The sequence below is a fragment of the Anopheles ziemanni genome, chromosome 3 (genome assembly GCF_943734765.1).
Source record: "Anopheles ziemanni chromosome 3, idAnoZiCoDA_A2_x.2, whole genome shotgun sequence".
Taxonomy (NCBI): domain Eukaryota; kingdom Metazoa; phylum Arthropoda; class Insecta; order Diptera; family Culicidae; genus Anopheles; species Anopheles ziemanni.
The window spans coordinates 48,759,074-48,820,536 of record NC_080706.1 but is presented as its reverse complement, the minus strand read 5'-3'; the positions used below and the strand labels follow the sequence as shown (position 1 = coordinate 48,820,536).

The 61,463-nt window shown below is 41.7% G+C and overlaps 4 protein-coding genes across 4 annotated transcripts; 3 read left to right on the top strand and 1 right to left on the bottom strand.

Moving 5' to 3' along the window:
- Positions 1-1,141: 1,141 nt before the first annotated feature.
- Positions 1,142-8,186, top strand: LOC131284911 (uncharacterized). The gene is made up of 3 exons (XM_058313770.1): positions 1,142-1,334; positions 7,060-7,429; positions 7,514-8,186. The coding sequence occupies exons 1-3, from the start codon at positions 1,142-1,144 to the stop codon at positions 7,878-7,880; spliced, it is 930 nt and encodes a 309-aa protein (XP_058169753.1). The 3' UTR covers positions 7,881-8,186.
- A 1,845-nt stretch (positions 8,187-10,031) lies between these two features.
- LOC131284910 (glucose dehydrogenase [FAD, quinone]-like) lies at positions 10,032-11,911 on the bottom strand. Its single transcript, XM_058313769.1, has 2 exons — positions 11,608-11,911; positions 10,032-11,551 (listed from the first exon to the last, which is right to left on the bottom strand). The coding sequence occupies exons 1-2, from the start codon at positions 11,909-11,911 to the stop codon at positions 10,032-10,034; spliced, it is 1,824 nt and encodes a 607-aa protein (XP_058169752.1).
- A 16,089-nt stretch (positions 11,912-28,000) lies between these two features.
- On the top strand, positions 28,001-37,681 carry LOC131284909 (glucose dehydrogenase [FAD, quinone]-like). The gene is made up of 5 exons (XM_058313768.1): positions 28,001-28,045; positions 30,711-31,026; positions 36,008-36,907; positions 36,974-37,410; positions 37,475-37,681. Exons 1-5 carry the CDS (start codon positions 28,001-28,003, stop codon positions 37,679-37,681), a joined length of 1,905 nt encoding a protein of 634 aa, XP_058169751.1.
- Positions 37,682-39,732: 2,051 nt separating this feature from the next.
- On the top strand, positions 39,733-57,861 carry LOC131284908 (uncharacterized). Its single transcript, XM_058313766.1, has 3 exons — positions 39,733-40,406; positions 42,981-43,425; positions 57,526-57,861. Exons 1-3 carry the CDS (start codon positions 39,733-39,735, stop codon positions 57,859-57,861), a joined length of 1,455 nt encoding a protein of 484 aa, XP_058169749.1.
- The last annotated feature ends 3,602 nt before the right edge of the window (positions 57,862-61,463 follow it).

The window sequence follows — 61,463 nt, the reverse complement described above, 5'->3', positions numbered from 1 at the left end:
GTGCTAATGCTCCGCGTCCTACATCTGTTGTCGAAGAGGCTTCCTCTTCATAGTATTCAAAGTATTAAAGATTGTACTTATTTAATTCGTTCGTTTATTCGTATGTATGAAAAATATAAAGTTTTCGCGTAGATGTTTTTATTAGGGATTTCCTAATTACTGTTGAGATTTACAGCGTCCTATAATACGTGCTAATAATACAATTTTAAACCAAAATTTTCACTTACTCAAAATGTTCCATTCGAAAATTTCTTCATGCTGTTTAAAAAAAAAATTCCTATTGAAGATTGGATCCTTATAAAATGATGCAAAAACTTAACTTATTATCCACATTATTGAACTCTTAATGCTACCAAATTTGATTTGTAGCTGTAAGCGCATTCTGTTATATCCTGTCATGTTTGTTTGGTAGGTATTTAAAACAGGGAATGTAGGTTCCTTGGCATTATTTGACCTTTCTTTTTCTTAACTAAACCGTATTTTAATTAGAGAACACCACGCTCTTTCCTTGATTGTGAACACGTTTCAACTGTAACTTTACCCTCGCAAGGTCAATATAAATAATTGAGTTTTGATTTCGTCTCGCACACTGCCAACAATTGATGTTTTGATATTTTCGGCGGAACAAACGGCGGAACAAAAGGGTTTCCGACGTCCCCATCTTGCTTGTTATGTACAGTACAAGTGTACTACTACTAGACCTCGATAGTCAAAGGTGATTAAATCGTTCGATTTTTTAGTGCCATGCAATGGTGCCAGTTAAATCGTTCGCTGTTTTTCGCAGACGAGAAATTAAATCATCTTTGTGTTTGTGGGATAGTTTCCGTAGGACTATTTCGCAACCAGAACAGGCTGTGACCGACCTCATGATGTTTTTACTGCCTGCTGGATCGTAAGGTTACTTTATTTGTGTAATAAAATTGAAATCAATTTCCAATTTGACCATTTGCAATACGGATCAGACTGGTTGCCATGGTTTCGCTGCTGTGAACACGGACCAGCTACTTTTAAAACAATCTAACAATCTAACTCAATTATTTGATTTACATTTTAAAAATACAAGAAAATAATGAAAACCCCTCTTTCACAGGTTCGGCTAAAAAATCGACTACACGAGTCATCTTAAATCTGCAAAATCACAATGCCTACTTCAACAAAAGTGCATCCAGAACCCACGGCAATCGTTGGGGAAGATAAGCCGTTCAGCGGCGAACACTACCGGCCACAGACCGCATCACCGGCCCGAAGTGAATCCCCGATGGTGGCGAGTCCAGCTGCACAGCCCGGAGGCCACGTCACACCGGCGGGGGCAAACTTTTCCGTGATAAACTACGGTAAGTTCGGGGAAGCGTTCAGAGCGGAAGTAGTGACGGTTCCAGTTCGGTTCCTTCGATGTTCTCGTGGTCGGCGGTCACTGGGATGAGAACTACGACGGCCGATTTTATATGGCGATCAAACACCACTGCACCGTACCGGAAACAACCTACTCGCAAGTTAGGGTAGGTCGCGTGCAGGAAGGTGAGAGTTACCGGAAAGACCGGTTCGATGGATGATGTGTGAAATCGATCAGCCCGACTTGAAGCGGCGAAGGCGGTGGGAACAAGATTACTTAAACGAGGTCGAAACTAACTATGAAGCGTGAACACTACAGAAATTGAGATAGTCTCCGCGAAACAGCGTCATGTACTCACACGTTCCTGGAAGCGGTTCCCGGGTGAGGGAGGGCAAAGATGCTGGAGCTGACGGTCGCGCACCGCTGAATGTGTTTCGTAAGCCGCATCGATGTGGTCTCCGTTTCATGGCGCGTCCATCACGTGTAGGCGGCAAGTGTGTGGAAGTGCAATCAACGTGCCACCCTCTCGTGGTCGGGAGTGTTGTTTGTTGTTTCGGTATTTTTTTTTGCACACCCCACCGAAGCAAATCGCTGTCGTGCGGAGGTGGCCGCAGCAACATGTGAGGTTTGGTGGCGGGAACCCTTCCACCAGTTAGTAACCGGGAGGGTTTGCATTTCACCGCGGCTTGAGTGGATGAATTGTTGATCGACTGTCGTGGGGGGGTTGTTGAGGCGAGGAGAAATGAAAGTAAAAGCTTCCCTCCTCGGCCTGCTGCGCATCGTGCAATGTAACTAACGTCTAGCCATGACGATGTTGTCAACGGAGAAACTATTGCCTAAGTGTGAATTTAGTTTCCGTTGGACGCTGTATTGTTTTCTTTTAGTATACAATAAATTCCACTGATTCTTCGCTGGAGACATTAATGTGTCTGCGTCTCGAGTGGTTCGTAAATTGCACCCAACCATTACTGAACCGTACACTTCACAACTGAGCTTCATGTACATTCCGATTTTAAATGGATTTTTTTTCCCTCCGATAAGATACAAATCTGCAGTGGTTGCCCTTTCGAGAGCCATTTTTTTATGTTACCCTACTTTCCTATTCCTTGCGCTACAATCCACCCTTGTGTCCGTGCAGCGGGGCGAACCCCACTGTCAAGCTCCGACATCACTTGCCGGCACACGTGAGATGGCGTGGAATTTAAAGTGTTTGCAAGGATTTTGCGTGGTTGACGTTCGTCCGGTTGGCGACGATGACGAAGGGTGGTCTGTCCAGTCATTGATACGCTTCCGGATGGGGCCCATCACACATGGGACATGACACATATATTTTTATGTCGTATTCGTAGTTAACTGTCTCCAGTTTATGAATGCCAATTTTATTTTTAATTTTTTAATTTTTTTTTACTTTTTTACAAATTTTAAATTTGTGTCATTTCATTTTAAATTAAAAAGCGCTTTAAGTTTATGTGATTGAAATAACATGTGCACTTTTTGTCTGAGTGTTGATGCACTGAAAATAGAAAATGACATTTTTTAGATGAACTGACAGAAAAGAAACTCAAATAGTTGTTTCGAGATGGTAGGGGTCGGCAAAGTCCGGCCCGTAAGAAAATTTTAGTGTCTCATACAAAAAACCCATCTCAATTTTTATTGGATTTATCCCCGATGTCAGATTTGTTTTCTTGCCAAGAATAAAGATTAAAATTGTTCAACGAGGTGTTGCTATGATATGTTGGGAAACAAAATCAAAATCCAACAAAAACAAGTATGAACATATTTTAAAAAGTTTAATGCTAAAATTTCAAATATTTTATCTTTTACCACTTTTTATGTAACTTTACTATTTAGAAAGATGATATTCCATTAAAAAGGTTACTACTTTGAAAATATTCAGTCATCATTTAAGGTATCCGGCCCGCGGTTTCAGTTTCCTTTTAATCATCTGGCCCTTTTAGGGAAATGTATACGGACCCCTGTTCTAGACACAGCTGGTGTTTATTAGTTCTAACCTCATTGACTCAGAAAGACAGTATAGACTTCACGTCAACATTGTAACCCTTCAGTCGATCTTGGATTTAGTCGAAGTGCGACCATTTCGTTCGACATCCTGTTTTCAAGATTACAAGCAATTTCCTCCACCCGGCCAATACACCCCCATCCCCCTTCCGCACGGATCGCTAGCGGATTCACCGTGGAACGATGCAGACTGTAAACAAAGAAACACGTGACACGGGAGCGGCTCTCGAGCGCGGCCGCGTGAATAATGGGCCGGGCAAACCCCACCTGGAGGGGGCCACTGATGGCGAGGTTTGCAGAGGTGTGCAAATAATGTATGCTGCCGCTCCATTTGGGCCACGCCGGTCCCACAAACCGGGCGAGACGATGAGTTGTTGATCTTCGGAGCGAAACCCGATAGAGATCTCTTCTTTCTCCGATCGCGAACAGTTTTCCGATCGCGCAGCTTCCCGGGCGAATAATGGGAAGAATCGTGTCGAATGGTTTTCCATTGGACGTTGTCATCCCACGTGTTGTAGTTGTAGTCAAGGGCTCGGGTTGGCCTGCGTTGCGTCCATGTTACTCTCAGGCGCAATGACGCACCTCACGCGTGAATGCGGTCTAACGCCACGTGGCTTAGTTTTTTAAAGCTAGGTGTGTGGTATGAGTATGTCCAGTACATATGACTTTTATGTTTTTTTTTTCATGCTGACTCTTTTTAGCGTAAAATTCTTCATTCTTTGCCATTGCAACTATGTGTATATGTGGTGATTTATTTTTTAATCACGACTCCGACCTGCAAATCCTATTGGAAACGGTTCTAAATCGAATGGATATTTACTTACATTGAGGTTGTAAATAGAACATACATCATGTCGTTGTTTGATATAGTCATACTAAAATCGATTCGGTTTAAATTTAAATTTTAATTCATTTGTTGGCGTTTAAAAACGATCACGAAAACTGTCACAGAAAAAGTGCTGACAGGATACATTAGTATTTGGAACAAAACTTCAAATAAAATTGCACATATATTTTCCAACAGTTTGCATTCGTTGTACAACGCCAGTTGAATTAGTTAATCGAAAAATTAAAATTCCTTTACGACCCCGTCTACGTCGCTCTCTGAGTCGAACCGAAGCCAAACCCCATTATGTACTTGGCGTTGCTGGCGTTGCTGTGGCTGCGTGTGTGTGTTGTGTGCAAGCGATAGCGACCGGGACCGGTCACGGCGTCACATTTTACGGCTTCGGCCCGGTCCCGACAACGGTTGCATCCACGTGGCCCGGGCTCGATTGCGGCGGCGAGTGTGAAAACGTGCTGCAACGCGACCGAGACGAGACGCGGCCAGAAGACGTGCGCCAGACCACGGCCACACCATGACACACAATGTGCTTCCTGGCCGCGCGCTCTATGCTGCCGCACGTTGTGTGCCGGATGGGTTTTCAATGAGAGAGGCCATTTTAGATGACGGCTGGAAAAAAACGTGCGGCCGCCGGCCGGAGTGTTGTAAGCTGAGCGGTTTGCTGTTTGTAGCATCTCCGCGGGTTCGTTAGATTGGACGCGACGCTTTCGGCCGCCCTCGGTATCTGTTGTGTTGTACCGTTACGGTACGAAAGTGGCCCTTTGGACGCACACAGACACACGCACACAAACACCCACCCTTTGCTCTTCCCGGAAGCGGCCACATTCGGTAAAGATGGTGATAAATCGATGGGTTGTTCGTGAGAAAAGGCCGGTGGTAGGCAACGAATGGCTTCAGTCTTCTTCTCTGAAATGTTGACGATTTTAATGGTAACCCTTTCAAAGTATACGGGAGTTGATGGAGAAAAAAACACAGAGAAGAACAGGTCGGAGGGGGGGGGGGGGATGAGTTGTAGGAAGGGATGAAACTTTGTAGTGCGTGAATCAGAAAGGTGAATAAACCCATCACGATGGGGGTGAGTCTACGATGGTCCGATCGAAAGCTCCGTTGTCAGGTACGGATCATTACTAATTAGCGCCGGTGTTGTTGCACATACCTTCGGAGCACGTTGCATCGGCTTTCAAGCCGACAAACGGTAGTTGTCGACTGCAAATTGTGTAAAGATAGTTTCTAGGCTGGCAACAGTTCTATAAAAAAAGGAAGAAATTCATTGTTGGTCAGTTATTTTTAGTTATTAGCTTTTGGAAAGATTAATGTCGTTGTTTGTGAAAAATATTTGAATTCTGTTTTTGTCCGCGATCAACGAAAATATCATTATAATATTTTTATTTTTCTTCCAAATATAGTCAACAGTTTCAGCTCAAATTGACCTTATAAATTATACAAACTATGAGATGCACAATTTTTCTCATTAATGCTCCTTGAATAAATGTTAAAAGGTTCCAGAGCATCTTTTCCAGGTGTTCATTGCCTATTTTCATTCTTGCATATTTTCTTTCCTTGTTAATTTCTAACCTAAATGGATGTTGGTTTGATAGATTACTTAAGGATACACGAGCTTTATTTCATCCTTTTTTGATTTTTTTTAAATGAAAGTTACTGATAAATTTCATTAGTACTAAAAAGTAAATAGGTATAATACAAAGCTAAGCTTAAAATATAACTGCTGTTTATCATTAAAATTTAAATATTACGTAAATGTTTTTTTTATTGGCTTGTTTTATATATTCTTGTTGTGTATTCTGGCGGTACATTTTGCTCATAATGCACACAAATTAGCAAACTAACGTCAACGTGAGCTGGAGAGAAAGTGCATAATTTCCACTGCGGGCAGAACTGTTGCCAGGCAAACGTTGGCACTATGAGCCTGATGGTGGCGGACTAGGTTTAACCCATTACGAACGAATGCCCGGTACCCGCTTTCCCCGTTGGCACGATAGATTTGCCGGCGCAGTCTGTAGTCAACAGTTCTCCACTGAGAGGCGCTCCTCCTGCTCTCGAAGTCGGGTGGTAGGTGATTATCTTGTCCGCGAGTGGCTCAGAACGTGATCTTGCGATAATGTTTGTCGGGGGTTTGTTCCTGCGTGCGGTTTCTTGTTTCACTCGTGGCTCACTTTTGTTATTGTCCGCCGGTTTGGATACTCTCTCCAGAACGGTTGGCCACGAGGAGGTACTATTTTAAATTGGAAATTGACCGATCGACCGGTAAGGGTTTTTCTTTCGGTCACGGGCTTATCCCGACCGTAGGGGGTTTTTTTATCGGAATCTACACCACGGAATTTATTTTTCGGTGGGATTAATCGGCTCGAACATGTGGCATCGGTTTTGTAACGGTAACGGCTGGCAGACGACATGTGACTGGCGGGTTAAACATGTGATTTGGCAAATCACCATGGAAGCCCTGCTTATGTATCACCGAAAGCAGTTGTGGTGGTTTATTTATTTAAATACCCTTTTGCTGGTTAACGATGCGGTTCAACGTGCAAGGGTAAGGAAGACATTCTAGTGTTTTTCGTTTGAATGTTTAACTCTTCATTCACTCTTTGGAAATGTAATCTTCCGGCTGTTTTACAGTAAAACATTTGCATGTATATTTGTTGTCATTTAAAATAGCTTCAAAAGGAAAAAGGAACATAAATTTCTTTTTTATACAACGTGAATTTCGGGGGACAAAGATTTTTCAATATATTTCCACCTTGATATTGCTTGTTTAACTGTGGAATAGTTTGAGTACTATATTTTAAATTTAAATGGCAAGATTGACAAAAAAAACTAACGGATTTAAATTCTTTCTACTCCCCAGTTGGTAAAATGCAAAAGCAATCATCCTACAAATCATCCACACGGTGCCGGACACCGTACGAAAGGGCAGGTGTCCGCTCTGGAACAACGGGTCGACTGCTGGAGCCCCTGATGGACGACACGACGAACTCTTCGACTTCCTCGTCGACGGAGTTTGGTTGCAGCAGCAATAGCAGCAGTACCGGCATTAGCTGCGAAACGATCCCGGATGGTAGCGACCAACCGGAGGGTCTCGACACCGAAGACAGCAGTGCGTCTGGGCAGCGGCTACGGAGCCGCAGATCGATGAGCGTTTCGTCGAGCGGTTGCTCTAGCTCGATGGACGATCGGAACTGTGATTTTTCTCCTCTGGGAAGCATCATCAGCTGTCGGTGAGTTGCGCGAACTGCTGGCCCTTTGCGTCATTGCGGAGGGAATTACTCACGAGATTGACGGGTTCTTTTTTTCCATTGCAGCTGCAACTCCTACAGTATGTCCGACTTCGATGACGATGGGTTCCGCGAGGACAGTAGCGTTTCGTCGGCGGGATATGCAGTGTTCTCAACCGCCCGCTCGTATCAAGCGCACCATCCGCTGCACCACCACCATCAGAACGTTTCGCACCATCCGAACAACCACAAGGGTCTGTTCGATATTGCACTGAAGACGGTCAAACTTATCCGGCGCAATCAGGAGCTCCAGCTACGCCTTTCGCAGCTGCAGGAGGAAACAAATGCGTTCATCGAATCGGTGATGGCCAATCCGGAGAACGAGTCGTTACGCTCGCGCTTTTACGGCACGCAGATCAAGCGGATACCGACGCCGGTAACGGTGCAAAAGTAAGCACGATCCGCGGGGAAGTGTCGTGACGCACACGAACAAACACAAACTCCCAACCAAGCGCTTGGCCGGAAAGTCCCGGGGAAGGAGCTTCGATCGGAGCGGTGGTGATCCGTTTGAAACGCTACAATCGACTGCATCCACCCATTCTCAGTGCAACAGCTCGAGGACACTTGCACATCATCATCATCATCAACATACCCAGGCAAGATCGTGTGATCAATCGGCGATCCTTGAGTGCTTGTGTTGGTTCTAGTGAGACTTGCGTTCTAAGATAGATTAGATTGTAGATCAGATTTTTCCATCGGTCGCCATTCTGTAAGATGAGGTTAATTTTTAATTTAATTTATTACTAACAATCGGATTGATGGTTGCTTAATAATAAAACTTATAGCATGTAGTAAAGTAGTTTCGAGCGTTATAGCATTAAAACATATTGTTCTAGCATATTGCTTACGCAGTCGTATGATGAGGACGTTAACAAACAGTCGACATAACAATCTCTAAAGCATTATCCAAGAATCTAATTGACTTCAAATCAATGGAATAAACTACGTAACGGCTGTCGATCGGAACGCAGTTAGGTTATCATTAGATGGAACCGATTATCGATAGTGCGAAGGCACTGTTTCAATAAGCAATCAATATGTCGTTAGCTATGAAGGTAGAGGAAAGCTTTTGCTGACTTTTTATGAATCCATTTAGGGTCAAAATTTTCTGTGAATGTGAAGAATTGGAAGCGAAAGGTCGCAACTGTGTAGGATAAATTATTCTACGATTTATGATCTTGCTTTTCCTTCAGTTGTATTAAAACCAATCAAAAGGTGATATCCTCTCAGTCGATAATAGCGCGGATAAGATCTGTGAGATCGAGCAGAATAATTACGGAAAATTATACATTTCTATTGGGTATTTAGAAAAACCCTACATCACTTCTGTGACCCTACGTTAATTATGTGACAGGAATTCGGAAACAATTTTGCTTAACTTAAAAACTTTTTCAGTTTATTTTACTCTGTAAGATTTCTGTATAATTTTCTGTAAAGCATAAATTCAATTGAACAACTCGTTTTAATTGCGCACACGTCATTGCTGCCAAATACATCCTTATGTTTTTGTTAGAAAGACATTCGACCATATGACCAGTTATCCGACACGACAAATGCAACACGGATTAAAAGAATGTTTTCGGTGTGTTTTGGTGTTGATGATAGTAGACTTAGGAAGGTACTGTTGAATCAAAACATTAATTTAAAATCCTTCAAAAGGCCGTAAGATACATACGCTTCTCTGCTGCTTCAGTGTACGTTAGTGGGACGGAAAAATCTCAATCATATATATAAACATATATGTAGGCATTAAGGAAAACTTATAACAAAATACACGTTCTTTGCAAGGGCAACATCGGCATGGCGAGTTTGAATGAAATTCACAACTATAAAAGAACGGCTAGTTTAAGAACTAGCGAACTCCAAGTGGTATTTATATTTAACTAACGGTAGTGAGTCCGACGAAAAGTGATCATATAAAAGCAAAAATGAGTGAAACACTTTATTCATTCTTTACTGAGAAATGTGTGTTTCTTTGGGTGTTTGGAAAGAAATTTATTGAGCTAGAACAATGGGCAATCCTAAGCCGAATTGACTTGTATTAGGGAGGACAAATTTGAAACATTATCTAATATTAGACAAAGTAACTTAATTTAATGTTTGAGATAAAAGTGCTATGAAAAAAGACTACTTGCAAAATCGGGTATCGAACTTGCAACCGTTGGGTCGACGGGAACACCGTCTTACCATTGGATTGGATTGGCATCAGCTGTGACATTTGTAGGGTTCCGTAAAAGCTCTCGGCCGAAGCAATTAACCCTTGAGTGACATTGCTGACTTGTGTTGTTTTATAATTAGTTTTTTTTTCTTTCCTTTCATTATTGTTTCATATGCGAACTAACAAATAAACATATGTACATAAAAGTTTTATTTAAAGTAAAAAAAATGTACGCAGTGGCGAATGTAGACATTCTAAAATTTGCGTTAAAATTGTTGACAAAAAATCACCCCAGTTGTTTGTTTTTGAAATTCAAAATTCTAGATAAGTAAATCCTATCTTTCTGACTAGTTTTAGGTGCGCAATGGTTTCCCGTACGCCGATCCATCAACGAATCTGATTATGCCAATAGTCTTTCACCATGTCGGCGGCCTTTTCGCCGACCATTATCACAACCCCGTTCGTGTGCGCCGCAGGGATAGTTGGGAAGATGGAGGCATCGACCACCCGTAGGCCGCTGACGCCGTGCACCCGCAGTTCCGGATCGACCACGGCGTCCCGATCGCTGGCCGGGCCCATCTTGCACGTCCCCGATTGATGCTGAATGCTTGCTCCAACCTGCCGCAGACAGCACCGCCAGTATTCGTCCGACCGGAACGGAACATCCTCGCAGCCAAGGAACGGTGTGTCGAGAAGGCGCGCCCCGTACGAGGCGAAGCTCTTCGACTCGCCGATACGCACCGCCATCTTGATGCCCTCCACCATCGTGGCCAGATCGTACGGGTCGTCGTAGTAGTTGCCGGTCATGTGGGGCCACCGGTACGGATTGCGGCTCTTGAGCCACACCCGGCCACGACTCTTCGGGCGCATCAGGACGGGCGCGATCCCGAACGCGTGGTGTCCCCGGGCCGCCCCGAACGTCTCGTCGTAGAACCGGCGCGTCATGCCGAACGTGTGGCGTAGCGAACCCGATTCGTCGTTGTTGACCGCACCCGTCCCGAGCACCAGCTCCACGTCGGGATAGTCATCCGGGGCGAGCGAGTTGTTGGTCTTCACGAACGCGATCCCTTCGGCTCCGCCCGGTACTGTGAAGGGTCCTTGGCGTGCGAACAGGTAGCTGAGCAGTGGCCCCGGCCGACGCATGTCCCGCTCGCGGATGCTTACCGGCTGGTTGATGGTGAACACCAGTCCCGACAGCGTCGGATGGTCCTGCAGGTTGTAGCCTACGCGCAGGTCCTTCACCACCGGGATGCCCAGCTCCTGCAGGTGCTCCCGCGGTCCTACACCGGACAGCATCAGCAGCTGGGGAGAGGCGATCGCCCCGGCCGCCAGGATCACCTCCTTGCGTACCCGCACCGTGTGGACTCGCTTGTTCTTCGAGAACTCCACCCCGAACGCGGTCTTTGTGACCGGATCGATCAGGATGCGCGTGGCCCACGAGCGGGTCGAGATGTCCAGGTTGGGTCGACCAGCGACGGGTTTCAGGTACGCCCGGGCCGCACTGCACCGCTCCCCGTTCACCATGGTCGCCTGTGCCTTGTAGAACCCGAGCTGAACCGGATCGTTCGGATCGATGCGTCGGTAACCGAGCCGCTTGCCGGCGTCAAGGTACCGCGACAGCATCGGCGTCTCAAACGAACTCTCCTCGATGTGTAGCGGGCCCGAGGGATTCGAACCCTTGGCGTTTTCCGCCCGCTCGAAGTACCGCCTCACGTCCCGGTAGCCCCAGCCGTAGTTGCCAGCCTGCTCCCAATCGTCGTAGTCCCGCCGGTGACCCCGACCGTACAGCAGGAAGTTGATCAAGCTCGTCCCGCCCAGTCCGCGCCCCTTCGGCCAGTAACAGACGCCCTGGTCGAGCCCCTTGCACGCGTTCCGTGTCGGATCCGAACGGTAGCCCCAGCTGTAGCCTAGTCAGGGGAGGAGAGTTAGTGCGCTACTAGCTTACCCACTGAAGAGAACTCACCCGTGGCCGTCGTGAGTCCCGCCGTCAGCGGGACGTTCGAGACAAGATTCTCCTCCTTGCCCACCTCGAGCAGCAGCACGCTCCAGTCGGGCATCTCGCTCAACCGGTTGGCCATCACCGAACCACCGGAGCCGGCGCCGATGACCACGAAATCGTACTCCTCGCGGATACGCTCGACCTCCGGAATTGGGACGGACGCGTTGGGCCCGGTGCGCATCAGCAGGCTCAGCTCGTCGAACAGACTCTCGAAGAAGATCGATGGGGCGCGCTGACTGATCGCTTGCGGCGCTAGCAACGTCGCCATGAGGAGGGCAATCGGCCAGGGTTGCCATTTTCTTCTGCCTGTTCTCGTGCCCATCGTCGTCTTCTTCGGTGTCGTCGTCGTGAAGGTGGCCAGCTGCAGGCGAATCATAACCAACCGGACTTAGATAGAGATGGAAGGGAGCAATAGCACTCTCGAGATGTACATTAGGAAAAATAAAACGATGAATAAAAAAACCCGAATCGAAGCATCCGACATCCTTCCACCATCATGGCGAAGGTTGTGGGTTGAAAATGATTGATCTTTTTGTTTGGCTCGTAATTGTAGACTTCTGGCAGCACTCCACCAGACTCATGTCCAGTGGAGAAGATCGAATCGATTTGAGTCCTAACGTACGATGTTTATGCCTGATGGACAGTTTATTCGGCAGGTAGGAAATATCTACCTGCATCATTCGAAGTCATTCGATCGACGGCAATGGCCAGGAAGACATTTGCCAAACGACCGATCGGCAAAGGTTCGTTCAGATCCGCTTGTGTTTTTGAAAAAAGGCGTAGCAAATTATGAATCGTGCGCGATACCGTTTTTTCCATGCCATCGAAAAAGGTGCAACCGAAATTCGAGCGCTTCAAGATTGGTGTTTTTGCTTTTGCAACATCCAATAGAGAACGCAAAACAGTTCACGAGGTTCGCTGATCGTACACACCGTAGGTTTTGTTTGCTTGATTTTAATGCTTTTTTCCAACGAATGATGAATTCAAATCGCTTCAGGACAGAATTTTAATGAGCTGCTGACGTGCATCAGTTTTTGAGTTGCCGATTAAATCACGAATCAGTTTGCAAACTGACCTTTACGGACGGCACGAAATAAATCTATTTAAGACAGATTATTTGAGATGGTGTTGTGATTTACGGTAATTCGAATCGCAGCTGGGAAACCGACAGATTTGAAAATCATATTTTTTGTGAGAATTTTAACGAACTACGTTTGCCAAACATCGAAACCAAAGCGACACAATTCGAATGATCAATAATAACTGGTGGGATATGTTCAAATACCACAATACCGTTTTCACTAACCAAAATTATTATTAGCGAATTAAGGTAATTTAAATAGCGTCGATAGATTTAAAAATTATATTTACTGCTACGATTTCAACGGAAAATGCTTTCTGATAAACATAGAAACGAAGAGACACACATCGGAGATCAAAGAACCTCGAGCGGGATTTTCACAAATATATTACAAAACTGTGTCCATTGACGAAGATAATTTTGTGATCCTCCCCCAAATTTTACACTTGGCTTATCGTAATTAGAACAGCGTTTCACGTGCTATTGTAATCAACTAATTTCAAAATTCAATATCGTTTGAGAAATGTAACGGCCATCTTGTTCTGGGAAACAAAGAAACGAAAAGACACACTTCGAAAGCACGTAGAATATCGGACGGGATTTGTTCAAATATTAAAAGATCGTATTTGTCTACAAGAATCATTTTTGATTCTTCTACATTTCACCTTTTTCAAATTTCCACTGTATAAGGGTTCTATCTGTTATAGTTAATATTTTAATTTATGTTATCATTTTTTAACAGAAAAAAATCAAGTCTTCGAATCTTTAACCAATTTAATTAATACAATCGATGATTCTACTAAGTATTCAATAAAAACTTTGGCTTATCAACTTGTGAAATTATGAAGATCTTTGTTTTATTTTCACAGCACGATGCCAGTGTATACACCTGAACTTATCCATCGAACCCTCAGAGACTCGTTTAAGTTTGCACTGGTAGCAACATTAAAAGATCGTTGCACTTCATCGCCAATTTTCACATTCAAAATTCGAACTGTCAATTTATAATTTGAATCCTTCCAGACAATCTTTGTGCGACAGTCACTGACCTCAAGGTTAAACTTTTCAGCCAAAGCACCACACCAAACCTAATCCTGCGCCCAACAGCACATCGATTCACGAAGTGGTTTCTTTTGGACTTCAGACGGAGCTTCGCTTCGCAAGACCACCGTTTGACACGCGACTCGGAATGCAACTGAACGTCGAGTGCACGGTCGACGTTCGCGTCTATCGGCGGATTCGATCGGAGCATTTTGTGGCCACGATCGGAGGAAAACCGGGCGTCCAATATCATCCAATCTCGCACGGTCGGGCTGGTGGGGCGGCAATGTCGAGGTAGCACGGCAAGAAAAAGAAACAACAGGCGAATTAAGTCGCGAGGCTGCGTTAGAGACAGCAAACGTGCTTTTCAAGTGTCCGCGTGTGTTTGTGGACTCGTTGCTTTGACGCCGAACCTGTCTGACATTTGGCGGGAACTGCAAATCCACACGGACCAGATGGGGCCGGCGAGAGGTTTTTGGGCCGCGAACGGTGGAAAGCATTCTTCGTCTTGGGCAAGAGTGCGATGGCGGAGGAGAGGACGTGCAGATTGTGCGCATCCAATTCGTGCTGCAATCGGCGATGGCCGTTTACGCGCGGTTCATTCGCGTGGTCGGTGGATTCCGGTGGATTGACGGTGGAAAACATCCACCATGCAATCTCATCCGATGATTTTGAGAACCGTGCGACACTGCGATTGTGTCCGGCCGGGCCCCTGGCTATCTTCGGTTTCATCAACCTATCGTTCCATCTGCCTGGCTAGCCGTTTTGCACACAATTCCCAACCCTCTGTCCCTGCACGCCCCACCCGTCCACCTGGCCAACGACTCCAGCTCGGCGTCAGTGTCGGTACTTGAAGGTGAAGTTCATACACCGCTGTCACGCCAGAGTTGGCGCCATTGGCGTAAAAATAGTCAATCGTAGTAGGCGAGTGTTCACGCTTCGATCGGCCGTTCGGAGGGTTTGTTTGGGTTCACACTCGGCTTTCCGGTGGTGTGCGACGTCACCGTGGCGACTTCCGATTTCCAGCATGGCCAACCACTACCCTCTAAAGCGTGGGGTGTGTTCTTTGTGTCCGCAATTGCGTGCGCGATCGATAGACTTTAACCGTCGCTAATTCGGTGACCTACATCGACGCAAGTTCTCAGCCTTAAACCCCTCCCCAGACTTCTCGACCGGGCCGTAGAATGCGTGCGTTGCGAGGTGGAAAGGAAGGAAGGAAGGAAAGGGGCTCGCTGGTCGTGCCGAACACTCCCCGTTGGTGCACGTGTTTTAACCGCTTCTTTTAATGTTTCTCTATGCTCGCCTTCCCTTAAGCTTCCTTCCATGGAGCCCCACCGGACCGGAGAACCGGCGGATCGCGATCGGTGGATCCGGTTTTTCGACTTTCCGTTTCGGTCGAGTGTTGCTGGACTGTGTGTGTGTCGCTCGCGACGGTTCGCCACCATTGCGCCACACGGTAATAAGCTTTAACCCTTCTCGTAATCATGGCTATCGTTCTCCGGTGATGGTTCTTAATGGCAACATGTAGGGGAAAGTGTGGCAAGATGTCCGATGGAACAAAATGCCTTTGCACATTTTTTAATTGAATAAATCCTTTTATAGAATATTTTCATTGACGTGTCTTATACATTTTATGTGAATTTCAATATAAGATTTAATAGAGAAAAAAGGATAATCATGTAGGGTTTCCCTACGATAGTTGAAGTTGTAACAAGTATGTCATTTAACGATAACTGAAAAGAATTGAATTCATAATTTTTTCATTCTGATTGTGATGAGACAAACATAAGAACATTCTCATCCGGGTTCAATACGCACCGGCTTATATGGTGTAGATTGGGTTGTTGTAAATGTTAAGTAATATACTAAAGATATCCAAATGTATTAAGTATGTATTTTTAATCCGTTCGAAGTTCGTGCTTCCGAGTGTTGAAATTTTTAAAAAAACATTGAGTCTCGGTAAATAGCTCTAATTAAATAACGTTTCACGGCGTAACGCTAAATTGATAGAAAAAAATCGTTTTTATAACAATTTGTGAGTTTCAATATCTTTTTTGATTTTTGGTAGTAGAAGGAAGGTTAGAAAATCTATCTCTAATGTTTTGAATAATTATTAATAAGTATATTCAAGAAATAAAAGTTTTCCGCTTAAGGGGGGCTCAATGCCTCCTATTACCTTACGAGGTATCTTTAGCTCGTCTAGGACATTAAATACCTCAGGGTTATCAACCTTTGACGGATATTTTGGAAGAACTTTGCCTGTCTCTTTATGCTTAAAGATCGCAGCAAAAGTCAATAAACTCTGGCTTGTTGTTTACTAGCAAGTTTCTCATCAAGCTGGAATTCTTCTTGAAGCGGAATAAAGTTTCTATCAGCTTTTGGTTGGCGAGTAGAATTTTAATCCCCATCATTCTTCATTTGCATATTCGCTTGCTTTACTATCTTTCTTCCCTAGAAACACTTTCGTGGTTCGGTTCGGTGAACTTTTCGGTAAAATCTGGGTTTTGGGACGGTCCAATAACATGGCGAAATTGAGAACACATTCGGCATATTGAGCACGGTGTTAATGATACACTTTTTCTGATCTCTTTGGTCATCGATCGACACATGTGTGAAGCAATTTCTGGCCTATTCCCCGCGCCACCTGCCTCGGGATATTGGTGACAAAAAAAAACCCTGCCCGTTGGACATTTTCAACCGGGTCGTCCTTTCGGATTGAAGAGGCGCATCTGCGAACCGGTCCGACGGTGTGGGTCGAAAAACGCAACAATCCTCGCAGCGTCTTAGTTGGATGCGATTTCGATCCATGCGGTTTATTGGGACTAGCCTTGACACAATGCGGTCCGATACCAGCGACGGGGCATTGGGTCAATTTGGTTGGGTTTTGTTTTTGCCGATTCTCGTTTCGAGCCAGGCGAAATGGCGAAGTAAATTTATGATCGAATGTGAAATGTGTGCGTGTGTGTGTGGCGCTTATAAAATCTGTTTAGTATGCATAATTATTGGGACATAAGAGATGGCCGAGCCCGAAGCGCACCAATGGCAACGAACGAAAGTAAACCACTCAAGTTCCCTTTCGATCATTAAAAAACTTAAAAGCCCTCGGGAAATGAGACATGGATATGAGTTTCGACCTTGAAATCGCTTAAAACAGGCCCAATGCTATCAAACTACATTGGAATGTGAAAAGGACAGTGTTTGACACTTTTCGGTTAAAAAACTGTCAACCCACGACCACCAATGGAGGTCAGTTGATCGATCTTTGGAACCTTAAAGTGACACTAAGCGAGGAAAAATGAACGAGTTTGCCGTTAGTTTCCATTTCCCACTTCAGATTAGTTGGGCGTCTTAATCAGTTAAATTTTGAGAAAAAGTTTCTTTTTTCCCTCGACTGATTCTCCCCATCTTATACGCAAAACGGAAGCACAATGTGGACGCTTTCGAACCTTAGAAAACCTTTAACCACGCTCGATGGGTTGCAACATGCTGTAAATAGGTAAAAAGATATGCAAAGTTATGCTCACCGAGGGCTACGTGCGGAGGCTCACGACGGTTATCGCGAAGGCTTTTAATGCGAGATGTTTTTTGCATAAACACTAACACAAAATGACCATTGAGGTTCGGTATTTCCGTCCAGACGAAGAATGACCACGACATTATAAACTTTCCACTGAATATGCTTTTGCTTGATTCTAGCCATGTTGAACTTTAAAACTTATATTACTGGAATGAAATTCTTTGTGGTGTTTATAATGCTTTAACAAGTTTTACTTTGTGTTTAATCAATAAACATTTGTTGCATAAATATTTAACTTATAAAATAAAAAAAAAGATATGATAACTGTAAATATTGTTAAGCAGGACGATAAAAATATTTTCAGACTTTTAGTTTAATTTGACGTCGATTTTTCTATTGTTAATCATAACATTTATAACTAGTCTTAAAACTAATATGAAATCAGGTCACCATAAATATCTGATGCACAAAAAATACGTAATTTTTTTCACTTTTTTGCTGTTACTAATTGAGTTATTTTGTAAACATCTAGTGTTTACTTGATCACTATCGTAGATATTAAAATTTATCAATAATCATCAATATAGTATCCATTTGGTGCAATTTTTCAAGACTACTCGTTAGCCTTTCCAATGCACTTGTAGCCTACATTTGGTTGCAGTTCTTTCAACAGTTCCCTCCATCGATCACTGCATCCGCTTGTGACAGGGTGACAATGAATGTAAAATTACAGTTACGATGCAGATACGCACCCCAACTGAAAGGCCACCGAAGGCGACCAGGTTATCCTTGAGCATGCGAGCAGCAAACTGGTAGGAGCTATGGCTCGGTGCACACCATCAAGGGACCGTCACTATCATCAAGGGGGGGTAAGTGATGTAGGGCCACCTTCTAGGGACGCCTTGGCCTACGTGACGACCCGCGAAGCGCTCGGTTTCACGCCGAACCGATGCCGGTGAATGTGATCGTTTCGCCGTTTTGTTTTCCTTCTTGTCTCCCACAAGTGCCTGCTGTCAATGAACCCTTAAAAAACGGTTGCCCATTTGTAAGATGACTCGCGCTGTCAGGACAACTGTAAGTAAAAAGAGTAAATAAAAAAAAGGAACGAATCGAAGAAGACGGATCACTGCCAAGCCCTTCCGAGGAGAGGTTGTTGAGGAAAATGAAAGGCCGGTAAATGATGTTATCACAAAGGATTTGACCGAATCATCACCGTGTCGCCACTGTTGGTCGGCCGCGTCGGAATTATAGTGAAAATTATGTCATTTCCCGTGCAAAATAAACATTATTACGCATGTGTCCAATTTTTGCACAGTGCACAGTGACAAATTATCGGTAAGTGGGACACGGGCACGAAATGTCATTACATATTTATTTACATGTTTCCCTTTAACGGGAAGAATCAATCCGGAGGATGGCGCTCGGCCAACCGGGTTACGTAAGGTTTGCTTTACAATAGTGATTTATATTTTAATTTTATTTTTAGTAGCTAGACGCGAAGTAGCGGATAAATTGATTGGTCTATAACCCAATCCATGCTAAACATTTACGATCTACCGACAGAACAAGAAAAGTCAGGAGTAAATAAATGAAGTAATAAGCACACCGGTAAATTATCCTTCGATCAAAACCGTTTAAATTTACCACAAAAATCAGAGGCGTTACAAGTTTTTTTTTAAACGAAGACGAGGTAAGCGTCACCCCCCACACCCCTCCACCCAGCGCGGCTGCTTTTTGCCACCGAAGAAGCGCCGATTCGTGACGCATGGCCGTTAATTTGACCGCAGCGAGCAATCTGTCACAAAAATCAGCCCGATTGCATAATGTTTCTGCAACCGGTGGATCCCGCGCTGTGCGGGGGTGAGTCAAGCTTATTATTGACAAACCTTTTTTTTATTTATTTTTCTCTTCCACCTCTCCGTTCCCTTCCTGATCGTCGCGTCGAAGGCCTTGTGCCTGTATACTAATGATCGATGCTGATGGCTTCCCATGAATGGCGGTCGGCGGTTTAATTGCATTAGCTCGTGATCTACTTTTGACCGTTTTTTGATACGCCGATTACAATACGAACCAGCATGAGATAAAGGGAAGGGAGATGGAGGTGTTTGAGTTCAAAGGCCCCAGAAGGAGTTTACTTACTATGTTCAGCAAACCCGACGTAGTATAACTTTGTCGATAGATTTGCAGCAATTACGTTTGACATTGGAAATACATTTTGCTCTACTTATCGGCTAAAACACTCTGTTGGAGTATTGCAGATGAGTTTTTGTTGCCCTCTTTCCACTGTACAGCATTTTTGTAGTTGTTAATTTGATGATCGTTTTGATCTTGAGCGAACAAATGGCGTAAAATTGTTCATTTTTCGTTTCCATCTGCTCCAATTACTTAATTATCTCAACAACAAACACCCTATTACGGGCTTCAGTATTTTTCTCCGCCCATACCCCTCACTTAGCCGTCACCCAGTAGACAAAAATAATTTTCCGGCTCGTTTGGCAGCCCTTTGGCGGCTAGTCTGTTCGGGTGGGCTTGGCGAGCCACCCCGTTTGGGTCATATTAAAAAAAAAAAAACAGAAAAGAGGAACAATTGGACGTGATTCACCGACGGCTTGGATGGTGTAATCGATGGCGATATTGCAGAAAGATATCACAGCTGACCCTGCGTGTGTCCACGAGCAAGCCCGCTCGATAAAAACAACTATCGCGCCATCGAACACGGGGCCCACAACCTTGGCGGTCTAATTGAAGTGCCGCACTATAACAATTATTCACGAAACGCGCACGGAACACCCCAACAGCTTTATCTTTCTTTCTCTGTTCGACGCATCTTTTCTTGGTCACATGTCGAGGTCCTGATCGTGGGTCAAGCAAAAAGGATCACGTCGTTTGCTAGATACCCGAGAAGTTCCATTGACCAAACGTGTGATGATCTTTTCGCTTCTTTGGCGCGTGTATAATTTTTTTTTCAAAAATAGAAATCCATTAACCGGTTTGTTCAAGACTGGTTTCGTTATCAGTGAAGCGACACGCGCCCAGCGGGTCATCGTGAAGCTGCGATCACTGCTCTTCTCGCGTTGTAGCGTAGCCGGTGCTAGTCGATCGCTCGAGGCGCGATATCGCTGCGAACTGCGATGTAGCAGTCCGCGAAAAACCGCCAGCTCGGGCTGCACGTGCGTGCTTTACCTGTGCGTGGGAATCCGCGGGGCGTCAGTTATCGATAGCGACGCGGCGCGAACAGGACCCCTCGAGTGTCAGTCTTCGGAGAGCGCTGGTTGGGACTGGAAGCTGACAGTGACACCGTGGTGTCAAGTGTGTAGTGAAGTGAAACTGATCCTAGCAACCCGTTCGGTTAATTGTTAACGATTGTTGTGATCGTTTTAATGTAACTGAATTCTGAAGCCTTGCGTTCTTCATTGTTCAAGTGATTTGAATGCAGCGTGCTGCAGTCTTCCTTTGAAGATCATCGTGTCCTGTGCTAGGCTTGTCCTGAAATGATTGGCCATATATTCAGTGTCAGCTGATAAGTGACAGTGCAATAGTGCAACAGTGCCAGTTAAAACAACTTTAAGCTTGTTACTTTCATTTAACACATTATCTAGAAGTGCGTTTCACTACTCAACCAAATGGCGTTGGACGTCTTTAACCGTACGGTAGGTGTAGATTATTTTTGTGTTCAAAATTAATGACAACTGGAATAAAATATTTAAAAAATTCAAATCTTGTTGAACAGAACATTTAAGAAAAAATAACCCCTTACTCAAAACGTTAACGATCATGATGGACATGCCGTGCAACTGAAGGGTACACTTCAATGTGCAACATGCCGAACAGGGTGTACTTATTCCGCGTGGAACCTTAGTATTTTTTCCAAGTGTAAAGCACCTGACAACCAATGCCTCGCGATAGGGTTTTCAATGGTGAGCAAACTCCAGACGGCGGTAGACGGATTGCGACGATCCAAACATATTGATGTTGTAAAATTGATACATGGTGAATGTAAAACGTTTTGATTGTTTGGTAAAGGTTTGATTTGCGTTTGTGGTGCATTTCATGCGGTGCTCGGTGTTCATCATTCTGCACGCGGTTGCAGTAACACTTTGCAGTGCCCAGTGCACCGATTGCGGAAGATGTTAGTGTGTTCTTAGTTTATATTTTTAATTCCCACTCAATCAAAGTGGAGATAATGTGGGGGGAAAAAAAGGTAGTGTAAATTTGGATGGTCGTTGTGTTCCGCATTACACCGCACGTGATGATCGAATGCTGATCGCGTCATGGTGGCGGGAAAAAAAGGTTCTAGGTTCTTGGTTTCTCCCACCCAAAGTCCACACGAATGTGCTAATCGTGTGCTAATTCCTGCTGGTCTTCCCGATTGTGTAACAAACGCGGGAGTGTCCTCTTCCGGGCGCGTGTTCGAGCTTAAAAATAAAATGAACGAAAAATAACAGAAAATGCAATGATCAAAACTTTTGCTTTTACACACCGTAATGTTACTTTATGTGCCGCTTCCCAAAGGCACAACCGGTCAAAGAATGTGGCTCTTTGAGCAATGGTTTGTTTCCCTCGCGCACGTTGAGGGTGGATTTGTTTTAGCCGGATACCATTTTTCCATTACAATTCTTTCGGTGATTGCGAGGACAACGAACGACGACCGTATGCATATTTGGACGAACCACACCGCGTTGTCTATGCAAATTACATGCTCTCTCAAGACCGGCGACGTCTGTTTACCTTTCTTTTGTGGACTCATCCGTCGTCGTTCGCGAGGTTGCCCGGCTCGGCAATGCCAAAGTCGAACAAGTGCGTGGTTTGGATGGTCGTAATAAGGCTCCGGTTAGGTGAAACAACACGCCGCGGTTTCTCGGTGCAGTTTGACAGGTGGAGCCACGGGCCGCGACCTTGAACGTGATTGCAGGTTGAAAAGGTTCGAGTAAAGAAATTAACACACCCGCGTTTCTCGGTAGGAAATTTATGCTGTGACATCTTTTGATTGTGTGACACATTGTTCTCAAAGTCGTTTGAAAAAACAAAAAATATATATATGAGAAAAAAACCCTTACCACTAAATGGAAGCCTAAGCCTTCTGACGGTGGCACGCAAGTGTTTGATCACTTTACTTTGGGCGGTGGGTTCAAATACTCCACACTTTTCGCGGAGTATTTGAAGCGTGGCGCTCGAAAGAATCAACTGTGTTTGTGAAGAGGGTGGCGGGTAAACAATTCGGTGGTGGCGCGTGGTGAAACCCTTCTTCAGACGAGTGTTTACTTTGTAACAGTGAAAAACCGAGCGTGCCGTCGTGGGTCGACTGGTCCCCAGGTTAACATAACAAGTAGATCGGATCCATCACTCTTGACAGAATTGGATGCTTGTAATGTAACCTTGTTAATCGATCAAAAAAATGCTACGAAGTGGCAATCATGGTCTACGCGGACTTGAATCGAATATGACACGTCGTTTGACTGGAACTGGATTTCGTAATGCCGATCGATTAGGTTAGGGGTCTATAAAGTCCACTCGCCAGCTAATTTTATCCGATTCGTAAGAAAATGGTAGTACAATGAACAAAAACGAAAAATATTTTGTCTGATTTGTTGACGGTTTGACAATTGGTTTTTCCTAAAAACATGCGTTGAAACTAAAAAACGAGGTATTCAATGGGCATTCGTGGGACATTCTCATCTCCTTAAAATATACTTGTTCTTTTGATACTGATTGTTGTAAAATACAGTTTGGTAAAACTGGTCTAGAATGCAGTTGCAAAATAATAAAATTCATCAACAATTCGAGCAATACAATCTTCGACACCATTACAAACAAAATATGGAATAGAAATGATCATTTTAAATTACAGTTTTAAGTTGAAAAAGTACAAAACTCTACGAAAGTAAGTATCAAAATGAATTATTAAGTGCAACACTTTGTAATAGCCGGACCAATTGATAAACCGCTTAGAAGGGGTTCAATACCACTTTCAAACGATTAAATCGACCATCGTTAAAGGTGTCGGGCCCTCGTTTCGGGTTCTTTTTAAACGCCTGGATCCAGTAATTTTATACCGTCTCCTGGATTAGGTCATTTGGAATGAAACACGCAAAACCGAATAAAAATGAAATCGAACTGTACATCCAAATCGTTCAAGGACATTCCGGCGAAAAAATTTGCTCGTGAAATTCAGCGATCGGGTTTTATTGTCCATTACTTCTGTCCTTGCCCGTCAAACAATGATAATTTGTCCCGCTCTCAGGGTGGTTCCGGCACGAAACGGCCCGGAAATCATTGAAATCATCGAAACCATCGAGTGCTGGAAACAAACAGGTGAGGATGCGCCATTTTGCTCCGAAGGTAAACTTCCAAAGTGGACATGCGAAGCCGGCGAACTGGCCACAGTGTGAATGTGGTTGACAGAAGGAAGCGAAAGAGAGAAAACAAATTATACATCCTTCACACAATGTTTCAAGTCATTAGAAATGATCACTTTTTTCGTCTCGTAGGTAATGGTGGACTGGTTGTCTTACCGATCGAACGAAGCAAACAAGTGAAACCCACATGCCAGTGTTCATTTCCATATCGAAACTACGTCTGAAACTCATTGTTATTTTAATTCATTTCAAATGAGGATTCATTTGCATATAATAAGTTGGTTGACTGATTTGTACAGACATGTCGTAAGTCAAGAGTAAATCATTAATCCACTTTTTGCAATGTTTTTACATTGTCGTTATGACCAGCTTGTTAAATCAGTTGATGCAACACATGACACTCTCCGCTGGTTGATTTACTTCGGGACACATTCTCCCGTAAGCAACTGGTACCAGTTGTTTTTCCCCTTAAGAAGCCACCAAGGTCGATGCATCGAATGCACTTTCGTGGTCGAATACGGTGTGCTCTCCTCGCATAACCTTGAGCTTGTTTCGGCTCAAAATTCCGAAAGGCAACGATGCACTTTGGGTTTCTTTTTTTTCCCACGGGTGGGCTTTTACTTTCATCTTACAACTTTTTTCTCCCCGTCTGGCGAGTTCGCTTTTCTCCTACCATTTCTTCCCCGCAGCCTAGAACGTGTTCAGATGCCGCGCGCTGACACGGTGCTACTGCGAGGATTATAATTTGGACCAATATGGCGCAAGGGGATGCTGGGGTGCCGTGTCGCTCACCTTGAATCCGGCGGCGACCCGACCCCTGTTCCGTGGGCCGAACTGGTTTTGTAGTTTTCGAGCCAGCAGACCGATAAGGGTGCCGCTTCATTGTCTATAGCTTTGTCCCCTGCCCGGCGGTGCCCCATTTCCTTCTTCGTAGACGCTGGAAGCCTGCTTTAAGGTAATGTGAGGCAAAATGATTCTCTTATTAATTTCTGTCAGAACGTTCATGGAAAATACCCCAAATTTTTATATGTCGATTCTCTAACCTGTCTTCTACTGCAAAAAAAAAAAATGGTATTTTATTGATTATCTGTAACTCCATCTCACAGTACACTATGTTAAAACATTTAGTTTTGCTTCCAACTCTAAATTCAAAATTTGTGTTGATGAAATGAAAATAAATGCTTAACATTTATAACGGTGCATTCTGCCTCACATAAACCGGTTCATCCACAACCAGAATTATGCATCCAATTCTATTCAGTATTCGTTAAGTAACATATTAAGATAGTTGGTAAAAGAATATTTCATTTTACCACTTGTTGTAGCTTTAAGTATCGTAGAGAAATCTTACATAATTTCATTCGTTAATTGTTTTATCCTGTTTTCTCTGTCAGATCTTATTGTAGAGCCTTTCAAGTTCATATAGGATGTATAAGATACGCTAATGAACATATTCTATTGCTTAGCTTTTTGTTTAATAGCATTTTTCAGTTAAAAAATTGCGGTGCGTCTCACCCCACCGGGGCATCTTGCCACACTTTCCCTTACTTTTAGACTCGGAACAGGCTTCGGGTTTGCAAACGCAAAACGGAGGTCTATTTGTCTCGTGATGAATGAACGTGGCTGAGGTCTATTCCGCGTGGTCGCGTACCGTTTTATCTGTTAACCCAAACCCAAAAGACCGGCGCGATAGAAACGGAGGCGACAACCGTCGATGCGCCAATAAGATTTATGTTCCCAACGATCACCGTCAAATCTTGGGGCGCTTGGGAGGCAACCGATCCGCCTAGCAGGTCACAACTACCGTCGGTGACCTCAGCTGACATTGGAAGACGGTCGGACTAATGGTCGAGCGTGCTGGAGATTGATCATCCAATCATCCAGCTTTGACAGATTTTAATGTGTTTTCTCCAGTTCGTGTGTGTGGGACGAAACTCGGTTCGATTTTTGCACAAAGTCTCGAAATGCATGTCACAATCCTCGTCGACGAATTGATGCCATTGCCAATGGTTGCGTTTGAAGATGTTTTGCATAGAAACTGCATTAGAAACGAAGCGAACCCCATGCGGAATGCTTATGCAGGGGATGTTTTTCATCGAAAGAGGAAATATGTATGCATCCCCCGTCGTTACTTCGAGCACGAGCTGGGCGTTCTTGAAGCGACCTACTGTCGAGAAGTTTTTTCCCCTCCGACTCCGCCAAACCTACTAAACTACCTGCAGACCTCTGGCAACTTGTGGCGAACAGGTTTCTGTTTTTCCGTACCGTCATTCCATGACGGCGTGCGTGCAAGCGTGGTGCTTAGTGTACTGCAAACAGTGACAAATGGACATCGATTAGTTTAGTATGCATCATTTTCTGTTGTTGTTGTCGTTGTCGTTGCCGTTGTCACCGTCCAGTATGTTCGGTTGTTTGCTCTTGTCCGTGCCTGCGCCTCTGCCGGCTATACAAGAGTGAGCCAGAAAAATGGAAGAGGAGTTGTCCTACGAAGGTCGGTATCCGTGGGCTTCAGACTACGTGACAAAGCCAAGGCGAAGGTCTTTAGGGCCGTTTGGTCCATCAAGGGTTGATAATGACCAGCCGAAGATCGGAAGAATGCTTTTAAGCAATCGTGGCTCAGAATCGTTGGTCATTGGATAAAATATTGGGGCAGAGGATTGATCTTGAATGTAGCGACACTGGAAATTCACGAAGGGCATCACCGCCATTGGTTTAATCTGCTTCAGAAACCGGTTGCTATGGTTTTAAGATTGGTTCCATCGCAATGAAAGTAGGTCAAGGTACGCTTGTGGTTGGTTTATCAAGCTACAATATGGATTTTTAAATGTTATTATTGTAAAGGCATGATCATGTTTGAAGAAATTATATACTAATTGCTACAAACATTTATTAACATAAACTTAAACACAACAATGATTTTTGATTTTGACAACAGAGAAAGTATGTAGGTCATTATTTTCGCCATTTCCACTTCAACGCATTAGCTTATGTAACATAAGCTAGGATTGCTAGGACTCTAGCCCTGACTTTGTTTGGAAGACGATGTCCGAAGGCTCATAAAAATTCAATGCCACCAAAGATTATTCAATATGTTTTCTTTTTTCCATTTTCGCGACATACCTCAGTGACGTATTTGTTTCCCTCACTTAGTCCGGTGTCGTAATTCGCACCTAAACGTATGACTGACGATGTTCGAAGAGTCGACCCAGGGCAGCGTTGTCGACCATGAGTATGGACGGGTTCTGGGCTCAATGGGGTACGTTCACAATGATCTTGATTTCGTTAGGTTGACGTGACTAACCTAAGGCCGTGGTAGGAGTTTTAGGTTTCCTCGAAAGTCACTGAGGGCAAGTTATGCGGTACAGCTTCACGCGATTCCACTAGGATATGTTTTTGTTGCTGGATATTTGGCACACAATACGACATGATTTGGTAAACTTTAGTCGTTATGTAGAATTAAACTAAAGCAATAGAAGATGACCCATCAAGTCTTTGGAAATGTATTATGGTCTACATGTGTTGGGTGGGGCACTATCGGAGTATGACAACAGGTTCTTCCTGTCTACGATCAACTATCCAGATAGTGATGGATTTTTCCGCACATGGAACCGGAAACGCCAGACAAAAGGCCTCTGTAGCAGTAATCATAGAATGAATGCTACCCCAGGACCAGTTTCACGATCTGAAGCTGGTTTCTCACAACAATTCGGATCGTTTAACATTTGTGGCTGTTAAACACGAGGTTCCCTGAATTTTAAGAAGATGCGAAACATTATGAAGAAGGGAGCTTTTTTCATTGGAAAGTGAATCAAAGTCCTGCCAAATGGCATTTGATCGAACCGACGTTGTTCCCGAACAGGTTTTCGTGAATTCCATTGGGAAGAAGGGCGAGAATATTGCCTGACGTCAAACGGATTTGGGAATTCTTTGGTCTTTTAGTTGTCTGACGTCTTTGGGAATTGTACGCCAAATTGAAATGGTTTTTCCAATGAATTCAGAATGACGCAAAAGATTTGGTTGAGGATAAATGGAATAAATGACTTTGAAGGACTGGTTAGAATTAATTCTCTAAAACAAATTTAGAAAGTATTCCCCGCCGCCTTTCTTAAGATATGATCAATACAAAACTAATTTATAAAACGCTGGGACTACACGCATAAGCTAGGGCCGCGCTCGGGAAGCGAACAATTATTTCAAGCTAAATTAGTTCTAATCCCACTCCTCCGATATGGTTCGCTAACATCCGACTTAAAGCGAGGGAACGTATACCACGTTTGGGTCGGTTATTTGGTTTTGTAATCGACACCAACCGGCCACCGGATAGATTGGGACAATCTCGAAGCCCGTTGGATTTAGGTCGGCATGGGCGAGGATAGTAATGAATTCCGAGCGGAATTGGTTGCCAGCGTAAGGACGATTGATTTCAAGCCAGCGCCATAGTGCATCAAACGATACTCCATATCGATCCATTTCTCCGGCCCGACGTGTTGGCCGTTCTCCGTAGTGGTGGACAGAAATAATTGATCGCCTGGTAGCTGCATTTTCCTTTCGTCCGACTCGTGCCGATCGTGGCTCAGGAACTGCCTTGCGCGAGCAGTGTAATTTATGCGACGGTTTTGCATAGTTGTACGGCGAGAGAAATAATCTGCGAACGAGACGCTGGTGATGCTGGTTATGACGAAATGTGGTCGCACGGGAAAGGGGAGTTATCTTTTCTGGCCAGTGCAGAAACAGCGTTCAGAGATTGTAGGTTATTAGATTGTGACGTAAAGCTAGTTATTCTGAGCAGTTATCTAAGCGCTGGGGGTAATTTTGTTTTGTTTATTTTGAGAAAATACGGATAAACAAATTTCAACTCAACCTATATTTTAGTGATTAAACGAACCGTCAAAACACATTGAGCAGAATGCTATAGATATTAAATCAAAATATTTCTTATCTAGTTAATATTAAATACTTATTTGACGTAATAGTTTTAATTTTTCGGTGGCTAAATTTCTACGCTAAGTCCAAACAGTAAAAATAAACCCGGGTTGAAATAAAAAAAGGTGCATATTTAAATCAAACAGGTATCAGCTCGCGGTCCGCGCAGTGCAACGATCTATTCCTCATGCTCTACTTTTTGCTCGCGGCATATAAAAACTGACGCGACTCGCGGCAAAGCCCACCGAATCGTCACGTCATCCTACCCTCCATTCCGTTCCGCAACCGGCGGCTACTGTATGGCTGAAAAGCAGCTAGCGCCGACGGTTGACGGTCAAGGCCTGCTCTGTCAAACCGCGCGGTCGTTAATGATTCACTTCCCTTCGAAATGGAGTTCGGGTGCAGGCGGTCGCCGGGTGCTGATGCTGCCGGCGTAACGATTCCGTTGGTTCTACCAATTAGCGGCCGTTAGCAAATTTAACCACTAACGGATCAATTAGAAACCATCGAAGGTAGAGTGTGGGACGGTGTACAGATTGTTTCTTGTGGCTTTGTTTTATGGATTGATTTTTGAATGTTTTTTTTTGTATGTTTGTCATTTATATTTTTTTGTTTCTTTTATCTCATGCATTGTCCACGGTTACAATCTACGAACGTAAGCATAGCTCTGACAGCGTGGATTGGAATGCCAACCAAAACCAGCACGCATTGAGTCTAGTAAACGCGTGAAGGACGGGCATAACAAAAGATGATCGATATCGAAACAAAAACTAAGATCAATTTGCGGTAGCATAAGATTACAGTTTCACATCAGTTTAGCGACGTTTGATCGATGACAATTGTTTTTATTGTCTTCAGTAGAATAGAAAATGAAATAAAATAACAATAGAACCATTATTGAGAGTTTCAAACCATCTTAAATTTGTAAATAATCAATCTAAAAAAAATTACACATTGCTCAAAACAGAATCAATGAAATTATTTATTCTTGAAGATCAACATTTTTTTCAATTGCTCCTCCTATGGTAAAGTGTATGTAGGTTATCTCTTCATGTGGCATACGACCATATTAGTAAGTTCAAGGTGAATTGGTCCGTTAACCCAGTGGCGCCGCGTTCGTGTAACGGTCCGTTTGTAACGATCGACGACTCATGACGATATTGGAAGATTTCGATGAGATGCGGGATCGTGTGACTCAAATAACAGCGAGTTTTGCTTTCAAACGGGAAACATCTGCTAGACTTTGTGTGCTCCTATTAAGCAATTTTGCGAATAAATTTGATTGTCTAATTTGACACCGAAAACCGCAGAAATTTAGACCCATAAATAGGATGAAATTCGATCGCTTTAGAAAGGGATGTTGTTATATCATTCGTTTCTTCTCAGCGGAATGTATTTACCATGTTTAAATATGAGGTCAATGGTTTTTGACTGTTTGGGACAAATCATCGATTTATTTATTGGTGCCTAGGATACGATGCGACATTCCAGTGCCTTAGGGTTTTCCCCGGTGGGTTATTAATTTATTAGACTTTTCTGCTCTTCTCTCTAAGCCATTTATTTTCATGGTGGATTGGGCAAAAGGTCACGGCGCTCATTTGGTGGTGCATTCGTTTTTCCACCACATTTGTGACGGTATTTCTGGTGCGAGTGACGAAGGGTTAAGTGAAAAATTAAGTTGTAGGCACAACACGATTTTAAAACTTTCAAACGATAGTTGCCGCTGAAAGTATGTCGGAAGATACTTCCGATATGGTCAAGCGCAAGCTTAGGTCAACCTGCACATCTGTGCAACACATTTATTCGAGGTTTCGAGCTTGCCTTAGATTCGTACGATCAAGGAAATAAATTAATAATTGTGATGGCCAAAGTGGCGATTGCGTGTGTCAGTTTAATGTTGCCACTAATGTCTGTTGATGTCATTTGTGACAACATTTTATTTTATTTTACAACAATAACCAAATAAACATTTTCAATTCCATTATACAATCCAGTAGTCGTCACACTGTGACACACTTCGTGTTTGAAAAATATATTATTGAACATTATAAACAACATATTTTTAAATTCCATATTTGCTTTTCGTTTGTGTATGTTGGTTTGTATCGTTCACAATTAACTAATTTGAAAAATGTTTTCCTTCTTCTAGACTCTATATTTCATAGCTAGTTTTGTGCTGATCCTTTACTACTGTCCAAAGATCGAGGCCAGCGAGAGTACCTTTTTTCAAACGTTGTTCGATGAAACGAGTGCACTGTTTAATAATGCTTCGGATCGGATTCCGGACACTAATATCTTTCGGAAGGAGTACGACTTTATCGTCATCGGAGCCGGTTCCGGTGGGTCGGTGATGGCCAACCGCTTGACGGAACTTCGTGAATGGAACGTGTTGCTGCTCGAGGCCGGCAAGGAGGGTAACATGCTAACGGAGGTACCCTTAACGGCGGGGTTGACCACCATTACAGGTAGGAAATGGCCATGATACAACGTGAAGTAAAGATATTTTTAAATGAAAAAAATGTGTTGATACTAATTCTCTGTCTCTTATTGAGTTTTTATCCTTCTGAAAATACATAATACATTGGTCAATCATGTACATGTTGTAATGGTAGAATTATACCAGCCGTTATTCTTCTTCACACTTAGTTGCATTGCTCTATTTTGAAGCAAACTTTATTTCTGCACAGTGGATGAGTATATTTACTCCTTTGCTTTTTCTTACTATTCGTTCGGTAAAAATTATGTTTTAATTGAAAAATCTTAGTTATTGCTTTGAGTCAAAAGATTTAATTGAAAAGTGTGATATCAACTATCGCATTTGGCAGTTGCACAGTAGAACGCGCATGGGTTTAGGGCAGACCTAAAAAATTTTAAATTGACCTGAAGAAAACATTTAAAGATTATATTTAAATAATAAAAGAAAAGAAGTAGGTGAATTTATTCAATAAACACTGTTAACAAAAATTAGCAAAAAGTAGTCGAATCTATTCCCTGGTCATGTAGTTTTTCTCGTAACATGTACTTGAAGTTTTTGCGATTGGCGATTTGCGAATAGCGATTGGTGAATGGCCTAACTTCCCCCACTTGCGCAGAGGATGTCTAGCTTACACACGACTTTGTTTTTGCAATTGCTTGCAGGTTTGGATTAACACGTTCGAAGAACGGTTTGATCATACTCGTTTGCTTGCATTACGCAGATTTCTCTCTGATATCGATTGCTCGATCTCCTTTGTGTAGGAATGAATCCTAAGTGAGTTGTTAATGGTAACTCCCCCCATTCAACCATGGGAAATAGCAGACTACCCGAGGAAAGCGCTAACGATAGTCATATATATAGTTCGTGCAAGCCATTTTAGTTTTAGCGATGGATAAGCATCATTTGAAACTTCTAAAAATAGCATCCCTATTTCCTGGAACGCTTGGCACGACCCTTTCTTTCTTTTCTGCGGTATGAGCTTTGTCTCGCTTGTTCTCATATTCTATTCAGTGTGCGTCAGACTGACGTTCGCTGAACGCTCACTTGTACTGCTTCGACATTTGTAGAGTTCTGCAAAAGCGAATTCAAATACTTGGAACCGTTGAGTGGCTGTTTAACCTTCAGGTCTACGACCAAAAATACCTACGTTAACATACGACCGCCTACCCGGGTAGGCCATAGGTTTTGTATGGGGGTTTGCATTTTGCTGTGCTTTAAAGCTAATATCTTTTGTTCTAGATGCCGTAGTGAGTTGAAATTTTCAGTAATGATACTTAAGAATGTTTTCTAACACATCCCATTCAAATAATAATATTAAAAATTCGATAAGTAAGTAATTTTTTCATTCAAATATATTTTATCCCATAGATCTACAATCGCCAACTCTGTAAACCATACATTTTCAATAAGTTATTGTGTTTGTTTATACTTCTTAAGTTTCTGGTGAAGTAACTTCTTGGTGCCCTCAACATTTTTGCTTATAAATTGAATTTCAACGATGTAGAAATATTTTTCTATTAAATTTTACGTTTTGGAAATGTTCATGTTCCTCAGTAAATTCAGTGGCATATCTGGAGGAAATTCTTCATTATACATTGTTACAACTGATATTTAAGCCTTAACATTTTAAAACTTAGCTCATATACATTAATTCGATCGTTTTGTTTCAAACGATAACAGTTTCTTTTGTATTTAATTCAACCCGTTGCATCATGATTTTCTTGCAATTAATAAATTATTATTTTGTGTAGCAAATTATGAAAGTTCACCTAGAATGCTTTCGTTGCCGCTGTGTGGTCCAAAATGTAGCATAATTTGCATATTTGTACATCGTCTTCGAGTTTATCTTATTACTAATTGTTCGAGGAGTTCGAGGAGTAAAACAGTCTTTCATAGTGTGTCTTAGATAAATTTGCATTGTTTTCAATATAAATATAAAAAGAAAAACCCGAGGGGCACCTCCTTTCACCTACTGGTGGTTTGTCTTGGTACAGAAAAATATAAACTCTCGTACAAAACGTATGACTTACCCGGGTAGGCGGTTGTAGATTTAAGGGGTATAAATAGAAAAATGGTGTAAAAAAATACTTAGAATAAAAATAAAAAGTCGATTTTCGGCAGAATGATAGAGAACATGTTGCTTGAGGCATTCCAGGAATTTCGAGTCGATATAACTGTTCAATTCGAAGTAATTGCAAAATAAAAGGGCAAAACTTACCCAGGTAGGCGGTTGTAGATCTGAAGGTTAACCGTCACCCGTTCAATCAAAGTTACCTACGTTAACGATCAACCGGACTACCCGAGTAGACAACCCAAACCTGTGTAGCTTCAACAGTTTAAACAGGAGTTTACAGTTTCTGTTTTTCAGTATGCACATCTTTGAGCATTAAAACTGAATTACTTGAAATTTTCAGCAATTTATTCAAATTTTTTTCCAGAAATGTTATACAATTGTTAAATGTTCAAATGTGTATTTTTCATTCGGAAACACGAATCCTTTAGTTTAAGCAAATATGCCTTACGTTTAGGTCTTAAAATGTTAATCTTATACTAAATATAAGTAGACTACACATAATTTTGTTCAGAATATGTGCGCCACAAGCACGTTTATTAATCCGCTTCTATTCGACTATGCATATGATTCGAGGTACAACAAAAGCTAAGTAAAAGTGAGAGTTATGGAAAAAGTCAATCCTAAGAATAGATATAACCGAACAGCCATAGAAGAATAGCTAGGAACAGCATTTCCGAAGAAAAACGAACAAAATAAAAGACAAAACTCTGTTCCTAGTTGAAGCATGAAGATAGCATGAAGCGAGTGACTATTTATTCATTTTTACAATATTTTATGTAACTTTCCAAAACTTTTCAATTAGTTGAGTATCTAAGAGAAAAGAAATCAGTACTAAAATATAGAAAATGCAAACTTCTATGTAAAATGTATGTTCTACATAGATATGTAAATGGTTGTAGATGTAAAGGGTGAAATTTGTTTAAACTCCAATTAACATACTTAATGAATTTCTAAAACTATACAATATTTTGGAAAACACTCTCAAGTATCTTCTTCTTCTTCTTGGCGTAACAACCTCTTGTTCATGCCTGCCCTTTAAGGGCTTACGAGACTTGATTCCCTGTTGTACGTGGATAGTAAGTCCTCTCGTACAGGAGGGGGTACGGTCTCGGTTGGGATTCGAACCCACGCCGTCGAAGTGGTGAGCCCCGGCGTGGGCTGATTTTCTAACCGGCGCTACCGGTACGTTTTGTATGGGAGTTTGCATTTGCTGTGCTTCAAAGCTTTTATCAATTGTTGTAGATGGTATAGTAAGTTGAAATTTTCACTGATGTACTTGAGAATGTTTTCTTACACATCCCATTTAAATAATTATATTAAAAAAATCGTTAAGTAAGCATTTTTGTCATTCAAATATATTTTATCCCTTGGATCTGCAATGGACAACTCTGTAAGCCTTACATTTTCAATAAGTAATTGTGTTTGTTTATACTTGTTAAGTTTCTGGTGAAGTGACTTCTTAGTGCCTTCCAACATTTTTGCTTATAAATTGAAATTTCTAAGATTTAGAAATATTTTTCTACAAAATTTTTACGTTTTGGAAATGTTCATATTACTCAGTAAATTCAGTGTCATATCTGCAGGAAATTCTTCATCATACATTGTTACATCTTATATTTAAGCCTTAACATGTTAACGCTTAGCTCATTTACATAAATTCGATCGTTTTGTTTCACAAAGAACAGTTTCCTTTTTTTTGAATTGATAATCAATTTGTGTACCAAACGATGAAAGTTCACCAGTATGCTTCCGATGCCGCTGTGTGGTCCAAAATGTCGCATGATATGCATATTTGTAGATCGTCTTAGAATTTATATCATTACTAATTGTTCGAGGAGTTGTTGCAAAACAGTCTTTTATAGTGTGTCTTAGACAAATTAGGATTGTTTTCAACATAAATTTTGAACACAGCATTGAAGAAAAACCCGAGCTGCTTCTCTTTTCCTCTCCGCTACTGGTGGTATGCCTTGGTACAGAAAAAAAAAACTCCCGTACAAAACGTATGACTTACTCGGTTAGGCGGTTGTAGATTTAAGGGGTATAAATCGAAAACTGGTGAAAAACAAATTAGAATAAAAATAAAAAATCGGTTTTCGGCAAAAAGATAGCAAACATGTTGCTTGATGCATTGCAGGAATTTCGATACAACAGTTCAATTCGAAGTAATTGCAAAATAAAAGGGTCAAACTTACTCAGCTAGGTGGTTGTAGATCTGAGGGTTAAAGATTATATTTATCTAATGATAGAAAAGAGCCATACAAAAAAACTAGGTAAATTTATTCAATAAAAACTGTTCACAAAAATTAGCAAAAAGTAGTCGAATCTATTCCCTGGTCAAGGGATTTTTCTGTTAACAATCAGTACTTGAAAACATAACCCTTTTTATTTTATAATGATTGAATACGGCGATTGAAAACGACAAGTTTTAGCAATAGCTTGCAATGTTGTTCATGGTAACTTCCCCCATTCAACCATGGGAAATAGCAGACTACCCGAGAAAAGTGCTAACAGTAATCATATATATAGTTCGTGCAAGCCATTTTAGTTTTAGCGATGGATAAACGTCCATTGAAACTTCTAAAAATAGCATCCCTATTTCTTGGAACGCTTGGCACGACCCTTTCTTTCTTTTCTGCAGTACGCGCTCTCGCTTGTTCTCATATTCTATTCTGTGTGCGTCAGACGGTTAGTTCGTTCTCTTGTACTGCTCCGACATTAGTTCTGCAAAACTCTGCAAAAGCGAATTCAAATAATTGGAACCGTTGGGTGGCTGTTAAAAAAAATTGCCGCCGAAAATTTATTACAACGCACTCTTTTTTATTAAAATATTATAGTAAAATACGTACTTTAATTAAATAATAATATTTTTTTTAATACTTCCATATCATTTGTTCAGGTTACAACTGGGGTTACAAGGCGGATCCAATGGAGGGCGCCTGTCTCGGTCTGAAGGGTGGCGTTTGCAATTGGCCAAAGGGCCGTGGACTCGGTGGAACAAGTCTGATCAACTTTCTCATCTACACCCGTGGACATCGACGTGACTACGACGGATGGGAACAGGCGGGCAATCCGGGATGGGGTTATCGAGATGTGCTGGAGTACTTCAAAAAGTCGGAGCGAGTTAAAATTCCCTCTTTACGCTCGTCCCCGTACCGATCCACCGTCGGTCCGGTGGACGTGGAAGAGTCTTCGTTCGAAACGCCTCTGCTGAGGCGCTTCATTGACGCCGGTAAGGAACTCGGTTACCTCGAGACGGACTCGAACGGCGAGATTCAGCTCGGGTTCGGTAAGGCCCAGGCAACGATGCGCAACGGTAGAAGGTGCAGTGCGGCAAAGGCATACCTGGTACCTGCCGCACGACGTCCAAACCTGGACATCTCGATGAACTCTCGCGTTACGAAGATCTTGATCGATCCTCTGACGAAGCTTGCGTACGGTGTGGAGTTCATCAAGCACAAGCGGCGCTACGTGATCCGTGCGCGCAAGGAAGTGATCCTAGCGGCCGGTGCAATCGCTTCCCCGCAACTTCTGATGCTTTCGGGCGTGGGTCCGCGCGAACATCTGCAGCAAGTCGGAGTACCTGTCGTACAAGACCTACCAGTCGGGTATAATCTGCAGGATCACGTGAACCTGCCTGGGCTGGTGTTTCCCGTGAACCAGCCCGTTACCGTGCGGGAGCGTGACATGCGTTCACCAAAGTACATCTTCGATTACCTTCTATTCGGCCGTGGACCATTCACCGTTCCCGGAGGAGCTGAAGGTGTGGCGTTCGTGAAGACCAACATCAGCTACACACGTGAGTAAACTTTATCGAGGATTGAGGAGTAAACATTAATGTTCCATTCCAATGATTCTTACCCAGCATCGGACTACCCGGACATTGAGCTAGTGATGGGAACCGGTGCGTACAACAACGACGAGTCGGGTTCGCTGCGGGAAACCATCGGCATCACGGACGAGTTTTACCACCGGACGTATGGAACTATCCTTGGCAAGCATGCATTCGCCATCTCTCCGATCCTGATGCGCCCGAAGAGCCGCGGCCGGATTTACCTGAAGAGCGCCAACCCATTCCGTTGGCCGCGGATGGATGGGAACTTCTTCGGAAACTACGACGACTTGGCGGTACTTCGCGAGGGTGCGAAGCTGACGGTGACCCTGGTAGAGTCCCGTCACTTCCGATCGTTCGGGGCCAAACTACACACCACCCCATTTCTGGGATGCGAGGGCCATCGCTTCCGGAGTGACGAATACTGGGAGTGTGCCATTCGGCGAATCGGTAGCTCGTTGCAGCATCAGGTAAGGGTCGCACACCGTTGTGAGGTTTGAGTTCACTGACGTTCAACGTTCTTTCCATTTCCAGTGTGGTACTTGCAAGATGGGCCCCACAACCGACCCGGAAGCGGTGGTCAATCCGCAACTGCAAGTGTACGGCATTCGCGGACTGCGCGTTGTGGACGCATCGATCATTCCCACCATTCCAGCGTCGCATACCAATGCGGTCGTGTTCATGATTGGTGAGAAGGCTGCCGACATGGTGAAGGAATTCTGGGTCAACGAAATTCGCTGAACGTAAAAAGTTCAAGATTCTCCAATCCGCGAAGGAAAAGCAAAATGTAGTGCACGATCTTTCTCCTCTAGTCAACTAGCCTCCTTAAGTGAGATCACTCTCGACCTACATCGGGGATCACTGTTACATGATTTTGCGGAACCGCAAGTGCACTCTCCACGGCTCGAAGGTTCCGGGTCGCCTTTTTCCAGTCGCACCAGTATCCAGCAAATCCGCCAATGTAAATGCCGTGTAGAATTTAACGAAATAAAGAGACTGCCTTTATTGTAAACAAACGGTTAAAATCGTATGTTCGAACCGGTGGCGTTTGTTTGACTAACCGATTATCGGTTTTTCTTGAAGTAAAAGGGGGGAGCACCAAGGAAACGATGAAAGGTTCTGACAGGAAACAGAGGGATGTTTCGAGGTAAGATCTTTTGCAGAATACGGCGAGTGTGTGTGGGTGCATGTGAGTTCGGATTATGTCCGTAGTACAAATGGCCTTGCTGTTTTCTCAACGCACGCGGGATTATTGTAACGTCGGTGTATACACTCTGAGAAAAGGTGAAAGCAACCTCAAGGAAAGATTGCGAATTGCCGTGAGAGAATTGAGTGTGGTGTATAAATGGTATTCTAAAAAAAGCTGCTGCTGCTGTTGCAACTTCCGAACTCAGAAGAGAGATCGGCAGCTGCCGCATTTCACCTTCAGGCGCGCAAGGCTCTAAGCAGAGCTATTAAAAGTAGCAAGGAACAGCAATTTGAACAGCTGATTAGTGAGTTGAAGGACAATGTGTCCTAGAACCAGCGACTGAAATCCAGCGACTGTTGGCGAGTTGGTTTAAGAACAGCCAGATTGTCGATGACACTCAAAATGCAGGAGTCCCTCAGGGCTCGATCTTAGGCCCCAGCCTCTGGAATGCTATATACAATGGCGTGTTACCAAAGGGAGCGGAGGTGGTTAGCTTCGCCGGCGACCTGGTCTTGCTGGTCCCGGGCCGGACACCGCAAATGGCCTCTCAGCAAGCATCAGAGGCAGTGGCGGAAGTTTCCAGATGGATGGTTGGTCTCCAAATGTCGTTACCGGACTCTCGCGACTGGAGTAGTGCGGTCGTCCTCAATACCTCGGTGTGATCATCCACGACCATCTTTGATGGTTCCCACCTGTCAATTATTCGACGTCGAAAGCGCAGCGCGTGGCAAACGCTGTTCTACGTCAGACGCGCAACAATATCAGTACAAAGAGTGCGAAACGACTGACTTTTTGCGGACGTACAGAAGAGGCACGGAATCAAGGTGGCATGCTCATTTAGATCGGTGAGCTACGAAGCGTTGGTTGTCCTGCCCAGTACCCATCTGACTACTGGTAAAGGAGTCTACAGTTGTCACGTAAATATGGAGATGTAAACTTCCAGTTTGCTCAAATAATATTTGACCACGGTTTCTTTAGAGATTACCTGTGCCGCATACAGTTTACATCATCTTCGCACTGCTCGCGGTGCCCAGAAGTCCCGGAAATAGTAGAACATGCTGTGTTCATTTGCGCCAGGTTCTCGGACATCTGTCGTCGGCTGCTCGGGGAAGGCCAAAATTACGCAGTAACACCGGATAACCTCTTGTCTCACCTCCTACACGTCCAAAAGGAGTGGAGCACGATAGTCGAGGCCGCCATGAGGGCGACAAAGATACTGCAGCAGGAATGGAACGACGAACGGTTCATCCTGGCGGCCGTCATCTCCGTCAGACGGGTCTAATCGGAAAACAACAGGGCCCAATCAAGAGTGCGCGGTGGAGGGCTTCTCTGGACCGAGGCCGACTACGGTGTCGCCAGACACAGCGATTGGTATATGTAGTGTCTTAGAAATGTAAGTAATATGTAAGCGTAGTATAAGTGATCGATGTAAGTTAGACATAAGTATATGTGTAAGGATTATAATAAAAGGTCAGTCGTTGATCAGCATTCGAACAAGCAACAAGTCCGCATAATAGTTGGCGACGAGGAAAAAAGCGAAAAAAGTCAAGTCAAGTCAAGTCGAGTCAAAATGTCTTTGATTGGAAAGATTGAGCCCTTTGTAATGGGAGAAAGTATTAAGGAGTATTTGGAGAGGATGGATATCTTCTTCGATGTAAATGAAGTTGAGTCCGGGAAGAAAACAGTGATGCTGTTAACGCTGGGAGGAGCATCACTGTACAGTTTGATCTCAAAAATGGTGCTACCGGAGAAACCAAGTTCAGTGCCGTACGAAAAATTAGTGATCAAACTTAAAGAACAGTTGGAGCAGAAAGTGAACGTGGTAGCGGAGCGGTTCAACTTTAGGAACTGTATTCAAAAGAATCAATCAGTGGCGGAATATATAGTTGAATTAAAAGCGCTCGCACAAACATGTGAATTCAAGTGCTGTCTGGTGGAAGCGTTGCGTGATCAGCTGGTTGCGGGTGTTCGAGATGATGGCCTAAGAAAGCGGCTTCTGCGTGAGACTGGTCTCACGTTCGAAGGAGCAGAAAGCATCGCCAGAACGTGGGAAGCTGCGGACGAGCAGAACGAAGCGTTTACGAGGAAGGAGAAAGGAGGAGAAATGGCGGCGATTAGGAGTGCGCCAAAAAGAAGCGTCGTTTCAAAATTTCACTACTACCGTGGAAGTGGTGCACCTGTAAAACCAAGTAATGATAATAATTGTCACAGATGCGGAAGATCGCACAACCCACAGACATGTCCTGCGCGTACGTGGCAGTGTTTTACCTGCAAAAAGTACGGACATGTGTCGTCGTGTTGCAGGAGCAAAAATGTACATGGGCAGGATAGATCACTAACACACATAGCGCGGATCAATGTAATAAGTAGTCCAGAAGTGCGCGTGTTAAAAGTTAATGACACGGACATTGCGTTTGAAATTGATTGCGGCGCGTGTAATACAGTGATGCCGGAGAATTTATATCGAGAAAAATTTTCAAATCTACAATTAGAAAAAACAGATTTAAGATTGATTACGGCATCTGGACAAAGATTAACACCGTTAGGAAAAATAACTGTTAATGTTATCGCGAGTAATAGAACGGTCAAGTTAGAAATAACAATAATCCCGACAGAAAACAGAGGGAACCCTCTACTAGGCCGTGATGCGTTAGACATATTATTCCCTGATTGGAGAAAAAGTTTTAATTTAAACCAAATTGATGCGGATAAATGGCTAGTAGAAATGAAAGAAATGTTCCCAAATCTAACAGATGGGAATCATAAACAAATGATAGAAGGATTTGAAGCTAGTTTAGTATTAAAACCAAATTGTACTCCAATATTTCACAAAGCTTACTCAGTGCCGTTTGCTCTAGTACAAAAAGTAGAAAACAACCTAGAGAAGTTAGTACAAGACGGTATACTTGTTCCAACACGTACATCAGCGTGGGCGAGTCCTATAGTAGTAAGAGGAAAAAGTGATGGTTCGGTACGGATTTGTTTAGATGGAAAGGCAACTATAAATAAATATCTGACGGTAGAACATTATCCTTTACCGAAAATTGACGATATTTTAGCGAAAATTGCAAATTGGACAGTGTTTTGCAAAATAGATTTAACAGGAGCATATCTGCAAGTGAAGCTATCAGAACAATCGCAAAATATTTGTACCATAAATACCCATAAGGGGTTATACAAGTATACTAGAATGCCTTTTGGAGTACAATCAGCGCCTGCGATATTTCAAACGATTATCGATCAAATATTATTAAACACTCAAGGTATTGCGTATATGGATGACATATTGGTTGGCGGTGAAAACGAAAAACAATGTAAAGAAAAATTATGCGAAGTGTTGAAAAGCCTAGAAAAGCACAATGTGAAGATAAACGAGAAAAAGTCGGAATTTTTCAAACCGGAGATTGAGTACCTAGGGTATAAAATATCGAGGAACGGAATAACAACAAATGAGTCGAAAGTTAAAGCAATAATTAAAGCTCCAGTACCATCAGATGTGATGCAATTGCAAGCGTTCTTAGGAATGATAAATTATTATAGCAGGTTTTTGCCAAATTTAGCAACAATATTAAGTCCAATGTATGAATTGCTACGCAAAGACAAAAAATATGTATGGTCAAATGAATGTCAGGCGTCATTCGAAAAAACGAAATCAATGTTGGTAGATAACAACATTTTAGTACCATTTGATCCTAAAAAGCCTGTTATATTAGCAGTTGATGCTAGTCCTTACGGATTAGGAGCAATATTGTCGCATGAAATTGATGGAGTAGAGAAACCAATATATTTTGCCTCAGCAACTCTCTCACAAGCGCAGAAAAACTATGCGCAGGTTCACAAAGAAGCGTTAGCGGTCGTTTTTGGTGTAAAAAAATTTCATAAGTACATCTACGGAATCAAGTTTAAACTAGTGACCGATAATTCGGGAGTAAAAGAAATATTCAATCCGTCAAGAACAACGTCGTCGATTGCAGTAGCTAGATTGAGTCGATGGGCAATGATATTAGCCGAATATGAATACACAATAGAGCATAAACCAGGCAAAAGCATGAGTCATGTAGATGCATTAAGTAGACTGCCATTAGAGGAAGGTTTAGAAATAGAAGAAGATTGCGCACAAGTACATGCGATTTCGTCGTCCTCAATCATTGACATTGAGATGATTAGTCAATTCCAAAAGTCAGATGCAATATTGAAACAAGTATACCAACAAGTTAAACATGGTTGGGCGAAAAATGTCAAAGCGGAATTGAAAGATTATGCTAAAGTTAGTAATAGCTTAGCAATAGAAGATGGTGTGTTGTTTTTCAATGATCGAGTAGTAATTCCAGATAAGCTGAAAGATAAAATAGTCAGTCTTTTTCATGACAACCATGATGGGTTAGTAAGAATGAAAATGTCAGCAAGGAAATTAGTATGGTGGAAAAGTATGGATAAAAGTTTCGAGCAATGCATAAAGGCATGTCAAGTCTGTCAGTCGAGACAAATCGTACCTAAAGAAATAGTCACAACAAAATGGGTACAATGCTCAAGACCATTCCAAAGAATACACATAGATTTGTTTTACTTTGAAAATAGTACATTGTTAATTATAGTCGACAGTTTTTCAAAGTATATTGAGGTAAAAATTATGAAAAGTACTAAAGCAGAAAATGTCATAGAAGTGTTAGAAATATTTTTTGCATGTTTCGGATTACCAGAAGAAATTGTATCAGATAATGGTCCTCCATTTAGTTCAGATCAATTTACGAATTTTTTAAGAGAAAAAGGTATAAAAGTCAGTAAGTCCCCACCGTACCACCCACAGTCGAACGGGTTGGCCGAGAGGGCGGTTAGAACAATAAAGGATAGCCTGAAGAAGTATCTATTGGATACAAGGTACAAACCACTAAGTCTTCAGAGGAAACTGAATCAAATATTGTTCAAGTATAGGAATAGTCCATGTACGGTAACTAAAGTCACACCTTCAGAAAGAGTGTTTTGTTACGTACCACATACAGTAACAGCAAAAGTCAATCCTATAAAAGGAAATGAGAGACAAATGTCAACTATGGAAGAGTCAAGAAGTCAGTCTAAAATCGTAGGAAATCAAGTCGAATATGAAGAAGAAGAATCTGTATTTTACAGAAATCACTTTAAAGAGCACATGAGATGGATCCCGGCAATAGTAAAAAAGAAAATAAGCGGGTTAAGATATTTAATCAGTCTGAATGGAATAATACGGATGGTACATAAAAACCAATTGAGGAAAAACAAAAACCAGATGAGTTCAAAGGATGTCATAATACCATCAGAGGTAAATATTTCGTACAAAAGGAAAAGGAGTGAATCAAGTCCTCCACCGTTAAGACGATCGAAAAGGTTAGAAGGACAACCACGATTTAAGTATCCAAGATAGGAAGTAAACTCCGTTTAAGGGGGAGAATGTAGTGTCTTAGAAATGTAAGTAATATGTAAGCGTAGTATAAGTGATCGATGTAAGTTAGACATAAGTATATGTGTAAGGATTATAATAAAAGGTCAGTCGTTGATCAGCATTCGAACAAGCAACAAGTCCGCATAATAGTATATTGTACACCACCCCAACTAAAAATCTTGAATTATGCTTTGATTGAAAAGATTTAATTGAAAAGAGTGATATCAACTATCGCATTTGGCAGTTGCACAGTAGAACGCGCATGGGTTTAGGGTAGACCTAAAAAATTTTAAATCGACCTGAAGAAAACATTTAATGATTATATTAATAAAAGAAAAGAAGTAGGTGAATTTATTCAATAAACACTGTTAACAAAAATTAGCAAAAAGTAGTCGAATCTATTCCCTGGTCATGTAGTTTTTCTCGTAACATGTACTTGAAGTTTTTGCGATTGGCGATTTGCGAATAGCGATTGGTGAATGGCCTAACTTCCCCCACTTGCGCAGAGGATGTCTAGCTTACACACGACTTTGTTTTTGCAATTGCTTGCAGGTTTGGATTAACACGTTCGAAGAACGGTTTGATCATACTCGTTTACTTGCATTACGCAGATTTCTCTCGATATCGATTGCTCGATCTCCTCTGTATAGGAATGAATCCTAAGTGAGTTGTTAATGGTAACTCCCCCCATTCAACCATGGGAAATAGCAGACTACCCGAGGAAAGCGCTAACGATAGTAATATATATAGTTCGTGCATGCCATTTTAGTTTTAGCGATGGATAAGCATCCTTTGAAACTTCTAAAAATAGCATCCCTATTTCCTGGAACGCTTGGCACGACCCTTTCTTTCTTTTCTGCGATACGCGCTCTCGCTTGTTCTCATATTCTATTCAGTGTGCGTCTGACTGACGTTCGCTGAACGCTCACTTGTACTGCTTCGACATTTGTAGAGTTTTGCAAAGCTCTCCAAAAGCGAATTCAAATACTTGGAACCGTTGAGTGGCTGTTTAACCGTCACCCGTTCAACCAAAGTTAACGATCAACCGGACTACCCGAGTAGACAACCCAAACCTGTGTAGCTTCAACAGTTTAAACAGGAGTTTACAGTTTCTGTTTTTCAGTATGCACATCTTTGATCATTAAAACTGAATTACTTGAAATTTTCAGAAATTTATTCAAATTGTTTTTCAAAAATGTTGTAGAAATGTTAAATGTTCAAATAGGAATGTTTCATTCGGAAACACAAATCCTTTACTTTAAGCAAATATGCCTTAGGTCTTAAAATCTTAATCTTATACTAAATATAAGTAGACTACACATAATTTTGATCAAAAAATGTGCGCCACAAACACGTTTATTAATCCGCTTCTATTCGACTATGTATGTGATTCGAGGTACAACAAAAGCTAAGTAAAAGTGAGAGTTATGGAAAAAATCAATCCTAAGAATAGATATAACCGAACAGCCATAGAAGAATAACTAGGAACAGCATTTCCGAAGAAAAACAAATAAAATAAAAGACAAAAAGCATGAAGATAGCATGATGCGAGTGAATATTTATTCATTTTTACAATATTTTATGTAACTTTCCAAAAAAATTCAAGTAGTTGAGTATCTAAGAGAAAAGAAATTAGTACTAAAAAATAGGAAATGCAAACTTCTATGTAAATTGTATGTACTACATAGATAAATGGTTGTAGATGTAAAGGGTGAAATTTTTTTAAACTCCAATTAACATACTTAATGAATTTCTAAAACTATACAATATTTTGGAAAACAATCTCAAGTATCTTCACTGAAAATATCACATCGATCCGACATCTAAATAAAAATCCATAAGTAAGCATTTATGTCATTCAAATTTATTTTATCCCTTAGATCTGCAATGGCAAACTCTGTAAGCCTTACATTTTCAATAAGTAATTGTGTTTGTTATACTTGTTAAGTTTCTGGTTAAGTGACTTCTTGGTGCAGTTTTGCATTTGGCAGTTGCACAGTAGAACGCGCAATGGTTTAGGGCAGACCTAAAAACAGGCAGAACATTTTTGCTTATAAATTGAAATTTCTAAGATTTAGAAACATTTTTCTATAAATTTTTTACGTTTTGGAAATGTTCATGTTCCTCAGTAAATTCATGGAAATCCTTCATCATACATTGTTACATCTTATACTTAAACCTTAACATGTTAAAGCTTAGCTCATATACATAAATTCGATCGTTTTGTTTCACAAAGAACAGTTTCCTTTGTGTTTAATTCAACCCGTTGCATCACGATTTTCTGCAATTGATAAACTATTATTTTGTGTAGCAAACGATGAAAGTTCACCTAATATGCTTTCGATTTAGGATTGTTTTAATTATACATTTTGAACGCCGCATTGAAGAAAAAACTGAGGGGCACCTCCTTTCACCTACTGGTGGTTTGTCTTGGTACAGAAAAATTTAAACTCTCGCACAAAACATATGACTTAACCGGGCAGGCGGTTGTAAAAAAATAAAAATTCAGTTTTCGGCAAAAAGATAGCAAACATGTTGCTTGAGACATTCCAGGAATTTCGAGTCGTTTCAATCAACTGTAAATTTATTCAATGAAAACTGTTAACAAAAATTAGCAAAAAGTAGTCGAATCTATTCCCTGGTCATGTAGTTTTTCTCGTAATATTCATATTACTTGAAATTTTTGCGATTGGCGATTTGCGAATAGCGATTGGTGAATGGCCTAACTTCCCCCACTTGCGCAGAGGTTGTTTAGTTTACACACGACTTTGTTTTTGCAATTGCTTGCAGAGGTTTGGATTAACGTTCGAAGAACGGTTCATTCTCGTTTACTTGCATTACGCAGTTCTCTCGATTTCGAATTCTCGATCTCAGTTGTGGTAGGAGTGAATCCTAAGTGAGTTGTTAATGGTAACTCCCCCCATTCAACCATGGGAAATAGCAGACTACCCGAGGAAAGCGCTAACGGTAGTCATATATATAGTTCGTGCAAGCCATTTTAGTTTTAGCGATGGTTAAGCTTCCATTGAAACTTCTAAAAATAGCATCCCTATTTCCTGGAACGCTTTGCACGACCCTTTCTTTCTTTTCTGCGGTACGGATGTTCAGTTCACTCACTTGTACTGCTCCGACATTTGCAGAGTTCTGCAAAGCTCTGTAAAAGCTAATTCAAATAATTGGAATCGTTGGGTGGCTGTTTAACCTTCAGGTCTACGACCAAAAATACCTACGTTAACATACGCCCGCTTACCCGGGTAAGCCATACGTTTTGTATGGGAGTTTGCATTTTGTTGTGCTTCAAAGCTTATATCTCTTGTTCTAGATGCCGTAGTAAGTTGAAATTTTCTGTGATGATACTTAAGAATGTTTTCTAACACATCCCATTTAAATAATAATGTTAAAAATTCTATAAGTAAGTTTATTTTTCATTCAAATATATTTTATCGTTTACATCTGCAACCGCCCATTCTGTATGACATACATTTTCAAAAAGTAATTGATTTTTTTTCTACTTCTTAACTTACGGTAAAATGACTTCTTGGTGTTTTTCAACATTGTTGCTAATAAATTGAAATGTCAAAAATTTTGAAATATTTTTCTATCAAATTTTACGTTTTGTAAATATTCAGGTTCTTCAGTAAATTCAGTGGCATGTCTGGAGGAAATCCTTCATAATACATAGTTACATACTATATTTAAGTATTACCATTTTAAAGCTTAGCTCATATACATAAATACTTTCGCTTTGTTTTATAGTCTTTTATAATATGTCTTAGAAAAATGAGGATTGTTTTCAATATACATTTTGAACGCCGCTTAGATGAAAAAACCGAGGGACACCTCTTTTCACTTACTGGAGGTTTGTCTTGGTACAGCAAAATGTAAACTCGCGTACAAAACGTATAACTTACCCGAGTAGGCGGTTGATGATTTAAGGGGTATAAATCGAAAAATGGTGTAAAAAAGTACTTAGAATAAAAATAAAAATTCGGTTTTAGGCAGAAACATGTTGCTTGATGCATTTCAGGAATTTCGATTCGATACAACAGTTCAATTAGAGCCCCGGTGGCAAAAACATCATGCTTTCTCGTTCTGTATCAATTGTCAATTGTCAATTGGACAGAACGAGAGAGCGTGATGATTTTGCCACCAGGGAAGTTATTGCAAAACAAAAGGGAAAAACTTACCCTTTTCCGGTCCGGTTGTAGATCTGAGAGTTAATCTGAGCTGTTCAACCAAACTTACCTAAGTAAACGTTCAATCGGACTACCCGTGCTCATAGCTCATACATGTTGTATAAGAGATTCTGTTTTTCTGATTTTCAGACCAAATATATTTTTATTGAGATGTTGGATCGGTTTGAAATTTTGAAGGAAGGTACTTGAGTTCTAAATTCATATTGTATGTTTATTTGTTGTTCCAAAAAATATCACTCTTCACAGCTAAAACAACCTACCAGTTTAAAAAAAAATTAAATGAACATTTGTTTTTTTTATGCATTTCAGTTAGATCATTTTTGGTCCAGGATACTAAATTCCTAGCTAGAGTATATTTGAAAAAGGTATTTAGTCTGAAGTTCAGAAAAATTAAATCTCCTATACAAAATGTCGGTTTCTTCAGAGACTACCTGTATCGCATACAGTTTACATCATCTTCGCACTGCTCGCGGTGCCCAGAAGTCCCGGAAATAGTAGAACATGCTGTGTTCATTTGCGCCAGGTTCTCGGACATCCGTCGTCGGCTGCTCGGGGAAGGCCAAAATGATGCAGTAACACAGGACAACCACTTACGCACTTCTTACGCGGAAGAGGAGTGCGCCAAGAGAAGTGGAGCACGATAGTCGAGGCCGCCATGCGGGCGACAAAGATCCTGCAGCTGGAATGGAATGACGAACGGTTCATGCTGGCGGCCGTCGAGTCATCTCCATCATACGGGTCTGTTCAGAAAACAACAGACACTCCAATCTAAAGTGGCGTGGTGGGCTGGAAGCGGACACCGGTGGAGGGCTTCCCTGGACCGAGGCCGACTACGGTGTCACCAGACGCAGCGACTGGTATATTGTACACCACCCCAGCTAAAAATGTTGAATTATAGTCAAGACAACGCCAGCGTATACATTGTGGACAACGCCATCGCATACATTGTGGACATCGCCAGAGCATACATTGTGAGTCAACATTCGATCATCGAGACGCGGCCCCCGGACCACAACATTATGCTGAGTTGCAGCTTCCCATAGCAACGCGGACCGCCCGCATTATGCTGAGTTGCAGATTCCCGCAGCGACGCGGACCACCTAGAATCAGAAGACCGTGAACCAACGATCCAGATCGCGAACCGATCATCAGTTGGTATCCAGCATCCGAACACGATAGTTGGGTATTAACCCGCACATATGTTGTAGGAAATAAAGTTTAAGTTTTTTTAAAACTCAAACACCCGCAGCAGTGCGTTAACTGGCGCCCGAATAGGGACCGCGCTATGTGAAATTAAGTACAAGTGAAAGTGAAAGTAACCACGCTAGAGTGATAGTTACCACCGAATCCCAAACTTAAAAAGACTTTCCTGATCGCCGAGTGCAGCCGTGTAAAAAGGATCCCGAGTCACCTGTGCAGTTAGCAGCTCACACAGGACAAAAAGGAGCCATCCATTACACCGAGAAGGAAGTCATTCACAGCCGGTTTTCCAGAAACTAAACTACGCCCGCTAGAGGAGCAGTAAAACACAACGCCCGTCAGAGGAGCATCATAAATTATAAAACCATCGCCCGATACAGGATGCGTATGGTACTGTAAGTAACAAAAAAAAACAGTAAGTAAAAATTGTGAAACAAACACAAAATTGTGAAACAAAAATCAAGTGATTACAAAAACGCGATTAACAAATATTAAGTAAAATTACCTAGTGAAGTGAAAAACGTGTTAAAACAAACAAAAAATCCTGGAGGATCTTATAAATTCATTACAATCTTTTTCCTTCAAAATGTCGAGACCAGACCTTGACCAAATTATTAACCGCATTGCCGCACTCGAAGCGTGCAATGTCGCCCCCGCTCAGATCGATTATTCCGATCCACCGCTTTACTTTACAAAGCCAGATGGAACAAGTGTAAATCCCGAAAGTTTTGAAAAAATCCCTGATTTGGTAAAGGATCTACCAAATTTCACTGGGGATCCCAGCGAACTGAATAGCTGGTTGAGTGACGTAGACAGCTTGGTAAAACTGTACCAAACTAAAAGTACAGACACACTTGAACGCCAAAACAAATACCACATGATCTGCAAATTCATTCGCAGAAAAATCCGCGGTGAAGCGAACGATTCACTCGTTGCTTCAAACGTAGGCATAAATTGGAACCTGATCAAAAAAACATTGGTCACGTATTACGGTGAAAAGAGAGATTTGGAAACATTAGACTTCCAACTTATGAGCGTGCAGCAGAAGAACCGCTCATTGGAAGTATACTACGACGAAGTAAATAGATTGCTCTCGCTTATAGCAAATCAAATAAACACTGACGAAAGATTCACACACCCCGAAGCCTCAAGAGCTTTAATCGAAATGTACAACAAAAAAGCAATCGATGCTTTCATGAGAGGACTAGATGGAGACGTTTATAAATTCATTAGAAATTATGAACCGACATCCCTTGCAGGAGCGTACAGCTACTGCATTTCATTTCAAAATATTGAGTGTAGAAAAATGCTAACCAAACCAAGGCCATATATCCCACCAACGGCACCAAGGAATATGATTCCCTTACCGCCACCAACGCCCATAAGATATACAAATCCACCTCCGCCACCAAGGCCTTACCATCCCAAACCGTTCACGCGAAACAGAAATTTTAATAATTTCGCCCAAAAGAACAACCAACACTACCAACAAAAACCATTTAACAATTTTCAACGTCAACCGCCACCAGAGCCTATGGAAGTTGACCATTCCATCAGAACACAACAAGTGAACTATAGAAACCGCCCTACCTCAAACAATGTTCGACCCCCAAAACGTCCCAGGGTCAATAATATCCAAACACAGCCAGGACACTCAAATACGGTGAACCACATAACGGATGCCAATCCGCCACAACAATTCGAAAACGGTAACCCCGCGAACAACACAATAGATAACAACACATTACAATCGTTCGAGAGATACCTCCGAACCATTGAAAAACAAGAAGGATGCAACTTCAGTGACACTGTCGAAGTCGCAGAACTTAATTTTTTAGACTAAACTCGGCGTTGCCTTACTTTCTTTTTTATGGTAACGCCTCGGAGCCATTAAAAATGCTCATTGATACCGGTTCTAATAAGAACTATATCCACCCGAAACATGCTAAAATTTCCCATAAAATTGATAAACCATTTTATGTATCTTCTGTAGCAGGAGACATAAAAATCGAAGCTTATTCACAAGCCCGTTTATTCCAACCATTTTCAGATAAAATGTTAAAATTTTATCATCTTGAAAACTTGAAATCATTCGATGCCATAATAGGGCACGATTCACTGAAAGAAATCAAAGCAGTTATTGACACAGCCAATGATGAATTAATCATTGACGGTACAAATGTAATACCCCTACAACAATATGAACTACAGGAAGTAAATAAAATAAACATCCGCGATAGTCATCTCAACCAAAACGAAAAAATACAGCTACATAACCTATTACAGGAATATCAGGATCTTTTCCAACCACCTGATTCTAAATTACCTTTTACCTCACAAGTAAAAGCTACCATAAGGACAAAAAATGAATCGCCAATCTACAGTAAAACTTATCCTTATCCCCAAGCACTTAAAGGTGAAGTTAACAGGCAAATTGAAAAACTACTAAATGATGGAATTATTAGACCTTCAAAATCCCCATACAATGCACCAGTGTGGATTGTTCCAAAAAAACTGGACGCTGCCAATGAAAAAAAATATAGACTTGTCATAGACTACAGAAAATTAAATACTCAAACAATAAGTGATAAATATCCTATTCCGGATCCATCTACTGTTCTAGCCAATTTAGGCTCAAATAAATTTTTCACTACCCTTGATTTAGCATCAGGATTTCATCAAGTACCCATGTCGGAGAACGACATCGAGAAAACTGCATTTTCGATAAACAATGGAAAATATGAATTCGTACGCATGCCCTTTGGATTAAAAAATGCACCTTCCATATTCCAACGCGTCATGGACGACACTTTGAGAGAACATATAGGAAAAATATGTCACGTTTACATCGATGACATTATCATATTTAGTGAAACAGTTGAAGAACATCTGCAAAACTTGAAAATTGTCTTAGACACATTGCGAGCCGCAAATTTCAAAATACAGCCAGACAAATCCGAATTCTTAAAAACAGAAGTAGAATTCCTCGGATTCATTGTCTCAAGTGAAGGACTTAAGCCAAACATAAAAAAAGTTGAAGCCATAAAAAAATTCCCAGAACCACAGAACCTTAAAGAACTGAGAAGATTTTTAGGACTGTCAGGTTATTACCGCAGGTTTATTAAAAACTATGCACACTTAGCAAAACCCATCACAAAACTCCTAAGAGGGGAGGATGGCCATCGCCAAATTTCAAAAAACGAATCAAAAAATGTTCCAATTAAATTTGATCAAAATGCAAAGAACGCATTCCAAACCTTGAAAGACATAATATCTTCTAATGATGTTTTAGTTTTTCCAGATTTCCAGAAGCCATTTGAACTGACAACAGATGCATCAGATAAAGCACTAGGAGCTGTGCTTTCACAAAAATGCCACGACGGAGATAGACCAATAACCTTCATTTCCCGAACTCTTTCCCAAACTGAGGAAAATTATGCAACAAACGAAAAGGAGATGCTTGCCATCGTGTGGGCACTACATACACTGAGAAATTTCATATACGGAGCAAAAATTAATATCCATACTGATCATCAACCACTAACATTTGCTTTATCACCGCAGAACAACAACGCAAAGCTGAAAAGATGGAAATCATTCATAGAGGAACATGATTACCAGTTATGCTACAAACCAGGAAGATCGAACGTCGTAGCCGACGCCCTTTCCAGAATACAAATTAACTCACTAACACCAACCCAGCACTCAGCTGATGAAGACGATAATTCATATATCCCTTCAACAGAAGCACCTATTAATGTTTTCCGCAACCAACTAATATTTAAAATCGGAACTAATTCCTCTTCCGAACTAATAAGCCCTTTCCCGAAATTTAAAAGGCATATTTTCATCGAACCAAATTTTACTACTGATTTTATCAAAGATAAATTCAAAAAAGTTATTAATCCAAACGTAATTAATGGAATTCATACAGATGAACAAACAATGGGAATTATCCAAGAAGTTTATAAAAACCTTTACAATCCAAAAACAGTTAAAGCTAGATTTTCTCAAATACAAGTTGAAGATCTTTGCGACGTAGAAAAACAAATCGAAGAGATTAAAAATATCCATAATTTTGCACACAGAAACGCTAAGGAAAATTCATTGCAATTCATAAAAAAATTCTACTTCCCCGGAATGAGAAAAAGTATTCAAAATATTGTTAAAAATTGTGAGATATGCAAAACCGAAAAATACGATAGAAAACCACAAGTATTTATACCAGTAAAAACACCAATACCGACATATCCAGGAGAGTTAATTCATATTGATATATTTGCATACAACGCAAACTTTTTATTTATCACGTCAATCGATAAATTTTCAAAGTACGTTAAAATTCGACCGATAAAATCGAAATCAATCGCTGACATAAAGGAAGTATTACTACAACTTTTATATGACTGGGACTTGCCAGCCCAAATTGTTATAGACAACGAATGTACTTTTGTATCGAATGTAATCGAACAATCAATACTAAATCTAGGAGTCAAAATCTTCAAAACTCCAGTTAATCGTTCAGAAACGAATGGTCAAGTAGAGAGATGCCATTCGACTATCAGAGAAATAGCAAGATGTACGAAAAAACTCAATCCAGAAATGAGTATCATAACATTAGTGCAACAAGCCGTTTATAAATATAATCATACTATTCACTCATTTATAAAGGATACACCAAGAAATGTGTACGTAGGAGAACGATCAGATGATCCACAAGAAAGAGCAAGAATAAGAGAAGCTACAAATGAAAGAATACTCGAAATATTCAAAAAGAATGATGAAAAAATCAAAGATGAAAAATATAAAGACTATGAAGAAAGCGAATATGTATATGAAAGGAAGAAAACAAATAATAAACGCGAAAGTCGTTTCAACATAATAAAAGTAAAGGAGAATTATCCAACTTATATAATCGATTCAAATAATCGAAAAATTCATAAAATGAATCTAAGGAAATAAGGAAGAAATATTAATACACTCTTTGAAATTCTTTTAACTATCGTTACAGAGTGATTACAACCCTGTTGATCAAGCTTATTGTAGCAGATATAAGCATATATGATCTAAGTAATAATCCCTTAGCTATAATACCAATAAGTAAAGCTAAAATTCAAATCGGATATGTAAGGACGATACATCCAATCGATTTATCAAACATAGAAGAAGCAGTAGAAAAAACGTTAGAAGAAATTCCAAATGGAATCTATACGGCATCAATTGAAAGTTTGATTAATATAAAAGCTAGAACGCTACAGGAAACCTTTAGAAAGATTAGACCGTTTACAAACAGAGAAAAACGATGGGACACGATCGGAAAGGTTTGGAAATGGATCGCAGGAAATCCAGACGCCGACGACCTACATATTATTAACTCAACGATAAACTCCCTAATTGCTGAAAACAACAAACAAGTAGTTATCAACCAAGGTTTAAATGAACGACTCCAACAAATAACAGAAGTCGCCAACACGGTTATCAACATTGAAAATCAACGATACGAAACGCACCAGACAGAGATTCGTCAACTGATCCTGTTATCAAACATGAACATGCTACAAGAAAAATTAGAAGTAATTGAAGATGCCATCATACTCGCGAAACACGGGATTCCAAGCAGCAAGCTACTATCCCTAGATGATCTAAACTCCATAGCCCAATTCCTAGAGAGTAACAACATTACTTACCGTACTCCAGAGGAATTGCTAGGGCAATCAACTGCGCATGTTGCTGTAAACCAAACGCATATTATCTACATACTAAAGTTCCCCAAAGTAACCACACAAATGTACGAATACGAATACATTGACTCCATAATCCAGCACGAGAGACGGATTATCGTAAAACAAAATTTCATAATACGAAATCGAACGCATGTATTCGAAATTACGGAAAGATGCCAAGAGCAGGAAGATTTCTACATATGCCAACAAGTAAATCTGCAACAACCCACCAAATGCATAGAAAAACTCGTGAAACGAGAAGACGCTGAATGTCAATACGAAAAAATTTACTCGAAAGGATTGGTGAAACGCATTAATGACGCCAATATTCTCATTAATGATGCAATCGCAGAAATATCGTCAAATTGCAGTAATGCAAACCAAGTATTGAACGGGTCATACTTGATACAATTTGAAAATTGCAACATAATCATCAACGGAGAAATTTATTCAAACAACGAAGCCATCATTCCCGGTAAACCATACTACTCGACAGCGGGAATAAAAGTCAACATAAGCGAAATTGAAGACAGACCACCGATAGAATATCTAAACAATCTTACGTTGCAACATCGAGAAACGCTACAAAGTATAAATCTACAAAACAACTCCATCAAATGGAAAATTCATGCATTCGGAGGAACTTTCATGTTACTATTCATATGCGCAACCGTAATCTGCTTATTTTTCAATAGAAGGAGAATGGTAAAAGTAAACATAAACCAAGAACCGCAACGCGGAGAAACATTCGTAAGCAGACCAACATCATTCCACGCAGCAACAAGACTTTGAGGACAAAGTCATTTAAGAAGGGAGGAGTCAAGACAACGCCAGCGTATACATTGTGGACAACGCCATCGCATACATTGTGGACATCGCCAGAGCATACATTGTGAGTCAACATTCGATCATCGAGACGCGGCCCCCGGACCACAACATTATGCTGAGTTGCAGCTTCCCATAGCAACGCGGACCGCCCGCATTATGCTGAGTTGCAGATTCCCGCAGCGACGCGGACCACCTAGAATCAGAAGACCGTGAACCAACGATCCAGATCGCGAACCGATCATCAGTTGGTATCCAGCATCCGAACACGATAGTTGGGTATTAACCCGCACATATGTTGTAGGAAATAAAGTTTAAGTTTATTTAAAACTCAAACACCCGCAGCAGTGCGTTAACTTTATGCTTTGAGTGAAAAGAATTAATTGAAAAGTGTGATAACAACCATCACAATTGTAAAGTAGAACGCGTTGCAGTGATGGTTTTATTTATATAACAAAAGAAAAAAAAACTGTGAAAAAGTAGGTGAATCTATTCAATAAAAATTATGCAAAAAGTAGTCGTATAAATGAAACGAACTGTTCACATAAAGTAGGTTATACAAACTGTGCAAAAGTAGTTGAATAAAAAACAAAAGAACTGTATATAAAATGTAGGTAAATATATTCAATAAAAACTGTGCAAAAAGTAGTTGAAAAAAAAGAACTATTTACAAAAAGGTTGTGAATTTTAAATTTTGTAAAAAGTAGTCGAATCTATTCCCTGGTCATGTGGTTTGGCGAAGTTCTTCGCGATTCATTCATTCTGCAGCGATTTCGCTTCTAATTGCTGCAGAAGTGATTTTAGGAGGTTAATCCTAGTTTGTGGAGGTTAATCCGAGTTGTTGTGGAGGTTAATCCGAGGGCCCATCCCGAGGGAGGAGAGGAATCGTAGAACGGTTTTTTACGAACCAAGGTTGGAGGTTCCCGAACTCGATATCCTTTGAGTTGTTAATGGTAACTCCCCCCATTCAACCATGGGAAATAGCAGACTACCCGAGAATAGAGCTAACAATAGGCGGATATATAGTTCGTGCAAGCCATTTTAGTTTTAGCGATGGTTAAACTTCAATTGAAATTTCTAAAAATAGCATATGTCACGCTCAGCTCGCTCATCTGTGCTGCTCCGACATTTGTAGAGTTCTGCAAAGCTCTGCAAAAGAAAATTCAAATAATTTGAACCGTTGAGTGACGGTTAACCTGGCCTGTTCAACCAAACTTACCTAAGTAAACGTTCAACCGGACTATCCGGGTAGCTCATACATATTGTAAAAGAGATTCCGTTTTCCTGAATACCAGATCAAATATATTTTTAATGAGATGTTGGATTGATTTGAAATTTTGAAGGAAGGTACTTGAGTTCTAAATTCATTACGTATATTTATTTGTTGTTCCAAAAAATTTCACTCTTCACATCTACAACAACCTACCAAATAAAATCATAATTTTTCAATGTAGGTTTGGTTTTTTTGCATTTTGGTTAGATCATTTTTGGTCCTGGATGCAAAATTCCTAGGTATAGTAGCATTATTTGAAAATATTGGATATAATGAACAACCAACCAACACTCTACCTGACCACAATATTTTATGTAACTTTCCCGAAAATTTTAAATAATTATGTAAATAGGGCCAAAAACAAACTAATTAAAATACAAAACACCTAACCATCATTTATGAAGATTAGTCCAAATTGGTAGGTGGTTGTAGAGGTTAGAAGCGTTTAGATGGGTAAAAGTTTTTTGAATCACGAATAAATATAGAAAATGAATTTTTGAAATTAGGACTAATATACAATATTTTGGAAAACACACTTAAGTCTCTTTACTGAAAATTTCAAATCGATCTGGCATCTCAATAAAAAGGTATTTGGTCTGAAGTTCAGGAAAATGGAATCTCCTATACAAAATGTATGGACCACCCAGGTAGGCCGGTTGAACGAGCGCCAACCCATTCCGTTGCTCGTTGCAGAATCAGGTTAGGGTCGCACACCTTTGTGTGGTTTGAGTTCACTGACGTTCAACGTTCTTTCCATTTCCAGTGTGGTACCTGCAAGATGGGCCCCACAACCGACCCGGAAGCGGTGGTCAATCCGCAACTGCAAGTGTACGGCATTCGCGGACTGCGCGTTGTGGATGCATCGATCATTCCCACCATTCCGGCGTCGCATACCAATAAGGAAAGCAAATGTAGTGCACGATCTTTCTCCTCTAGTGAACTAGTCTTCTTAAGTGAGATCACTCTCGAACACATCGGGGATCACTGTTACATGATTTTGCGGAACCGCAAGTGCACTCTCCACGGTTCGAAGGTTCCGGGTCGCCTTTTTCCAGTCGCACCAGTATCCAGCAAATCCGCCAATGTAAATGCCGTGTAGAATTTAACGAAATAAAGAGACTGCCTTTATTGTAAACAAACGGTTAAAATCGTATGTTCGAACCGGTGGCGTTTGTTTGACTAACCGATTATCGGTTTTTCTTGAAGTAAAAGGGGGGAGCACCAAGGAAACGATGGGAGGTTCTGACCGGAATCAGAGGGATGTTTCGAGGTAAGATCTGTTGCAGAACACGGCGAGTGTGTGTGGGTGCGTGTGAGTTCGGATTATGTCCGTAGTACAAATGGCCTTGCTCAATGACACGCGGTTGCTGTTTTCTCAACGCACGCGGGATTATTGGAACGTCGGTGTATACACTCTGAGAAAAGGTGAAAGCAACCTCAAGCTAAGCAAAGAGAAATGAGCGGAGTGTGTAAATGTTATTCTAAAAAAAATCTAATACGATGCAGTAGTATCGGCGAGCGTCGGTCGACAGAATCTGTTACAGTCATCGTCGTCGTCCTCGTGGCGCATGCGGACTCTCGACCGAATGCCGCATGTTGTAAGGCGGATTGTAAGTAAGTGGTCCTCGGAAGTGTAAAGCTCGTTACGGGTTTGGCCAAGGTACAATAACATGTATTTTATTCTGAATGGGAAATTTTCCTTCTCAGGCTATGGTAATTCTTGAGCTTTAAGGGTTTGGTAGTGATCTTGTAAGTAAGGAGAGTCGTAATTTTATCACGAAACAAACCAGAAATGTAATAGTGTTTCCTCTCGGGTTGGATGAATGCAAAATTTGGTTTGAAAATGTTTTAAAAGCTGTTGTGAATTTTAAAGGACAGATTTTAAAATTATTTCTGCACAAGACGTACTACAATAATCTTTTGAAACATGTTTATACTTGGCATTTTGATGTGTTTTGATCGCAAAGTGTATTAATTGTGAACTTTAAAAAAGTAGTTTTTCAAAAAGAAATATTGGGAAAAACGTGACACCGCTAGGACATGTAATTTTTTCGAAGAAAAAACGTACACACGTTATTTTTTTAAAAGAAAAAATGAAAACAAATGAGTGATTAAATTGTTTCTGTACAAAACAGTATGTTTTTTTCGTGAAATGATTTAATCAAATAGTGGTACAAGGTTTCTAAGCGGATGATGCAAAAATAATGTAAAATACCATTCAGTTCCGCATTGGAGCATGATCACGAAGAATATTATTGGCGTTACTCATGTGCCATTCTGAGCCATCAAACCTTTAACGATCGTCTTTTGCGTGATTGACACGGCAAGCAGGAAATGGAACGTCTTTCAAAGTCCAAACACGAACGGAATGAACGCCAAGAAAATGCGAGCGTGCGATCGAAAAAAGATAAAAAAAAAATGATGAAAAACAAACCAACTTGTGCCACAAGCTGATTGTAAACATTTTTCGCGCCAGTTTCCCAGCTAGCGGTGTGTAGGTTTGTGTAGATGGATGATACTGAACGAATTTTACACCGATCGGTCCAAAAGGAGAACATGAGGGTGGGGTTTTGCACGCTGCATATAACAACCCAGTGGCTCACACGCACACACCATCGAGGGGTTGAATTTTCCACGAGCGCTGGGATGATCGTCGTGGCGGAAAACTGTCAAAACAAAACACAGTGCGGGCTGCGTTCGCGAACCATCCAAAACAGCTGTACCCGAGGACGAGGCGGATCCGCGCCGTCGGTGACGGATTGCTGACGAGTTTTCCCGAGCACCCGATCGCGCGAGTGTCCCTCGCGTTCGTGTGTTTCCGGTAGGAAAACTCGAACCCGGTATGGGGAGCACACGGAACGAATGGCTGCCAGCTGATGTCAGTTGCGTTTCGACACTGGATTTGTACGGTTTGTACGGGTGCCCGCTTGCGAGTCCGGTACTGGCAGTCGGGAAAATTAAGTCAACCGTTACCCGCCAACCCGTTGCAGCGTCGGTATCGGAAAAGCGGAAGTAACGGTGTGTTTGTGTGCGCTGTGTGGAGGAACGTTGGGGTCGTTCAATGGACTTTTCGGTAGAGCGAAGGTTCTTGAAACAAACAAGAAAGTAAGAGGAAGAAAACAAAACCATCGAGGAAAAGTCGTTACTTACCACAAGTGGCACGGGCACATCAGAAGTTTACCTCTAATTGTGTTAGCAAAGTGTGCGTGAGAATGGATAGAGTCAAAGTGTAGCTTTGTAGCCGGATGTAAGCTTTTTTTTGTTCTCCACCCTACCCCGCACCCATCCCCGCCCTCGTGTGCGCATTCGTTACTTAGTGGCTAACGAGAATTTTATCGTGCGGCGGTCCTGGTGGCCTCCGACGATAGCATCGATCGACAACGGTTCCGATGGTTGTCGGTGTGTCCCCGTTCCGTCAGGACGTGTGCCGGTGGCGACGGTGGTACAAGTGAGTGACAGCACTGGAATATGAATCTTTAATCAGCCACGAACGCGACGTTCTGTAACTCGCTCAGCCAGCTTTAAAACTGTGTGTGCGACTTCTGTGGATCGAATCCTTCGCTAACGGGTGAGTGAATTTTTGTTTTTGTTTTGTTTGTGGCATTGAGAACAGCAAACGATGTTTTTCTTAAAGAAATTTTAAAGCCAAAATACGTTTCACTCCCTTTGAAATACTGCCGAATCAGGGTAAAATCCTGAACCTGCCGTGCTTAGCCTATTTTTATGAAACTCCAGGAGCGTCTTTTATAATCCTTTTTGGTCTACGAAGTCCGCAATACAAACCAAGGGCAATTATTGATCAAACAATTTCGTTATGGCGATCGCTCCTTCACCTTAATTGCTCCCCTCAAACCAATTGCAAAAGAAAGTGAAAGACAAAATTCTGTGTAATTCGTGTATTAGAAAAAATAGGTTTGTAGGCGACACGCTATCAGTCTAAATGGGACATTGTTCGCAAATGGTTACCGACTAATAATGAGCGACTACTTGTGGTGTTGTACAGTTTCTGTGATAAAGAAAAGCCAATTGATATCGTGTTTTATTTGGTAAATTTTAGGGATTTCCATCGAACTAAAGTAAATACCGAATATGATAACAAAGAAACGAGCGAACCAAATACAATGTTGATTATGAATCGTGCGCGATACGGGCGATTCCTTGCGTGTCCTGTGGTCTTGAATACTAAAAGACCGAGCGCGTCATACCGGTTGGCTTGGTTCGTGGGCAAGGACACTCGGCAAAAGCATGAATGCGGCGGACGTTAAATTTCTTCTTTACGCGAGTGTGCGAGCAACAGCGCATTGTGGTGGAATAAAATCGACCATACCTGCCCCGGGTACCTTTCGTTTGTGCCGTCTTGCCAACGCTACCACTACCCTGTGTTTACCCCGTCGTACCCTAGGACTTGCACGGTATTTGCGTGCTGCTAGGACGTTTTAACCTCGATATCGATTTAAGCTCCCGGTGGGTAGGGCCCGCATTTTATCAGCATTTTGTTTACTGTAGTCTGGCTGCAGGGTCCGGCGACGGCGACGCCAGCGTTTTCGTTCCAGAGGGCCACGGGTGGCAAAGGTAAATTCGTACGAAGGTCTATCGACCACTGCTGGCTGGCCGAGACCGAGAATTCGAAGAAACCCGCAACCCGTGAATAATTCACGCGGTTTCGGCCGAAGGGAAATGGAGAAGGGGTTTCCACACCGA

What these genes read in the sequence shown, in the direction of transcription:
- LOC131284909 (XM_058313768.1), top strand. Translation starts at nt 28,001, where the DNA reads ATGGGCGAGGATAGTAATGAATTCCGAGCGGAATTGGTTGCCAGC. An exon ending in GAGCGGAATTGGTTGCCAGC is followed by an intron (nt 28,046 to 30,710) that starts GTAAGGACGATT and finishes TCCTTCTTCTAG; the next exon opens with ACTCTATATTTCATAGCTAG. An exon ending in GACCAACATCAGCTACACAC is followed by an intron (nt 36,908 to 36,973) that starts GTGAGTAAACTT and finishes ATTCTTACCCAG; the next exon opens with CATCGGACTACCCGGACATT.
- LOC131284908 (XM_058313766.1), top strand. Translation starts at nt 39,733, where the DNA reads ATGGGAGAAAGTATTAAGGAGTATTTGGAGAGGATGGATATCTTCTTC. An exon ending in CAGTGTTTTACCTGCAAAAA is followed by an intron (nt 40,407 to 42,980) that starts GTACGGACATGT and finishes AATAAAGGATAG; the next exon opens with CCTGAAGAAGTATCTATTGG. An exon ending in ATGTCATAATACCATCAGAG is followed by an intron (nt 43,426 to 57,525) that starts GTAAATATTTCG and finishes TTCCATTTCCAG; the next exon opens with TGTGGTACCTGCAAGATGGG.
- LOC131284910 (XM_058313769.1), bottom strand. Translation starts at nt 11,911, where the DNA reads ATGGCGACGTTGCTAGCGCCGCAAGCGATCAGTCAGCGCGCCCCATCG. An exon ending in GGGACTCACGACGGCCACGG is followed by an intron (nt 11,552 to 11,607) that starts GTGAGTTCTCTT and finishes TCCCCTGACTAG; the next exon opens with GCTACAGCTGGGGCTACCGT.
- LOC131284911 (XM_058313770.1), top strand. Translation starts at nt 1,142, where the DNA reads ATGCCTACTTCAACAAAAGTGCATCCAGAACCCACGGCAATCGTTGGG. An exon ending in CTTTTCCGTGATAAACTACG is followed by an intron (nt 1,335 to 7,059) that starts GTAAGTTCGGGG and finishes TCTACTCCCCAG; the next exon opens with TTGGTAAAATGCAAAAGCAA. An exon ending in GGAAGCATCATCAGCTGTCG is followed by an intron (nt 7,430 to 7,513) that starts GTGAGTTGCGCG and finishes TTTCCATTGCAG; the next exon opens with CTGCAACTCCTACAGTATGT.